This window comes from Aplidium turbinatum, chromosome 4, assembly GCF_918807975.1.
Source record: "Aplidium turbinatum chromosome 4, kaAplTurb1.1, whole genome shotgun sequence".
Classification (NCBI taxonomy): Eukaryota; Metazoa; Chordata; class Ascidiacea; order Aplousobranchia; family Polyclinidae; genus Aplidium; species Aplidium turbinatum.
The window spans coordinates 46,496,133-46,557,080 of record NC_137475.1 but is presented as its reverse complement, the minus strand read 5'-3'; the positions used below and the strand labels follow the sequence as shown (position 1 = coordinate 46,557,080).

The 60,948-nt window shown below is 38.7% G+C and overlaps 6 protein-coding genes across 7 annotated transcripts in view; 3 read left to right on the top strand and 3 right to left on the bottom strand.

Moving 5' to 3' along the window:
• Window positions 1-8,658: 8,658 nt before the first annotated feature.
• Window positions 8,659-10,525, bottom strand: LOC145768532 (methyltransferase-like protein 27). Its single transcript, XM_082580042.1, has one exon. It carries the CDS (start codon window positions 10,495-10,497, stop codon window positions 9,802-9,804), a length of 696 nt encoding a protein of 231 aa, XP_082436168.1. The 5' UTR covers window positions 10,498-10,525; the 3' UTR covers window positions 8,659-9,801.
• A 111-nt stretch (window positions 10,526-10,636) lies between these two features.
• On the bottom strand, window positions 10,637-12,675 carry LOC145769396 (uncharacterized). Its single transcript, XM_082581017.1, has one exon. It carries the CDS (start codon window positions 12,663-12,665, stop codon window positions 12,228-12,230), a length of 438 nt encoding a protein of 145 aa, XP_082437143.1. The 5' UTR covers window positions 12,666-12,675; the 3' UTR covers window positions 10,637-12,227.
• Window positions 12,676-25,865: 13,190 nt separating this feature from the next.
• On the top strand, window positions 25,866-31,701 carry LOC145769247 (neurotensin receptor type 2-like). The gene is made up of 6 exons (XM_082580828.1): window positions 25,866-25,958; window positions 26,130-26,270; window positions 26,375-26,482; window positions 26,616-26,797; window positions 29,660-29,824; window positions 31,545-31,701. The coding sequence occupies exons 1-6, from the start codon at window positions 25,866-25,868 to the stop codon at window positions 31,699-31,701; spliced, it is 846 nt and encodes a 281-aa protein (XP_082436954.1).
• Window positions 31,702-35,445: 3,744 nt separating this feature from the next.
• Window positions 35,446-42,265, top strand: LOC145769246 (growth hormone secretagogue receptor type 1-like). The gene is made up of 8 exons (XM_082580827.1): window positions 35,446-35,547; window positions 37,062-37,243; window positions 37,879-38,043; window positions 39,125-39,277; window positions 39,944-40,089; window positions 40,300-40,411; window positions 40,676-40,816; window positions 41,596-42,265. The coding sequence occupies exons 1-8, from the start codon at window positions 35,446-35,448 to the stop codon at window positions 41,678-41,680; spliced, it is 1,086 nt and encodes a 361-aa protein (XP_082436953.1). The 3' UTR covers window positions 41,681-42,265.
• A 6,049-nt stretch (window positions 42,266-48,314) lies between these two features.
• Window positions 48,315-58,027, top strand: LOC145768802 (growth hormone secretagogue receptor type 1-like). 2 transcript variants are annotated; one of them, XM_082580399.1, is made up of 8 exons: window positions 48,315-48,442; window positions 49,100-49,281; window positions 52,258-52,422; window positions 53,903-54,055; window positions 54,706-54,851; window positions 55,054-55,160; window positions 55,273-55,413; window positions 56,278-58,027. In XM_082580399.1, exons 1-7 carry the CDS (start codon window positions 48,350-48,352, stop codon window positions 55,393-55,395), a joined length of 969 nt encoding a protein of 322 aa, XP_082436525.1. In that variant the 5' UTR covers window positions 48,315-48,349; the 3' UTR covers window positions 55,396-55,413; window positions 56,278-58,027. The 2 variants fall into 2 exon arrangements, with proteins under 2 accessions (XP_082436525.1, XP_082436524.1); XM_082580398.1 differs by having other exon boundaries at window positions 55,049-55,160.
• Window positions 58,028-58,071: 44 nt separating this feature from the next.
• LOC145768803 (uncharacterized) overlaps window positions 58,072-60,948 on the bottom strand; it is a 4,177-nt gene continuing 1,300 nt past the window's right edge. Inside the window, exons 4-5 of the mRNA XM_082580400.1 lie at window positions 59,081-59,218; window positions 58,072-58,733 (exon numbers count right to left, since the gene is read on the bottom strand). Coding sequence (XP_082436526.1) covers window positions 58,661-58,733; window positions 59,081-59,218 — 211 coding nt within the window. The 3' untranslated portion in view covers window positions 58,072-58,660. The remainder of the gene's footprint in view (window positions 58,734-59,080; window positions 59,219-60,948) is intronic.

The following is a 60,948-nucleotide window of genomic DNA, read 5'->3' as shown; positions in this document are numbered from 1 at the left end:
TTAGTCGAACAACGCTACTGCCAGGCCAAGCTCCTTTTACAACACTTTTGACTTCTTTAACAATGCCTAATAAACGAGGCCGCATGTTTTGCGCACTTATAGTGAGGCGAGGTTTCATCAGAATATTTATCGCCAAGAAAGGGTGGTGTTGTCACTTCGCTTCACAAAAGATATCTTGCAATTAACAGTTTCAGTAAACAAGGAAATGTTTGACACATCGCAATACAGGCAACAATAGTGACCTGCAAACATATAGGCTATCAGTGAAAAATAGGCTCCAATAACAGGGAGAAAGAAACCAGGCACCATAAAACAAACGCTTGTGGAAATCACCGAAAAAACGTTTCTATCGTAACTCATGAACAGTGGTTCCCTCTAAAAAAGCAATGAGTTGGTTTTTCATCATTTTTGTGAGAGTCTATAAAACCGCCTTTCTTTGATTATTAGACAACTGTCCCTTGTGGTGCTTATCAGCATGGCAAGAATTGTTGATTAACAACATTTTGCAGTACTAAGCTAAATATTTTCATAATACAACCAGAAACAGTTTTTAAATTTATATATAATATTTTGCCATATTATTATAAATTGAGTTTGCACACCGACCTATTTTGCCAACAAAAACTTGCACAAAGGGAACATTGCTCGAGAAATACAATAAACGTGAAACGCACACTAGTGTTTACATGACGTTTACAAACTTAAAATAAGTAACCCTATGCTCACATACAATTTCAAAAACACACGTTTTAATCAACCACTGAGACAGTGTGGTTGGACAATGGACATCGCATTGGAATAACTTTAAGCGACCCCCACCTAGAACTATAATCTGATTGGTCGGTCGGTGGAAGCGAAAATATGCTTCCCGAAAAGTATTTTTTGCCTTCATGCTCTTTAACTCCTCAAGAAAAGTATTTTTGGTTATACTTGTGCGCTGATACCTTCCGCGGGCCGCACATAACAGCGTGGCGGCCGCATATGGGCCTCCAGTTTGGTGACCCCTGTTCTACGTAATATTTGTATTATTGAAGCCCACATGTTTAAAAGCGGAAATTGGCTGATAAATCGTAATCGCTAAGTATTTGAACGCAGTAGCGTAGCCAGGAATTTTGAAAGGGGGGTTTGACGACCCAGTGGTTGGAGGTCTGGGGGGCCTCCCCCAGAAAATTTTGAAAATTACTTTGACTTTGGTGCATTCTGAGAGCATTTTTCAACAAAAATGTGGTTACGAATATTCCTGTAAAATGGTGGTGTCTGGTGGCATAGCAAAAGGATAAGATCATGTTTTCTTCGGCATTTTTCGGAAATAAAGCTAAGTCTCTATGTTTTCTTGTTGCTAATTCCTGGTTGAGATGTTTGGTACTGGCAAAACTTGCTCTTTTAATGCAATTTTGTTTAAAATTAGGCAATTTTTTTTTTAGACTGAAAGCATCATTCTCAATGGGTTTTGGGGGTTGTAACCCCCAAACCCCCCCCACCCCCCTTGGCTACGCCACTGTGTGAACGCTGTAAACTTTCATGATATGCGTGAATATTTCTCTTTGGACAGTCCTTTTGATAAAGTGTTCTGACTCAATTTATAAATCTGTCTTCGATTTCGGATTTTGCTCTCACATTGCATTCTATAGCTGGTCAGTTACTGTCACTTTTTACGTTGTTGCAACGTCTGTGAACGTTGTACCAATGTGGAAGGGGGTTAATTGGCTGGGTATGACTTCAGGTTTCACTTTTTAATTTCGTTTCGAACAAGTTGTCTTGACATACCTTGCAGTTTCCATATTTGGCATTTTTAGCATTTTGCATTTTGCATTCTACCGTGCGGACGTGTTTCTGGAGCGCATGCAGTAATACGCTTTGGTGAGCGGTAAGAAGGGTAAACGATTACAAGAATCAGTTAGCAAGTAAATCAAAGTATGTCACATTCAAAAAAGCAAACGTCAACGTCTAATAATCAGGTTACTCTGGAAAGTATACTTAAAGCAATAAAAGATACTGAAGATCGACTTTCTAACAAGTTCGAACAGTTAGAAACCAAATTTAACGGTTTAGAAAAAAGATTGAAATCTACGATTGAACTACTTGAGAAGAAAGTTGAGAGACAAGAAAATACTGTCAAAAATCTTGAACAAAAGTATGATGACGTTCGTGAGGAGTTAAAGAACTTCAAACAAAAAATCGAAAAGGAGAATCTAGAAAAAGATCATTATAGTAAAAGGATGAATATTCTCATTCATGGAATCAAAGAAGAAGCATGGGAAACGAAAGCAAAAACAGTGGAAAAAGTTAAGAATCTACTGAATAATGCACTGAAATGTGACGACATAGACATTGTCGATTGTCATCGTCTGGGATCAACAACGAAAGGAAGTACAACACGCCCGATTATATGTAAAGTTGGATCCATGCTGCAGAAGAATATGATATTTAAATCGTTAAAATCTTTGAAAAATTTTAATATTTCTAACAACAGCAGAGTGTTTTTCTCGGAGCATTTGCCAAAATTGTTATATATCAAAAAAAAACAATTGTTACCATTTGTGAAAATAGCCAAACAAAGCGGTCAAACTTTCAAGTGGGTTAATTCGCCTGGTGACATAAATCTACTTGTGGATGGCAACCGAATTGATTTGTAATCAGCTACTTTTCATTGCGGAGGCGTACCAGTTGGCGGTTGGCAATTGGAATGTTGCAGTTGGCAATTAGCAATTGGCGTTTTGGCAGTTTGGCGGTTGGCAGTTGGCGGTGGCAGTTGCAAATTAGCAATTGGCTATTGGCAATTGGCAGGCGGCAGACGAAATGATTTGCAATCAACTACTTTTCTATTTACTTGTTTAAGCTGGTTGAAATGTTTTTCTTTTGTCTATGCTTAATCTTAAGAAGTCTATATCTACTTAAAAACCCGGTCGGCGGGGTTCCTCAATAAACTGACGCTTATTGAATTAGTGACCTTAATCAAGCTGTGATAGAAATCTGTGTTAGACCCTCATTATCTCACTCTTCTTACCAATCATTACCAATCGTATGTACCTAGACTCTACTGATGCTGCATGCAAATTCATTTGTGAAGATGAATTGTGTCACCATTTTAGTAATAATAATCAACTAGATATTATACATTTCAATATACGTAGCCTTAGAAAAAACAAGGAAGAAATTGAGAGAGTACTCTTTCCATTAAAAAAACCTCCAGAAATAGTTGCCATCTCTGAAACCAAACTGAAACCTTCTGATCCAATTGGTAATGTATCACTACCGGGGTATGAATTTGTCCACGAGGATTCCATTACAAATGCTGGGGGAGTCGGCCTTTACATTAGGGATAACATCCCGTACCAAGTCAGACATGACCTAAAACTCAACATTGAAGGCTGTGAAAACTTATGGATTGAGAATATTTGTGGTGATCAAAGCAAAAGGAAACTAATCATTGGTGTCATCTACAAACATCCCAGTACATCCATCAAAATGTTTATTGATTCATTTAGTGACACGCTACACAAGTTACAAAATTTTAAAGGACTTTGTGTGATAGCTGGTGACATGAATATAAATATTTTAAATTCTACAACAGAAAACATTTTATCCTACAAAAATCTTTTGGAAAGTTTTGATTTAAATAGCCTAATAGACATACCAACACGGATTACATCTCATTCCAGCTCGCTGCTTGACCATATCTATACAAAATCCACTCTCAATCTAAAACTTCAGGCCTTTAATTGTTATTCAAAGCGATATTACTGACCACTTTCCTGTAGCTGCTACATTTCCTCAAGACAACTACTCCAAGTCTGCTGAAGACACTCACATCCGGATACGTAGTATGAAGAATTTTAATAAAAACCAGTTTGTAGGCTAAATGATGTTACCAAATCTATTAATAACAGCATAACATTCAATATGACACCACAAAAGAAAGTAATAACCTTGGAACAGATTATTAATGATGAAACCAACAAGCATATGCCTTATACTAAACTCAGCAAAAAAGAGAGCCGGTTATATTTGAGGCCATGGTTGTCAAGAGCACAAGAGGTATTCTATGCTCCATCAAAACGAGGAATAAAATGTTCAAGCAACTATGTAAATGTAACTTTAAGAGTAATGATTTATACACCAAGTACAAAAAATATAGAAATCTGCTTACTCATGTGAAAGAGAAATCGAAGTCTAATTATTATAAAACCTCAATAAACAAAGAAAGAAACAACTCTAGCAACACATGGAAAATAATAAATGAAATTACTGGCCGTACAAACAAAAAACATAATATACAATATGCAACCAACTTTTCATTAAGTAATGGTCATGAAGTTACAACCGACCCGGTGCAAATAAGTAATGCATTTAACACATATTTTACTCAAGTGGGACCTTCACTTGCAGCTAAAGTTCCAAAAACCACTTCTAATCCGTTGTCCCTGATGAGAGGCAGACTTTTCAATTCCATGCACCTAGAAGATACTGATGAAATGGAAATTTTAAGCATTGTCAATAACTTAAATAACAAAAAAGCAACTAGTCCAGATGGCATCACTATTAAAACAATAAAAATATTGAAGTATGTCATAAGCCCAATCTTAGCTTCTATAATAAATGAATCTATGACAATTGGTAAATTTCCTGATAGCTATAAAACTGCAAGAGTGATACCCCTTCATAAAGGGGGAGCAAAAAATAAAGTTGGTCAATACAGGCCTATTTCCATCTTAACATGTTTCTCTAAAATCTTTGAAAAAATCCTTCATAAAAGGTTAGTAAACTTTTTTGAAAAATTCAATGTTTTGTCCCAGCAACAGTTTGGTTTCCGAGGTGGACATTCAACCACATTAGCTGCTACGGATATCTATGAACAACTACTACAAAATTGTGATGATGGTTTTACTACATGTAGTATATTTATAGATCTTGCCAAAGCATTTGACACTGTTGACCATGAAATCCTTTTAAAGAAACTAGATTATTATGGCATCAGAGGAAATGCTTACAAACTATTAAAGTCTTACTTAAATCACTGTTACCAGTTTGTGCAGATTGGTACTACAAATTCTAAATATGAAGAAATCAAATGTGGTGTACCCCAAGGCTCAGTTCTTGGTCCACTGTTGTTCATTATCTACATTAATGACCTTAATCACGCTTCAGAATTTGAAACTCGTTTGTTTGCTGATGATACACTATTATGTATTAAGGATAAAAGCCCTACTAGATTGCAAGAAAAAGTGAATTCTAACCTCCTAATGATTCAAAACTGGATGCATACAAACAAGTTAACAATTAATGTAAGCAAAACCAAATACATGTTGTTTGGGTCAAAGTCTGTCCGAGAAAATTCAAATCTAGAAATAACTTTTCAATATACCAGTTTGCAACGCACAAACACCTACAAATACTTAGGAATAACATTTGATGAGTCGTTATCATGGAAACAGCACATCAATATGATCTCAACAAAACTTTCTTAAAGCTGTGGTGCTCTATATCGATTGAGAAAGTGCGTAAGTTCCCAGACATTAAGAGCAGTTTACTATGCTCTAGTTCACTCTCACCTAATGTATGGTATAATCTGTTGGGGTCGTGCGTCCAAAACGGAACTGTATCCTATCTGGTACACAATCGCATCATTCGCTGTTTAAACTTCACCAAGATTAAGGACAGAATTCCCACCAAATCTCTTTTCAATAAAAGCAACTTGCTACAAGTCGAAGACATATTTTTAATAGAAGTATGTAAGTTTGTTTATAAATGCAATAAAGGACATCTACCAGCAATTTTTTATGAGTACTTTCGTCCTAGTAATGAAACTCATAACTATAACACCAGAGGTGCTAAGAAAGATTTACTTTTTAAACCAAGAATGCATACAAAGCTTGGCCAACGTTCAATTACACCGGAACAGCTAAGAAAAGCTCAAACAATTAGTATGTTTTCTAAAAAATTAAAACTGCACTTAATGTCTGGGAATAAGTAACTAATTATAATACCATCAAACTGTTTCTGCGTATTGTCACCGTATTTCGCTAATTATTGTAGCCTATATTCGCTTTTGTCTTACCAGTATGCTGTGTTGTGTGTTGTATGTATATTGTATATGTCACTTTGTATTTCTACATCATTTCTGTACTTCTATTTTCATATTGTACTGTTAAATTTCGCATGTATATTGTTTTTTTTTTATGTTGTAGCCTATACTTTAACTCCGACACCGTTCAATGTCAAATAAGCTAAAACACCACACGGGTGTGGCAGACTTGATGACCAGTCGGTCCTTCTGCCACTCCCATCATCATCAGCAAAATGCTTAGCACACATTATAATCCTGTAGTGTTTTTTTTTTGTTGTTGTTTTTTTCACATGTGCTGATGATGCAAAAATAAAAGAACTTCTCTCTTTGGACTTTTTGCCACAGCGGAATCGCCTTTTTCCAATCTGGAGATACCTCAGGCTACCAGACAGTGTTAGGCATTCCAGAATAGTAGTTTTTCGAAATTATAATCAATTATTGCATCGAATTTTTTGGACGAAATTATATTATTGAATCACTTATTCAGTCATTAGCCTACTCGGATTCTTTATGGTTTGAGAGAAATATTCATCACTGTCTCAATTACTGTTTGAGCGGTTCAGAAACTTCCTGATAATTGACTCGTCAATTCGCAACGGGGTTTGTTCGTCAAACGTTGCCTCGTTTTGTTCTTTTGTCAACATTTAACAACTCACGAATATAAAACAATTAAGATTCATAAGCCATCTCTCGTCACCGAAGCAATAGTGACGCCGACAGCGGTTCTCTGGGTCAATATCAATTCGAACACACTTCAGATATTTCTCATGACATTAAAGGAAAGAATTGTGCTAAAACAGAAGACCCTGCAATTCCTAGCAGCTAATAACGTATATTCGTTTTTAAACCTTTATCACAATGGAAGTTTCAGATCTGCCTCCAAACGGCTACATTAGATTATCTTGACCGGGTAGGCAGGGCCCGATTAACCATGAGGCACACGACACGAGGCACAGGCCCCTTGGTTTGGGGGCCCCCCAGTTTTTTTACATTAGTAGGGAAAGTACTATAATTTGGAACACCTAATGAAAAATCTTAATATTTTTAAAAAGATCCACAACATTGGGGTGCAACTAACTTTATTTGATTAGTTACAGGCTAGTTGGTTTGCAAAAACAATTCCAATCAAAAAAACTTAACACAAACAAAGAAAACTACATTATTATTATTTTTTATATAGCCTAGTGGTCCATATTATCAACTCAGTTTCTAAAATGGACCACCCTGTTTCATAATATGGACCACAACCACCATACTTTCATCAAATACAAGAGGATTAATGGGGTAAATTCCTGCTTTTTTAAATCCATCTTAAATCCAATTTCCATGCGTAGACATGTCGTCAGAACTTAATCAAATTGTTTATAATATCAAAGTGATTATGCAAATTACTGGTAGCAGCTTTTATCACTATAAGAAAGCAAGTTACAAATATATTTTATGATGCACTCTAGAAAGTTTGAAAAAAATGCATAAATCTCATGGAACTTCATTTCTATGCCTGTCTTTATTACTGAGAAACAAATTTCTACCAATAGACCATAACGTGGACCACTGGTCCATATTTCCAAACAGTTAGGTGGTCCATATTACAGTTAGCATAATCTTATGTTGCTTGGTGTCATTTAGAATTAAATAGTGGACATTTCTTCAAGATTTTGGCAGATAGTCATTAGTAATGCCTCTCCTGCAGATTACTTTTGTATAACCTTTTGTAATTGTAGCAATATTTGAAAAGTTCTCAATAATTTAGACCAGCAAAATAACATCGCTGACCCCCAAAACCTCTAGTAACAACAAAGAACCAGCTCAATCCTTTGAATCTAAATTTCTGAAATAGTAAAAACTAGGTCAGTAAGAAAGGTTAATTCAAGCTGTTCACAAACCATGAAATTATTTACTTCAGTCATTGAAAAAAAACAGCAGTGGTCCAAATTATCAGCCGGTCCACTTTATAGCACTTTCCCCTACCGTAGGTAGTGAAAGTTGTTGTGCCGGTGTGTGCACACTTGTTATTTTTGAGTAACAATTTCAAATTGTGTAACGATTTTGCAGTAACAGTTGAGCACTCCTGCTCTGCATCGAAAGCGATTGCCAATAGGGGCCCTAAACTTAGCTGTGCCTCGGGCCCCCGTGAGCCTTAATCAGGCCCTGGGTAGGCCAGTGGGCGCATCACGGGTTTACTTGAAGGTTTCTTGGGGAATTGTTTGGAACTAAAGAAACCTCAGAAATTATTTTAAGTGAAGATCGTATGGTCTAGTGCAGTGATTCCCAACCGGTGGGTCGCGAACAACGCGAAGCATTTCTACATGTTGTCGAATGTTTATTTTTCTAAAAAATGCTGACACTACTATGGATCTCACAAGCCGCAGTTTGGTCTTGAACAGTACTGCGCCTTCGCCATCGCTACTCTCATCTTCACTTCATTTGTTGACTTTCCATCTTCATGAATTGTGCACCCTGTTTTCTATTAGATCGGAAAGTTATTATATTATGATTACGTAACAATTATGCAACAATGTAACAATTAGATGTGTTGTGTCGCGTTAACTATTTCACTGCGTATGCCAGTAGTAAAGATGCCATATTAAAGATGTCAAATCTCAATGTGGGTCGCACAATAAAACTTGCATTAACAGTGAGTCGCGAACTGAAAAAGGTTGGGAAGCACGTCTAGTGAGCATGGGATGGAATTGAAGACGTTTTTTTAGCTCCCATCCCATGCCAGTGGGTTCATGGTGATCAGTTTTGTGCCTTCATACGTTTGCGATACATTTAAAGCAGATTCACGCGTGTGGGTTGGCGTGAGCAATCCCCCAGACGACGATGGACGGGTTCTACGTGATGACGTAGGAAGACAACAACGATCGAGTTGGTGCAAACCGTACTTCATTGCTGGTGCAAACCGGATTTCATTGCTGGTGCAAACCGGACTTCATTGCTGGTGCAAACCGAACTTCATTGCTGGTGCAAACCGGACTTCATTGCGATCGATATTGAAGCAAGCAGAATTATCATTGAGTTATGATTTATTGAGCAAACAATGTGCAAATATTTTTTCAGGCTTACAAACAACATTGCTCATACTGTACAATAGGTAAAGCACATTGTAAGATTTGATGCTTTAGTCAGAAAGCATCCATTCTTTCGTTTGTACCAAAGGTTTAGTGCGATGAGAATCTTTTCATTCTCCGAGGCTCAGTAACTGAGTTACGGGACCTTCACCTTTGATGTGTATCTAGAATGGTGTAAATCTTAGATCTGCTACACAATCATCCAAGTACTATTGCCGCAAATTGTCACCCTTCATTCGCTGTTGAAGCGCGATGCCCAGCAGCATGCTCACTGAAAGTTGATTCTATCTTGAGCTTGTACTTCATGGCTAGCTCAGTTTCTATGACGATGTTGTGCGTCACTCAAACCAAGTCACCCACGTTTCGAGCACTCCGCAGCACCACCAAGCGAGAGGGATACCATGTGGCCTCAGTCTACGCCATTAACGTTCAAAAGCACAAAAATACCACTAATCAGAAACAACAGAGTAATAGAATAATTAATATCTCATCGAAATTGCAAAGATAAAAACAGTAGGTCAAAATAATTCTCCGCGTGCAATTATTGAAGGTGCAAATTATCGCTTTATAATGCAGTAATTGTTAATTGTTTACACCTGTAATTGTTAATTATTAATTATAATAGTTAACATAATAATTTTTTAACGTTTTATATAATTTTTACATTTTGCGGCAACAATAGACAGAAGCCATGAGGGGTTCCGTCTTACCGGTTTGTGCTGAATCGTAACAGAAATAGGGAGTTTGGAAAAACCTTTCCTGCTTCCAAAGGTTTCCATCTTGCAAACGTTCGATCTCAGTGTTAAGTTCTTTCACGTAATCAGAGGCGGTTTTGTTGTCGCGCGTGGAGAACACGATCACACCTCGCCGCTTGGTGACTCTGATGAGGTCCGACAAAACCGCGGGAACCAGATGTCCCGGACCAAAGCCCCCACAGCAAACCACAGCGTCATACGCGTCATCTGCGAAAGGGATTGGCCGATCGGGAAGCACAAATTCTTTCTTCACTTCGCGATAAACAGCTTTCCCTCTAGCGACCTCAAGCATTCCTCCGCTCCCATCGATCCCGTCAGTATCTCCCTTGAAACCGGCCGCCCTCAGCCCATCCGCGACCAAGCCAGTCCCGCAAGCGATGTCCAGGATAACAGAACTCTCCAAACTACCATCCAGCAACTTCACTGCTTCCTCCGCAACACACTTCGGAGTCTCATATCCCAATCCTACAAAGTCCTTCTCGTACTCCGAAGCGAGCTTGGTGTAGTTGGAAACTGTCTTCTCGGTGCTGGTCACGTCGATGTACCCACCATAAATTTTCTTGGACAAGTTCTCATACTTCATTTGGTCAGCATCAGACATTTCAAGATTTATGTAAAAAACGCTTAAAATTACACCTTGAAAAAATAATCGAACATTCGTTAAATTTTTGCTTAGTTGCATTGAGACTTTTACCGTTGAAAGTTTTACAGAAAGTAACTTTACCCGGCCTAGTGGTTACTATAAAAAGCTCGGAGGGGGGGGGGGGGGGTTAACGTCGTTGACCTAAGAATTTTTCTATATAAATAATCGAATCAACGAAATACACAAAGTAACATTGTTAAAGTCAACGCTAGAACAAAAGAAGTTTCTGTTTGCAAGCCTGGCAACTAGTAAGTGACAGGAGGCACAATAGTCGGAGGCATTTGTGCAATCGCAAGGGAAGCAAATTAATGAGTTCACATCTGCTTAGTGTCTCAGAGCATGATTCTAAGGCTTCCTCGCCTGGATGTGATGATGACTCGCTATTGGCTGGCACTCGTGGATTCTGATGTTCGGAATCTACAACAAACAACTTCCGTACAAACTGACTCAGTTATATGAAGCACAGTGTCACTTGTAATCGTTTAATAAGTAATATAAAACACTTGTTCGGGTTTCAAACAACTTCAGTATTTAAACAATAACGTAGTTGCAGCAAAACTAATGAACTCGGCAACAAAATAGTCGAACAAGTTTTTGATTGAAGTAGAAATGATGAGATCCGACAATTTCATTTGCATCAACTTGACAACACTTCGTGAAAACAACGTTAGAATGATCTAGCAAAATCTATGGAAGTCATAAGTCAGCAGAGGCACGACAGATCGCTGAATAAATTCGAATGAATCTTATGGACACCACTATGGTACATTGTTCATATTAAAAAACATGATATACGTTCTGCTGGTGCAAATTAAGCTGAACTATCACAAAGTGTATAAAGTAACAATCTGCTTTTATTTTGGTTGGTTTACAGCAACATGGTCCTGTGTTTTGTCATGCTAGACAGGCAGTCACCACCTGACCTAGCCCCCTGAAGAAGTCAGTCGAGTCTGATTGACGAAACGTCAGAATAAATGCAGAGAATCACCTTATACATCTTGTGATAGTTCAGCTTAGCTTGCACCAAAAGAACGTATCATGTTATTTAACTAAACGCCTGGTGAACAGCCTCATTCAATTTTTAGCATTATTCATATTATTACAACTTCGGTCAAATATTATCAACAACTTATTGCTTTTCAAGCAGTCAATATCAGTGCAAGATCCGTTCATTCAATGCTTTGTTTTATTATTATTTTCAACAGGCATCTACCCCATTTTTCTAGCCCTAAGACTATATTCGTGATTTCAAATAAATCGCACACACAAAACATTCGATTTACAGTAAGCTGCGTCTATAAACTGTTATGTAGCAAATGCACCAGACCACAGTTCATTGGTTTTGATGTATCCGGCCAGAAGTGAATACTGCGGCCATTCATGACACATTTAAGACTTTAAGATATTCTTTCGAACTTACAGCTGTGCAAGGATAAATTTTATTAAACCACCATCATGCGTATCTCCAAGCATGAAGAATGAACAAAAAAACACGGAAAATACTTTAAGTGGTGTTTGAGCATCGCGTGCATGGACAGTGGACACGGAGCAATACGGAAAACTGCCATGCAAAGCCCGGTAGCCAGACATAATTGATTCCTTCAACAAAACCTTCTGACAACCACATCTTGAGTGGCTAGCTTGGTTTTGTATTTCACAAAGAAAGCACAAAAGAAATGCATCAAAATTTATTTCTCTCCTGACCAAGAGTCCACTGTTTGGGATTCTTTGGTGGCGCTGTTTTCATTGAAATGGCTCAAAGTTTTATGGTCTTGTTTCTTCAAATCGTCTTCCTTCAACTTTTCTATACGGTTTTGCATGACTTTGTACTTTTCAATATTTTGAACAAGCTCTTCGATCGTTGGTGGCTCCTCTCTCCTTTGTCGCAGCCAAGCGTCCCATTCCTTTGATACTTTGATCTCCACAGATTTTGGAAGGTCTGATCCGCCCGGGGGGATCACCAACCGAGAGTGTCGGCTGATGCTGAGCAACCCCAAGAAATATCTTTGAGGAAGAACTTCATGATATGTGTTGCCGTCTAAATCTTTGCCAACAAACTTTTTTTCGGGTCTTAGTTTTAATGCATTGACAACAACGCGTGAGGCTCGTCTTAGTAATGAAGACATTATAAAAACGTCTTACTCATTCTACACAACAAAAACAAATCCTGTTTAAAATTTTAAGATCTGGCACTTTGACACAGATGGCTGCAAGTTTTCTTGGTGTCACCCTGTAGCTTTTATATGAATAAAAAGTAATATGTTATGTTTTCTGCGTACGTTGAAATGAATGTGGAGCTTTACTGAAATAAACTTGATTGAAAGACAGTTGTCCAACTAAAACTTGTAAATGGTTTGATGTTTGAAACACCGCTTTGGCGTTGGTTCACTTTGACGCATGGTTGATTGGTTGTGTTAGAGCCCGAGTATGAATTCTACTGTAATTTCGTTGAAGGATCACTGGAGCTAACGTCTAAAACAAAATAATCTAGCAAAATGTTAATTAGTAAATGAATGACTACAAGTTCTTGATTCTAAAATTTTTACTTTATTTCGATTTGCAAACATAAGCACAGAATGTCTGTTCCAGGCAACATTAAACCATCAAAAAAACTTTCTGTTGACAGCAAAATTATAAAATTCAAGCTAAATTTGATAAGATAGCCACATTTTTTCTGTTAGCGTCCCCCATCTACCTCCTTAACTTCCTCATAAGAAGACTCTAGTGATGAAGTTTTATTTGCAGCTTTAGAGCAAAAATGTCTAGCAATGTTGCTATGGAAACTCAGTTATTTGGTGACATGAATAACTCGTTCTTTCGAGGGACAGTGTTACAAGCAAATTTTGTAAAGACACCAAATCGAGTGATCAAAAATAACATGCTCAACAATTTTGTTTTGCTAAAAAAGTTAAATAAAATAAGACTATATAAATATATAACTGCAGCAAATAAACAATTACATATATTGTTTTATTTAATATCATACAACTTTGTTTTTGTTGCAACAAACTCGCCAACAAAATGAGTTCCATCACTAACTTGACAACCGGACTTCTTTTTATTTTTAGTGATCTTTTCTTCTTTCATATGAGTTTTTTCTGTAGACTACGTTTCATCAAGGTCAGATGTCCAGGCCAGACTTGGACAACTAGATAATTCTAGTTGTCTAATTCGATAAATTAAAGTGAAATGTCTGTAGCCTAATTCTAATCTAATTGGATAAAAACTTGTTTGCTCTAATTATAGATCTAATCCAATTTCTAGTTTTGCTAAAAATGTTAGTTTGTCAACAGTATTTTTTGGTAAATAAAAGGATACTGCGGTTTTATCAACCTTATGTATATAAAAAGAAAATGCAATAAAACTAGAGATGTACCGATATATCGGTATCGGTGATATCGGCCACTTTTTGAGTATCGGTATCGGCAAAATTTGGCCGATACTGTGGCCGATACTAAACATGTAAAAAAGGCGCTTGCTGCGGATTTTTCACAGAATAAAGATACAGATTTTTTAAAGTTGTAACTAACGTCACATTGATATAGAAAAATAACAACCTGTTCAAATTGCTGATATCTCACACTCCCATGACTTCTTGCGCGTGCCTTTTGGCATTGGTTGCTTGCAGTGATTCTTTCACTCAAACAAAACGTTTTGTTTCAGCAGTTTTGCGTTGTTCGATTCTTAAGTTGTGAAAGAGACTTAATTTCTCCAATATGTGTTTCTTTTTTACTCTCAGCAGAGTGTAAAACTTGTAAAAGTTTTTCATCCATACGACGTCATGAATGAAATTATATCTCAAATCGGCGTAATGACGTGACATCATCGAAACATTTTATCGAATAATAAATTAACAAATTCGATTGTCACAAGTGGTTTGGTTGTGGTAAACAAATATGTTTTAACTTTGAAGTGCATTGAAACAAAATATCCATTACCGGTAATCGATATGTAATATAGGCTATGTACGGTAGTCAAATTCCATATCAAGAATAAGTCCATATTTTTAAGGTTTACGTCAGCTCCAGAGATCAGTAGGCACAACAAGACCTTTTACTGATTGGTTCAGTGAGGATTCGTGGTCCCATTGCTCTCCGTTTTAGTGAATAGACTCGTTTTCAATTCATTCTTATAAGACATTACGTAATGAAAAAATATGTGATAAGGTTGGAAGACATTACGTCATGTCTTTTCAATACAAATTGAAGTTTAACATTTATTCTTTTGTTCATAGTCGCCCACCTTCAAAGCGGTATCACAAAGAACAATTTTCGTTATGGGGGGCATCAAGAAGGGTGCAACCTAGTTCGTACCCTGAACAGTTCGGACCCTCAGTTCGTACCCTGAAAAGATCGAGAGAAAAAATTAAAAAAAAGCCGAAGTCGCTGATCGCAGTTTAATAGCACAAAGCAGAAGTCGCTGATCGGAGTTTCCGCAAACAAACTCGAGGGTTAGGGTTAGCGGAAACCGCGGAACTGCGGAAAAATATTTGCGGAAACTGCGATCAGCGAGGGTTAGAGCAGAGCATAGATTACTCGATGATTAGAGTTAGGGTTAGCCGAAACTGCGGTTAGCAAAGCTGCTGAAAAATGTTTGCGGAAACTGCGATCAGCGAGGGTTAGGGTTAGAGCATAGATTGCTCTATAGTTAGGGTAAAGGTTAGCGGAAACTGCGGAAAAATGTTTGCAGAAACTGCGATAAGCGAAGGTTAGGGTTAGAGCATAGATTGCTCTATAGTTAGGGTAAAGGTTAGCGGAAACTGCGGAAAAATGTTTTCGGAAACTGCAATCAGCGAGGGTTAGGGTTAGAGCATAGATTAATCTATGGTTAGAGTTAGGGTAAAGGTTAGCGGAATCTACGGAAAATGTTTGCGGAAAGTGCGATCAGCGAGGGTTAGGGTTAGAGCATAGATTAGCCTATGGTTAAGGTTAGCGGAAACTGCGATCAGCGACTTCGGCTTTGTGCTATCTTTCTCTCGATCTTTTCAGGGGGAAAATTTTAAAATGTTTGCGGAAACTGCGATCAGCGACTTCCGCTTTTTTTAATTTTTCTTTCGATCTTTTTAGGGTACGAACTGAGGGTCCGAACTGTTCAGGGTACGAACTAGGTTGCATCCCATCAAGAATATGTCGACATGACTTTTAAGGTTTACGTCGGCTCCGGAGATCAGTAACATATAGGCCCAAGGTTGTTCTCTTTGATGCAACAACACCATTGATTGATTGGTTTAGTGAAGATTCGTAGTTCCATTGCTTTCATTTTGAATGATTATACTGATTTTCAATTTATTCCTACAAGACATTACGTAATGAAAAAATATGTGATAACTAAGAATGGAAGACATTACGTCATGTCTTTTCAATTCAAAATAAAGTTTAAAAATTATTCTTTTGTTCATAGTCGCAATCCACCTTCAAAGCGGTATTACAAAGAACAATTTTCGTTAAGGGGGGCATCAAGAATAAGTCGACATGACTTTTAAGGCTTACGTCGGCTCCGGAGATCAGTAACATATAAGGTTGTCCTCTTAGACGCAACAAGACTATTGATTGATTGGTTTAGTGAGGATTCGTAGTCCCATTGCTTTCATTTTGAATTATTATACTGATTTTCAATTTATTCCTACAAGACATTACGTAATGAAAAAATATGTGATAACTAAGAATGGAAGACATTACATCATGTTTTTTCAATTCAAAATGAAGTTTATTCATAGTCGTAATCCTCTTTCAAAGCGGTATTACAAAGAACAATGTTATGGCGCAACATGCAGCATTTCAATGAAGTTCGGGAACTGTTTTTTTTCTTGTTCATCTGCGTTTTAAATACCAGTCATTCTCCGTTGTTCATCCACTAAGCAGTTTAGATCAACTGTGGTTAGCCTGCTTGCAACAGGTTGTTAACTGAGTTGTTAACAGTGTTGTTAACTGAAAATAAAGAATGAATCAACACGAAAGAAAACAAGTATAAGTCAAGCCAAGCAATCCGCAAAGTCACACTGCGCTGTTATCAAGAGAGATGGTGGTGTGTGATGACACGTGCTACACCACACCAAGTAACGCAACAGAAATAGCGAAGAGCAATTATCACTATAAAAAAACACAAAAATGTGACGCAAATCGGCAACATCACAAGACATAGATGTTCTTTGACTTGTCAGCAGCAAGTGGGGATAACTATGGGAGTTCGTTGCGCAGCGTACTTACTCTGCCATGACATTGTTTAAGCTTAATAATAATAATAACAATATTAAATCACAAGCTGATAGAACCAGCTTATTATAAAAACAACCAAGTTACATGGGTTTTTTAAATGTTTAGTAACATAAAAAAGATGCAAAATTATACGTTTTTGCTACCTGGGTAGTCTTGGCCCAGCAAAAGCTTCTTAATTAAACAACATTGCACATTACTTGTCTAATAGTTTTTGTTCGACTACACAAATGACTTGGTTTACATCTTATTATGAATTATGATAGCCTATTTGGAGAGTTTACGCAAACCCTAAAATATTAATGTTTCAGAAACCCCAATTATGATGTAATGTTTCTTCCCTTATACCCCAGTCCTCAATTACGGTGGCCTTTCATTACCAAAACCTACTATTATGACACAACAATGCGGTTGAGATTGAATTTTTGAATCTTTAATAAACTATGCCAATTCAAGGCTTTTTTTAATAGTTCTATAGGCCTATGCAAATAAGGTCAAACTTGGCGGTGGGATGGTGCAACGGATAAGGCGTTGGCTTTCCAATTATGCAAACCTGGTTTGACTCCCGGCTTCAGCTGGTTGTTGATAAACACCGCTCACCTATACCCAGGGTGTAATAAATTGGGTGGGCGTAGTTGCTGAAGTAAAGGCGGCCGAGAGAGAGGAACTGGCCACCCTACTCTCCTTAGTGCCAAAGGCTTAGTATAATGAGAACCTTATATCTTCTCATTCCCCAAAGCTCAGTATCTGAGTATGGGACCTTTAAAAAAAAAGGTCAAACTTAGCATTTGATACAATTCCTTGCAAATACCAAAATTGCTTCTATTGTAACACTAAACTAAAGTATCGGCCAAAATATCGGTATCGGGCTAAAAAAGTGATATCGGTATCGGCCAAAATATTGGTATCGATACATCTCTAAATAAAACAATCAAGATCAAAATGTCATTCATCCCTTAAGCAGCAAAGTCATGAAAAATTTGATTAATCTATCAATTTACTGATGTCACAATGTATACTATGACGTACGTGGTTTTGGTGCTGTAATGGTGGAAAGACACTTTGATCCCGAGTTGCCACATTGGCATTTTTATCTAACTAAAAAACTATTTGTGACAACTATGTCCACTAGTTCAAAATTCTACTCTAACTTGTGAAAACCTGGGTAGCTCTAATTCTGATCCTAGTCTAATTTGTATGGTCATTCACCTAAGCACGAATTTTTTTCTGAAACACGAAATATTTTTCATCACCCACTCTTTAATTCTGAAGATATGTAATATATTTTTTTGGTGGTAATCCGCTTCTAGCTACTTGCGTCTACCTTACAAAACAATTTATTTCAGGCGAAAATTCCATCAACTTTGAAAATACGGAAGAAGATCGTGAATGAGCAGGATTTTCGTGGAAGGGGAAAAATCCCTAATGCATAAATGCGCAATTGGAGAAATTAGTGGATACAACAAATCTTTCAATTGCACGTTTATTTTGGAATAAATTTTCTTCCATTTGACATGGTTAGCTCCTGGCTCCTGCATACCTATTGATTATTTTCACATAGTTTCATACGAAAAAAAAAACAAACCTTGGCGTAATGGATCCCAAAAACGATGTTGGTCTGTAGGAAAATATGTATAAATTACCGCGGATCTGCAATTTTCCTAATTCTTATTTATTTAGGGAAAAATATAAAAAATTTAAAGACTTGAGAACACAATAGCAGTGATGACATTACTCATCAATTGATTGATTGAATCTTTATCCTCGGACTGGGAAAGCTTCTTGCAGAGCGTAATCTTGGCAGATTCGCATACTTGTAGAAGCTTTGAATCACTGACACAGGCCCGGTCACCATATACATTCCATATTATTTCTGAAGAAGACATCTTGTGATGTCGAAAACGTTCGATATTTAATTGTTGCGTAGTTTTGTGTTTTTTGTAAATATGATAATCTTTAATATGTTAAACTTGATAACGTTGCTCGGCTTCGTATGCCTATGGTTCAACGTTCGCGTTTTGCCGCTTCTACCTTTTTCTAGACCTTTGCTATGTTGACGTGTATTGTTTTGATATGATGGTCAGAAATAAAAAAACAACTGAACTGAACTGAACAAGACAAACTCTCTACTGAAGCTGTAGGCCTAAGTTAATTCCAAGTCCCAAAATAGGCTACTACTAGCTCTATGTGGTGGCCACCTAAACTTGACTAAATTCGGTCCCAAGCACGTTTTAACGTTCGTGTTTTGTCGCTTCCCCAATTTTTTCTCAACCTTTGCTATGTTGACGTGTATTGATTTTGATATGATGGTCAGAAATAAAAAAAGCAACTAAACTGAACTGAAATTTAAACCATTAGGCTATGAAAAGTTTACTTTAAATGATAAAAACATTAAACGACAGCCAATTAAAAGAACATGTTAGGCTACTGTGTATTGAAGTAGGCCTACTAACATTCATGTTTATATCTTATTTAATATGCGAGCAATCGTTGTTCGAAAACAGCCCCACAATTTCGCCCAATGCATTTCAATGGTGAATCGATCGTCTTTCAGGATTCGCCCTGCGAGATCGCGATAATTAATTGTCTCCCATTTAGGCCTATTCATTTCTTGTTCAATTTCAACAGATTTGCTATCGTTGGAAAGCACAAGCATAGATCTAACCAACTAAGTTAATACCAAGTCCCAAAATACTACTAGCTCCATCTGGTGGCCACCTAAACTGTTGCCAATGCAGCATTTTTCGTCGTTTTTTAGATCTTGTTTGGGACTTACAGGAATACAAGCGGAAGAAGTTCGCCAAATGGTAGAGCACTGAGCAGTAGGCCTATCGAGAACAATGGATCAGAGAGAAAGCGAAAAATCAATGAATGTCGGAGGTTGAAGATACTTTTTTATTTAAGAGCTCTATGCCCGTGAAAACAGCGATGTTGGTGCAGTGGACCTCGTTAAAAGATTTAGCCTATATATGCTAGGCTACACCATCACAGTACGCATGGAACAGGAATACCTTCAACCGTCTCCGTACGGGCGTCGGGCTTTTCCGCTCAACCATGCACCAATGGAGAATGGCTTCTTCCTCCTCCTGTGAATGTGGTGCCGAGAAACAGACCGCAGACCACATCATCAATGACTGTACCATCTTCAAGCCACCTAACGGAGTGGAAGGTCTGCGCGTCATGGATGATGAAACTAAAGACTGGCTGCTCTCTAGCAGCCTTCCAGTGTAGTCCGGGAACATCGTGAATCTGGGGTGGTAAAAAGATAGACCCTCGGCCCCAGAAGCTCAGACGACGACGACGATGAGGGATAACCTACCTTTCTGAGTAAACGTTTTCAAGATATGTTTTTGAAATACAACACACCGATACCATTTAGCGCTGCTGTGGAACGCATGTTTTCACCTGGAAAGGACATTATGCGTCCCAAACGCAGCAGATTGTCAGACAAACATTTTGAAATGCTTGTGTTTCTACAAGGAAATAACTAATAGGCTAAGCAGCCAAAACAATACAGTCTCAAAACATAATACTGTACCTGCTCTTTATTTATAGCTATTGTTAGCCTAAACGTGGTTGAAATACTTCTGTTTTGTGAGACCCTGGCTAAGATATAGCACTAGAAATTAGCGCTGACGCTGACGCCGTCAATTTCTTTAAAAGCTGATGCAGTAGGCCTACTTCACGCCGTAAAGTTTTTAGGCAATTCGCGCTGACGCTGACGCCGTCAATTTATTTCATTGACGCGTACAACACTGGTGGCATGAATTAGTGGTGCAATATTGACAGGGGCGTATCCTCACTGGCAGCAAGGGAAGCATTAATTGTTTCCCCTGTCAAAATTGAAAAATGAGATAATATTTTTCAGTAAAGCGGTTTCGTAATTTCTTTACCTGAATACGAGTTAGAACAGTTTCTAACTCATGTCCCCGTATGATTTCATAGCTAGGTTTTAATTTTAAAAAAGTTGGAAGTTTACGGAAGCAAAGATTCGTACCGTAACCTATCCATTGCTCTAATCTTTGCTATACGAAGAAAGAAAGCAAAAAGCAGCGCAAAGTTTACGCGATTTACGTATCTTTTAACTAATCTGTGGAAGAAATTTCAGAATGGCTCACTGTAGGGTATTGAACGGGTGCGTAATGAGAAAATCTAAGTCTTTAAGAGTTTAGGGTTATATCTGCCTCGTAAGGAAAAGTTTGAGCCTAATGTTAGATTTTACAATGCCATCCTGGCTACTACAGCAGTAGGTAGCTGTAACTGATCAGAAGCTGAATTTTTGGTGTTCTCTAATTTAAGCCGCAGTTTTTACCCGTTCGTGTAAGACCTTTAATAAGTTAATAGCTGTTTATCTGCTAATAAATTTTATACAAATATTACTTTAAAAGTGTTTCCAGAAAGTAGGCTACTATAGGCTAATCCATTACTTGAGTGTAATTTTGCAAAAAAATTTGGGGAGGCATGCCCCCGGACTCCCCTAGAATACACGTGCCTTCGGCACGCTCTTACCCCCCTCCGACTTTTATTGCTTCCCTTGCTCAACCCACAAGGATGCGCCACTGTGGCATGTCAACATCTTTCAATTCATTTAAAATTCTTTCGTACGCGACTAATCTTTTCACAAGGAGGCGCTACGGAGCGCGTGTCTGGTCACTAAAACAATGGAATGACAGATTGATTGATTGATTGAATCTTTATCCTCGGACTAGGAAAGCTTCTTGCAGAGCTTAATCCTGGCAGTTTCGCATACTTGTAGAGGCTTTGAATTATTGACGCAGGCCCGGTTACCGAGATTGGCAGAGTGAAGTTTCCGATTGTTGAAGTGTTGTTTCCGGAAAATTATTCCATCCGTTAGATTCCACAGATGGGAGAGCAGTCCTTAACGTGTGTTGCTCAAGTGCACGCCCTGAGAGTCGAACAAAGCGCCGTTTAATCTTGAAGCTTCTTCGTTCCAGAAGTGACGCGCTGACCAATTGCGTTATCGGGGCAGATATAGCCTACTGTACTGTAGAATTTTTCTGACCGTTTTACTCCATCGACTATGCAGATGCATCAATCCCGAAATCTCAGATGTGCAATGCGGATTTGTGAAAGACAAAGGAACTAGAAACGCCACATTCCTAATCAGGACACTTGCTGAGAGGTCGATAGAACACAGAGAAGACCTGTACCTCTGCTTTATGGACTACAACAAAGCTTTTGAGCGTGTTCAACATGAGCCACTCATGGAGATGCTTGACAGCTTAGACACAGATGGTAAAGACCTTCGACTTCTCAGAAATCTCTACTGGGATCAATCAGCAGCAGTCCGGATAGAAGGCGAGCTGAGCAAGTGGACACAAATTCGGAGAGGTGTTAGACAGGGGTGCGTACTGCGTAGTTTTACCTGATCTTTTCTCACTCTACGGCGAAATGATCTTATACGACATCTAGATGACGAAGAAGGCGTCTCTGTAGGCGGACAACACTTCAACAACATAAGATACGCAGACGACACAGTACTAATCGCCACATCAACCTCCAGCTACAAAATTTACTCGACATAGTCATTAAGCAAAGTGAGAACCTTGGACTTAATTTGAATGCAACAAAAACCTTCTGCATGACCATCTCATCAAAAGAAATAACTCCAGTATGCACTATCAAAATACAAAATATAACAGTCTCACAAGTAAATAGTTTCAACTATCTGGGTTCTATGGTCACTTCGAATGGTCGATGCTGGAGCGACGTAAAATCAAGAATTGCACAATCCAAACAAGCTTTCATCAAAATGGACAAAATACTGAAATCTAATTCAATCTCTCTAAACACTAGAATAAGAATTTTACATGTGTACATTTGGTCAGTTCTGCTATATGGCTGTGAATCCTGGACTGTATGCCCGAAGATAGAGAAGAAGATCAACAGTGCTGAAATTTGGTTCATTCGTAGAATGATGGGAATTAACTGGATGGATAAAATCACTAACGAAGAAGTGTGGAGACGCTCTGGGTGCACCCCTGGCGTCCTCATCACAACTATCAAAAAAAGGCAAATGACATTTATCGGGCATGTCTACCGCAAACGCGGAATTGAACACTCGGCAATGATGGGGCGATTTCCTGGTCAGAGGCACCGGGGACATCCACGTTTGGAAATCTTCAAAAATCTTTCAACATAGACAAACCAAAATTTTGAAAACCTAACTAGAAGTATGGACAATCGATCGTTGTGGAGACTCATGGTAGCCGACGCCTTATTCAGGCATGGCCGATGATGATGATGATGACTGTAGAATCAAAGATTGACTTACTTGTATACTGTATCTGTGCAATTAATCCAATATCTAACCATCAAGAAGTATCGATAATAATAACATGCGGCAATCAACCCGACAAGTCAAACAAGGTCCATTCAAAAACATCTTGTGCGTCAGTGCGTGAGATGTGACGCACACTCCATTGCTTAAGCTTTGCGTCGTCGGTGTCTCACGCAATGCGAGTATGCGACGCGCGTTCTACACAGGAAGCCCAGTGGCTCTTGTCAGAAAATGAGTGAAGTTTGCAAAGGCGCGCGATCAGAGCAGAAGCAGTCGCGAATAAACTTTGATGGTGAATTGACACTTTGCTCAACATTGTCGACCGACTTTTGCATCAGTTTATGTTGAATCGATGTTGCTTCGATGAAATTCGTAGATGATCAGCAATGTTATCTGTCGATGACGTCATTACATTAAAAATTTGGGATTGCTTGCCATGAGAAAAGTAAAGCTTTTTATGTTTATAAGTTATGGAGTTAGGAGTGAACGGCCAGTGAGGTGGAAGATTGCTGCAATAAAAGTTTGGCAGAAAGAGAACAATGCGGAAGTAATCGGTGAAGATTTTCATCGATTTCATGGGAAAGCTGAGCAGAAAGCTTGGGAAAAGTATTTCCACTCGAGAAGCACTTTATTGATCGAACGTTCCCATATGTTGAGGCGCAAGTTTTGCAAAACTTGAACAATGACAGCGCGCGATGCAATCACTGGAGAGCAAGCTCAATGCCGCCAAGAGAGATTATTTGTTAGCACAAGCACAAGCTTTCAGTCAACATTCAATTTGTTGTTTAAATCTTTGCGATGTTTATTTTAAACTCAATCTGCAAGACACGTCATTAATGAACTAACAGAGCCTATAGAAGTTGCTATGACAACGAACGTAGTTTCGTCAAGAAGCGACACAACGCGACAGGCAGAAGGAAGACAATGAGTCTGCGATTATACAAAGCTGGGCCTTGATTGGGTCTGGTGAGGTCAAAGGTGAGATGGAAAATAGGGCAGCGCAGTGAGATAATTGCGTGATCTATTCTGGTTTGGTGTCGTGAGACTGAGTGTAGTGTGAGTTTGGTATAAATGTGTCGTCACAAAAGCGAAGAATTAGAAAAGGTGAACAATTTGTGTGCCAGATGAAAATAACACATTCTGACATTTTTGCCTGTTGGTCTGTTCCATAAGGTTTGCTCATCTCCAGTTTAAATTTCCATGGGAGCTTGGACATGGTGCGCTTATGAGCTCATAACCTTCAAAATAGCTTTTGTTTGTTTGTCCGCGAAAATCCAACATTTACTTCATGACCAGTGAGAGAGTGTGAACCGAGCAGTGACAAGTTGAAGGCAACCCAAATCCTTGAGAGCTTCCGCTTTGATCGGTTCACTTTCACGTTTTATTTTCCACCACTAGAAGCAAAACTTACAGTATTACTTGCCATTGAATTGCAGGGGTCTGGATCAACATAAATAGACCAAAAGATCCTTTTAACAGGAGGCAGACAAGTCACAATTAATGAATGTGACAATTGACAAGTACAGTAGATGTCGTTTAGTTGTCTCCCTGTCAGTATGGGAACACGATCGATGGGAACTTGCATGACTTTTGTGGTATTCAAACATGTGCTGTTGGTATTTTTGATACTGACTGTTGATTGACAATGCGATCGTACAAAGTGGAAAGCCGTCATTGTTTGTAGCCTTGGGGAAACATTTCGAAGGGAATGGTATCTTGCAATGTGCCACCTCGCGTAGACTTCAATTTATAGAAGTTGCAGCCTCGTTGTAGGAAGTGATGAGAATAATGTTTTCTTGTACTCACCGCACAGCAAACATTTTTGTTAAATTTACGACAAATTCAAAACAAGTATTTCACAAGTGTAGATGTAAACGTTTGTAGGCCCACCTACTCTTGTGTGATTGACAATGATCATGCTGCGAAAAGCGAAACTTAGTCTGTTAAAAAAGTTTGACGTAATCGTGATGGTGAAAGATCGCGTTGTTACTCATAGACATCAATTAGTGACGTAGCTGCCACACGAAAAGTACAACAACACTGTGACATCATGTAAGTTACATTTTTTTCCTTCCTTGATTTGGAATTCGATAAATGCGCTACTCGAAAAACTTCTGTTTTAAAAAAATTATCGGTTGACATTTTCAATTATGAAGTCAGACCTCGATTGATGATGTCACGGACACCCATGGGAATGAGCACAATAAGATTAGCTTGGTTTTATTAAAAAATAATTGTTTTTTCCAATTAACCTGCTCAAGATCCCAGACGCTACAACCATCGACTGGTGGAATCATCGTGGATGCGCCCCGAGGGTGTAGACGCCCCATAACCACCAGATGTCGCCAAATGAGAACCAGGTGGGAATCTGGTTTCCAAGCCGAAATTTCATTGACGCTTCCCATGATAAAATACACGGTTAATAAACCCAAGTACCCGGTTAATAAACCCAAACGTCTGTTGATCGGTCCAAATCTATTTTTACAACTACATCAGGGTTTCCAAATTTAACTTGAAATTGATGAACAAAATGATATTTTGAGCAATCTTGTAAATCAATTTTAAACAACTAACTCGCTTCTAAGTCATTCCAGAAAGGTTTCTTATCGCAACGTAAACATTAAGTGGGGAATGCACAGAGCTTCCCAGTTCCCATCGTGTAAAAAATTAATGCATTGTCACTGACATAGTGAATTGTTGACTCACATAGGCTATTGGGAGGCACTAGTTGGTGAAGCTACATTTTATGAATCCATTCATTATAATTGTATCTGCAGGATTCTTTTTGCTTAGGTGTTTTTTAGACAGTCATCATGACCTCACAACTGTTAAATGTCAGTGTGTCCTCAAATACAACAGAATATTATGACGTCAATGGGACTTCCCTTGCTACTGCAGAAGAACAGGTAAAATAAGTAAACACATTTTACAAACCCTGTCAATTAACCGCTGTAAATACTTGGTCGTTTTAAAATAATGAAGATTATTGAATTCTTTCCGTCATAAGATTCATTTTTATCACTTTCTATTACCTGTTGTTTTATCCGGAATACTCTTTCATCTGACCATTCCTCCAGCCGGACAAATCCTCTATACGACTTCTCTTCTATCCAGACTACGGATTACTTCTCCATCCAGACTACACCATGCGGAATACTCCTCCATCCGAAATACTCCTCCATTCGGAATATTCCTCGAAAAAAGTTAAACTACTTCCGGTTATCTCCAAACTTTACAGTGTTGCCAATCGGTTGCTTTTGCTCAAGGCCTTGTAGCTGTCAGTTTGCATTGTGATGTTTCTCATCCAATTCTACTTTCCCAGTCGCCATTTCTGCTTCTAGAAGATGGTCCACCAACATCGGTTGACGTTTCTATAAGCCTTGAAATGGCGGTGTGTCCTTCCACTTCCCTCAAATATCTTATATTAGAAGTACATTGAAGGAAATTTGTTTTGTATTAAAATTAACTCCACCACAACAACTTTTACTGGATACAAAATATTAACAGATAGATTTGTCGTAGGCTAAGGTCGTTGATAACTTGTTGATTGTCGTTATCTTCAGGTTGCTATCGCAACCATTGTCGTGGCTCTGGGGATATGGAGCACAGTGGGAAATACCCTAACCATTGCCGCTATTACGACACAAAGAGGAATGATGACGAAATGCAACTTATTCATCGTCAGTCTGGCAATATCCGATCTTTTTTCTGGTGTCATAGCTTCCCCGCTTTGGCTCTACAGAAGGTGATCCTGGGATACTTTCTAACATTAGCCTACTGACATTAAATAGGCGGCATTGCGCAACAAAAGCATAGTGCATCTCTTAGGCTTAATGCATACGCTTGTAAGAAAAGCTACACAACACAAAAGTTTTGAATCACCGACTCAGGTCCGACGTCGAGTAACCGAGTCACTTACATTAACTATGGCTCAAGAAAATCACTTCTACCAAAATGTATTACTTATATTAGTTTGGTACAGCAAATCTTTATCCTCAAACTGAAAAAGCTTCTTTGAGAGCTTGATCCTGGCAGTTTTCCACAGGAAAATTCCTGGTTTCGCATATCACTTGTAAGAAGCGTCAACCACTGACGCAGGCCCGGTTGCGAAAATGTTTATCCCACGAACTTTCTGTCTCATTTGCATATTTCTGTAAGCGTAGCCAATACTGGTTACCGCGCGGCGCGCGTAACTGTTTTTACCGATTTTCCCCTCACAGCTGCCGATTTTCGCCCTCCAGCAGCCGATTTTCGCCCTCCAGCAGGTCCAAATGTAAACATTGAACTTGAAAAAATCGTAGCTTGGAGACACACTTAGTCAAGTTTAAAAAAGTTAAGAAAAGAAACTGATTCTGGTCACTATAGTCTAAAAGTAAGATTTTCCGAATTGATTAAGAATTAACCCTAACCCATTAGTCCTAACCTTACTTTTTTTGAAAAGCTTTTGTGCACTGCAAAAATTAATGTAGGCCTAAATAAAAAAAAAATGATTTTGATGAGCGTCGAACCATAGCCGCACGAGCCAGGGGGGCAGGGGGGCAGCTGCCCCTCCTGTTGTTTCAAAACATCGCGAATTCGGGCAAAATCTTGCAACTATTAGGGCAAAAATTGCTATATGAAAAGCTACAAAATTGCATGATTTAAGATAAACTATAAATTAATATATTTTACCTATCAAACAGCCTCTTATTTGCACAAGAAATGTGCCTCAAAATTTTCATTTGGCACACCCGTATTGATGTATTGTATTGCAAGGTGATCAAACTGTAGTACGAAATGCATTTAACCAACTGCATCATGCCAATTTGGGCAGCCACCAAAGTATGTCTCTAATACTTTTGTGAGCTGAAAACATGAAATTATCTGATGAAACTGATTAGCCTGTTTATGCAACTGCCCAAATTAACGTAAGGCAGTTTCCACAGAATGAACAAATTCATTTATTTTTTCCATTTACATAACTGTATCGTTTAGATTTGGGCAACAAAAAATATGAATACTGAAAAGTTTTATAAAACTGCCCAAATTTGCATGATGCAGCTGCCTCGACATCAAAATTTACAAAGTCTTTAATTTTTTTCATAATATCCATAAATGCATCATCTTGATTTGAGCAACTACAAAATATGAATTTACATAAATCTGGTGAATACTTTTATAAAACAATTCAGATGGAGAGGTCACAGTACTTTTTCAACCATAAACGGACGTAGCTATAAGCAACACAACAACATTTAACCAAAAAAATGTTATATCTGTTAAATCTATTGTTAATGTTGTGGTGTTGCTTAGCTTTGTTTGGTTACTTTTATAAAACTACCCAAATTAAAATGATGCAGTTGCGCCCCAAAATACAAAAATATATATTTAGTTTGTTTATGCAACTGTGTCATGTTAATTTCACCAACATTTAAAATGCTACTGCTGAAATATATAATCTCAAACCAATCATAATACATTTATTTATTTCAAAGCTTTCCAAACTCAAAACCTGCCATGCAAGCTGGCAAAATATTTGCTTTGCAAGATCTTGTGTGAAACATGGCAGCTCCACTTATTTTTATTAATATCTTGACTTCTGTTTTGGGGAGACAGATCCAGTTGTTTGCATTAACTTGACCTGTTTTTTCTGGTTGCAAAAAAATGTTGGCAAGCTGCATGCGTATCTTCAAAGATGAATTCAGTTGTTCTATCTTGATTACTTTGGTAAGAAATTCTAACTAGCTGGTGATCTTGTTATGTTAGTTTTTCACTGTTATCATGCACTTCATACATTATATTTGGGCAATTTCTATAAAAGCGTGCAGATTTGGGCAAATTTACGTTCTGCTCCCCAAAATGGTTTACAAACACGCCAACGAAAAATGTTTGCATTCACACGGTATAAATACAAACTCTATGCGAAGTAGTAAAAAGTACGTGGGAAAAAAATTTCGCGGCCCGGTAACCGAGTTAGACATAGTGACGTTTCCGATTGTTGTTGTTTGTTGATTTTTCCATCCAGCTGGTGCCGCTGAAGGAAGAGCAGTCCTTGCAATAAGTTGCTCAAGTGCACAACCCCAGAGTTGTTTTTGTCGAAAGGTCTTGTAGTTGAAAAGTCGATGTCATTCGTGGAAGATTTTGAAGCGATTCATTATATTATTACGTCAACTGAATTTTCTTTTCTTAATACTGAACCACTGAACCCAATCGAATTGTATCAAACCTGCTCAGAATATAAATAGAAAAAGGAAGCAGAGAACATTAAATAGCTCGCATCCTTTGTGCGTAACAAAGACCGCTGAAGTGTATTGATCTGTAATATTGTTACATTGTATTGCTTACAAATTATGAAAACTTTCTGATAACTTCAAAACGTAATTAAAGCAACAATACCTGGAAGGAGCTTATTGAAGTCAGATAGCTAAACTAGACAGAATTTTTATCAGACAATCAAACTGCCGTAGACCCAAGTAAGGTAGGCCTACTATAATTAACATGCAGTAAACCATCAATAGACCTAAATACAGATTTCTACAGATTGCTTGCAACATTTAAATACACAAATTATGATTAGCTGTTGGAAACACTGTTTGTAATGTACGTCACAATGAACATCTTTGCGCAGGACCTGGGGATTCTACAGATGGAATTGGGGTCGGTTCCTGTGCAAAACGTTCTGGTTCACGGACGAATTGACGTCATACTGCACCGCTTTGCACATCGCGTCGCTCGCGCTATGGAGGTTACTCGGGGTCAAGTGGCCACACAAGTTCAACAAAATAACGAAGAGGTTTGATGTCTGGGGTTGTTGACAGGCGGTAGCAGTGTTACCATTTTAGTCTTTTTAAAACCAATCTGGTTTATTTTGCAACCGTTTGGTTTATTTTTTTTCGATTTGGTTTATAGTTTATTTTATAGTTTATTTTTTATTTTTTTTGGTTTATATTTGTTTTTTTGAACATACTTTACGTCTTATTTTTAGTTTATTTCTGCTTCAATTTGGCTTATTCTGATCTTTTTTTTCGACTTTACACATGAGTTATCGGACCACACAACTTTTTAATCGTAACCTACTACGAAATCGGTGGGATGGCGCAGCGGGTAAGGCGCTCGCTTTCCAATCACGCAATCCTGGTTCGACTCCCGGCTTATGCTGGTTGTTGACAAACACCGCTCACCTCTACCCAGGGTGTAATAGATTGGGTGGGCGTAATTGCTGAAGTAAAGGCGGCCGAGAGAAAGGAACTGGCCACCCTACTCTCGTTAGTGCCGATGGCTTAGTATAATGAAAACCTTATCTTCTCATCCCCCAATGCTTGGATTCAAGTATGGGACTCACCTTTACCTTACTACGAAATCAAATTCCATGACGTCATAATTCTATGATGTCATAGATTGGAATCGACCAAAAATACAAGGTGAAGTTGGTGAATAGTGTTAACAGGTTTGCCTTATAGCTTTCCTTTTTTCTAACTTTAAACCTTGAAAGTTAGTATTTAGGGCAAGAAAATACCAATTTGGTTTATTCTGGTCTTTTGTTTAGCTTCATCTAGTTTATTTTAAAAAAATCTAGATGGCAACACTGGGCGGTAGAAGGGTGAACCCCAACATTGAATATTAAAGTAATGGAAATGTTCCCTTCTCTTGCGCCTCAGAACCAAGCTACTTGAATGAACAGACCTGGTTTGGTTGAATGTGTTGAGAAATATTTGGCTCAAAACGTACCTCAACTTTCCAAGATGTCAAATCAACTTTCTTCTTTCGCTTTTTAAATGAAGTTTTATGATTTTGATGAGATAAAGGTGAAATCAAATCCCAAATTGTCAGTTAGTGGTAAAAGAGTTTGAAGGCAGCTGGCTCGTGGACCGTGAGGGGGGAAGTGTGTGTTTTATCATCATCATCGCATTAATTTGCCACAAACGAAAGTGAAACGTTTCTTTAAGTGACTTACTTTTAATGGAATGGAGGCTATAAATAACATTTAGATCGTTAGGCAAACAACTGAGCTTTACGCAAATATTTACTTCATCGGCTGATGCGTGAAGGTTTCAAGTTAAAAGTTTATTCCAGAACCAGATGTTTTTTTTGTGAGATATTGAAGCTCTCAAATCGCTTTCATTGCTGGTTTAGTGTCGACTGAAATCTTGTGCCATTTTGAACTAAGTTATTCTCTGAAACTAAAATTGCGCTATAAATATTTGGATTGTTCTCGCCAAGCTAGAGCTATTTTTTGAAGTTTTGTTTGAATAATGAAGAGTTTTTGCCGAGAAATTATTCCATGCACTAGGCGCTGCTGATTGGAGAACAGTCTTGAAATGCGTTGCTCAAGCGCACACCCCGAGAGTCAAACCAGCATCGCTTGATCTTGAAGCTTCTTCGTTCACGAAGTCACACGCTAACCAACTGTGCTACCGGGGCGGACATAAATAACTGTTCATAGTCAACCTTTGTTCGTTTCGTTTCTCCAAACACTATAGAGCAAGTAAATATCGTTCCAGTTCTTTCCACAGGCAAGTCGCGACATATCTGGGAATGCTTTGGGTTATCGCGCTCATCTTCGGTGGGTTCATCTTCAGTCTCTTCTATGACGTCGAGGACAAATTACTAAGTTCATCGGTGGAGAGATGCTGGCCGATGTGCTCCATTCGATCGTCGTACAATGGGTGAGATAGTGCTCTCCTCATTGTGACGTATCTAACGTCGTGTATCAGAAGAAGGTCTACGTCACAAAGTGGTGCTCACGTTTTTAATGTCACGACATCAATGACGTAGCAGCTCTTTACTTGTGATGATTGAAAGGAATTTTATAATTCGATAATCACTGGATCGTAACAAGTGACTCTTGAAAGCTTTTCCTCGAGCTGGATTCAAGTATTTGAAGATTCGTTAATCGAAAATGCAACATGCCTGCTCGCTCATGTATTAGGGAGAAAAAGTTTAATATAATTTAAACTTTGCTGAAGAGTTACTGACTTGCATAACAACTCTATTGAGACAAACATATTTGCTGTGTAGCCTACAATGCTTATAAAAGCAATACTTGTTGAAATATTGTATAAATATGAACCAATTTGAACCACAAGGGATTATTATCCCGTTGGACACTGGGTGAAAGAATATATTGAACAAGGTGATCATCTCTTTTTATTGACGGTTCAAGTTTGAATGTGCTCACTTTTCTTTGTATCAATTTCAAGTGAAAACTTTTATGATGTCAATGGTTGGTTTTATGATGGCAATGGTTGGTTTTATGATGGCAATGGTTGGTTTTATGATGGCAATGGTTGGTTTTATGATGGCAATGGTTGGTTTTATGATGGCAATGTTTGGTTTTATGATGGCAATGGTTGGTTTTATGATGGCAATGGTTGGTTTTATGATGGCAATGGTTGGTTATATGATGGCAATGGTTGGTTTTATGATGGCAATGTTTGGTTTTTAAACGTTTATCTTTGGACTGACAAAGTCTCAGAGGAGATCAGAAGCCATCAGTGAGAGTCACCATGCCGAGTTGTTTTGTGCAGACCACTCAGCCGCAACAGTTGTCGCCGCAGTAACGCCATGATGATTTAGATTGCAAATGACCTGCCATTGTTGATGTCGCCTACCATGTAGCCCTGCCCGACAAGTTTTTGAAAATCCATCCTTATCCTAGAAAGATGGGCAAAAATAATTAATGAAATTGATTCTGCTGAAACAAAATTTATTTCTGCTATTCCTGTGAAGCTTTTATTCGCGTTGCTGCTATGCACTTCAAAACAACGCAGAGTTGTCTTTTACCAAAAATACCTCACGACTTACCATCCTGTTAGCCTACAGAGAGAAACGATTTGTTAGCCTCGATGACGATCTCTTGCACTATTATGTTGCAGGCTACTCCGGGAATTTCATTTTGTTTCATCGGGTTTATCCTACATAGTAAGCGTTCCGGGCTATTCGAACAAAATGCTTTTGAAGCCCCATTTCAGGCGTCAAAGCAAAATTGAACAAGCTTACAAAAAGTTTCCTTGTTTTTAATATTCGCACAAACAGATGTCACTTGAAACATCATAATTTCAACAATGGAAGTTATTATGTTCCTGTTTTCTTTCATTTGCATAACGTATTTTTTCTGCAAGTTTACAGATCTGTTTTTTTTTTCTTTTTCGCGCAACGCTCAGAGTTCAAGATGGATACCACTACATCTTGCAGGTTTACAATTTTCCATATGAAATGGATTTGTTACCTGTTTCCAACCTTCCGAAGAAACCTCCAGCATCTCGGTGGTGAAAAGCCTCCTCTATCAACTTCTAGAAATCTTGAGACTTTGTGGAAAAAAACAATCCAATTTTGCTATAAAATTTCCAGTTGTTGACCTCTAGTAGTCTGCGGTACACAAAACTAATATAATAAACTGGCTAAACGTTTGAAATTCGAAATTGCAGAGTACAAATTTCGACCAAACTAAAACTGAATGAAAATAAAACTTTGAGATAAAAATGGTGTTGCAGGATAACACTATATGGGGTGCAGGAATAATGGAATGGCCGAAGGACCGATCTAATACCTGATCGTCTGCTCGTAAATGCTAGAAATATAATTACTGACAGCTAAAATCTAAGAAAGTTGGGAAGCCATGGCCCCTTGCCCCCCCTCTCCTGGCTACGCCCATGAATGCGTTGGCCGAAACTAAGCATTTGCTCCACTCGGTCGCTGGTATGATGATAAACAGAACATTCAAAAGTTAGACCCTATAACTGCAAGGATGGATTGGTAATTATATCTTTGGCGACAGCAACTACAATTTATGACGTCAGTTATGTTTTTAGACCAGAACTCACAACTCAAGAGGGAACCGTAGTTGGGTTTGTTCCATGAAAACTTCTGTAAAGAAAATAATTTACTTCCGCCATTTTAACAAAAATGTCCCTCGCATGTCTTGAGGGAATGGTTTGCATGCAGACCATACAAGCTCGTTAGAATATGTCGATTACAGCATGTTTGCGAGGTGCCCATTTTTCTATTAGTTTCATTCATCGCATCATTCATTCATTGGCTTTCATCACAGGTTTTCTAGAAAAGAAGGGATTTTATGCAGATAATGCAGTAATCCACAATAGAATCTTTTACCTTTGCTAACAATCTGCTAATTCTACTTTTAGCTGTTTTGTTTCGGTGTCCATTCTTCAGTTTTCTTTATTCATTGAACTTTTATTCATTGAACTTTTATTCCATCGGCTGTCATCGCTTTAGCAAAGAAAAACAATCCCTCACATTTTCTAGAAAAGAAAAAATAACTTGCAGACAATGCAGTTTTTTATATTAGAATCTGCCAAGCATGGTGAGAAGGGTTTTGTTTCCTTGTTCATGCTTCACTTGGAAGTTTCATGTGAGCCATGAGATATACAATGTTGCATTTTTTTCTTTACTATTTTAAATCATGTTTCTTGCCTTCAACCGCACTGCAGTATATAGCCTAACTTTGTAAAATTTATTTTGTATCTTATTTGCTCTGAGGATGCGCATTGTCGTGTGCGCGAAACGTCAGTGAAACCATAGATCAACTTGTTTGTCGTTGCTTTTACTTTCAATTTCATCAGATGAACGTTGCAACTAGTGCAGGACAAGCTGAAGAGGAAAGAGAGCTAAAACAATCCCAGAATATAATTAACCGCGATTCAGTCCAGAAACATTTTATAGCCAGAAATCTGACTTAATGCAGCAGACTAAGATGTAAAAACTCAAAACCAATTTAGCCTATTCCTACGCACCCATACGCCCCGGCAACCAAACGCTTACCGTTCTTGGTGTTCTGAAATAAATGATGAAATAATCTTTTGTATTTTTCGGTAGTCGAGTGTACCAAGAATTGACAGCGATAGACTCGTGTTTCGCCCATGAGGCTGGGCTTATCAGTATCGCACCACTAATTCATGCCACATAGTTCTCAATCGCTGCTTTTGTCAGTCAATTGAATCCTTACCTTTGTAAACAATCAATGCATTGGTTGGTTGGTTTTGAATCTTTAACCTCCGACTGACAAAGCCTTGATAGGTTATTCCTGGTAGTATCGCATAGGCTACTTGTAGAGGCTCACGACGCAGGGCCGGTTACCGAGATTGACAGAGTGAAGGATTCCGATTGTTAAGGTGTTGTTGCAGGGGAATTATTCCATTCACTAGTTGCCGCTGAATGGACAGCAGTCCTGAAAATGCGTTTCTCAAGCGCACACCCCGAGAGTCGAACTAGCGCCGCGTGATCTTGAGCCGGGTGCGAACCACTGAGCTAACGGGGTGCATTGTCACTGACAGAGTGAATTGTTGACTTACATATTGGAGGGCACCGGTTGGTGAAGCTACATTTTATGGATCCGTTCATTGTGTTTGTATCTGCAGCATTTCTTCCGCTTAGGTTTCTTTTTAGACAGTAATCATGACCTCACAATTGTTAAATGTCAGTGTGTCGTCAAGTACAACGGAATATTATGACGTCATTCATTACAATGGGACTTCCCCTGCTACTGCAGAAGAGCAGGTAAAAAATAAATACATTCACAGGCCCTGTCTAATAACCTCAGTAAATATTTGGTGCTTTGCCAAGTGGTGAGAGCCCTGGTTCGACGTTCGACACAGCTCAAGCACATGTGGCTGTATTCTTGGCAAGATCAGATTCGTTTTTATCACTATCCATTTCCGTTGTTTTATTCGCAATAGGCGAACTTCCCAATGAGAACTTTAGCCACTTCTGCTAATCAGTAATCTCTAATGCTTCATTCTGCAGTGTTGTCATTCTGTGGTTACTGCACGTGGCCTAGAAGTTTGGTTTTTGAATCTTTATCCTCCGACTGACAAAGACTTGGTTGGTTATTCCTGGTAGTTTCGCATATTTGTAGAGGCTCTTGACGCAGGGCCGGTTACCGAGATTGACAGAGTGAAGTTTTCCGTTTGTTGAAGTGTTGTGGCCGGGAAATTATTCCATTTACTACGTGCCGCTGATGGTTTTATTTATTGTCGCTCCACTAGATCTAAGGTCTTTTGCAACAGGGCTTATTTTTTATTTTGTATCACATTTACAGAGATGTGCGTATACGCCGCAAATTCTATACCGTAGACTTGCGGCGTAGACTTTTTGTTTACGCTAACGCTTGCGGCCACATTTTTTTGGATAGTTGTTGCTTGAGGCTACGCCGTAAAGTTTTCGCGGTTTTTTAGCGCATAGCGTCAACGCATACTTTTTAATGTCTTAGCTATTGTTTGCATTTTTTTATCAAACTTTCCAAATTTTGAATAAGTTGAAAGAATGTTTTCAATGGGCAAAGACATACTGAAACCAAAGCGCAGCAAAATGTCAGATGAACACTTTCAGATGCTTGTGTATCTTCTTGGAAATTCAAAAGAAAACTTGTTTGTTTGAAGTGGTTTAGAGCGTGTGAATGTTTGGCATCTAGCAAACAAAATGAGTTTACGCTAGTGTATGCGCTGACGCTGACGCCGCCAACTTTTTTCCAAGTTACGTTGACGCATACGGCGTATGGTTTTTCGAACGTTTGCGTTCATGCTGACGGCGTCAATATTTTGTGTATGCGCGCACATCTCTGCACATTTACGATGTCATTACATTATTTCCCGACTTATTCTCACTGCGTTATGCAAGAAAAAACACAATCCGTAGCGTTTTTAAAGTCTTTGGTATGACAGGACCTAGAATCGATCTTGTGCCCATCACCACTAGAACCTGGTACGTGACTCAATAGCTGTCGTTCAGCATTGTGACGTTTCTCGTCCACTTCTGGTTCTAGCTTCCCAGTCGCCATTTCCACTTGCAGGAGATTGTGCACCAACATCGGTTGACGTTTCCATAAGTTTTGACATGGCGGTGTATCCTGTCCACTCCCCTCAACTATCTTATATTAGGAGTACACTGAAAGAAATTTGTTTTGTATTAAAATTAGCTCCACCACAACAACATTTACTGGATTCAAAATATTAACAGATAGATTTATCGTAGGCTGAGGTCGTTGATAACTTACTGATTGCCGTTATCTTCAGGTTGTCATCGCAACCATTATCGTGGTTCTGGGGATATGGAGCACAGTGGGAAATACCCTAACCATTGCCGCAATTACGACACAAAGAGGAATGATGACGAAATGCAATCTATTCATCGTCAGTCTGGCAATATCCGATCTTCTTTCTGGTGTCATAGCTTCCCCGCTCTGGCTCTACAGAAGGTGATTGCCCATGTCCTCATAGCGTCAGTTTAAACTGAGAGTGAAAGAAGGGATTCTAAGCATGCTGATGATGATATGAGTCCGGCTTTTGTTGATCTGATCATAAAGAATTTATCTAAATGTCAGACCACCACCCAAAAACCGGCTTTTTATCAGCATCAACTTGGAACACTTCTGTTTGTGCCGTTAGTTAAAACTGACGCAAAGTGATTAATGAGATGATTTTTAACATTAGATGAGCATCATTGCACAACTAAAGACAGCGCACCTCTCAATGCATTCGCTTGCAAGAAAAATTAGCCTATGCACTCATGCAGCACTATGCACCATGCAGCACTATGTGCGTTAAAACCCCAAAGTCTAATGAAGTGAATTTGGACTCATCGTATCCGCTTTGATTGGTTGATTGTTGAAACCTTTAACCTCGGATCCAGAAAGTCTCATTGGATCCTGGTGGCTTCACATACTTTTAGAGGCTTGAACCACCGACTCAGGCACGGTTAAAAATAGCCTAGTTAGTAATATTTGTTTAAAACCCGGTGGAATAATTGCTTGCAACATTTAAATGAACAATTAATGATTAGCTGTTGGAAACACTGTTTGTATTGTACGTCACAATGGACATCTTTGCGCAGGACGTGGGGATTCTACCGATGGAATTGGGGTCGGTTCCTATGCAAAACGTTTTGGTTCACGGACGAGTCGACGTCATACTGCACCTCACTGCACATCGCGTCGCTCGCGCTATGGAGGTTACTCGGGGTCAAGTGGCCACACAAGTTCAACAAAATAACGAAGAGGTTCGATGTAGAAGTGTAGCCTCCAGAAACGGAGTCTTGGGTTTCCGCCGAGGTCGGAGTGGAGCTGGAGTCTGATTTGTTGCTAGTGGTTACTTTTTAACATACAAACACCGGCGTGGGGTAGCGCAGCGGATAAGGCGTTGGCTGTCCAATTATGCAAACCTGGTTCGACTCCCGATTTCAGCTGGTTTGTTGAAAACCCCGCTCAGTTCTACCCAGGGTGTAATAAATTGGGTGGGCGTAATTGCTGCATGAAAGGCGGCCGAGTGAAAGGAACTAGCCACCCTACTCTCCTTAGTGCCAAAGGCTTAGTCAATGATAACCTTATCTTCTGACACTTGAATGAAGTATGGGGCCAGATTTACCTTACGGCATTTACACTGCACTTGACACAGTTGAAAGGTTGTTGACAGGTGGTAGAAGGGTGAACCTCAACATTGAATATTAAAGTAATGGAAATGTTCCCTTCCCTTGCGCCTCAGAACTAAGTTACTTGAATGAACAGACCTGGTTTGGTCGAATGTCTTGGGAAACATTTGGCAAACGTAACTCAAGTTTCTGAGATATCAGATCAAGATTTTTCATTCGCTGTTAAAATGAAGTTTTATGATTTTGATGTGATAAAGGCGAAATCAAATCCCAAATTACCAGTTAGTGGTAAAAGCGTTTGAAGGCAGCTGATTCGTGGACCGGTCATGTGTATGGGGGAACAGTTTTTGAGACACCAATAGCCTTGTCTTAATGCTACAGGAGATTATATTCTCACGAACTCCCCACACTGAGGATAAACTGTTGCTTCTACCTTCTGTTTTAAGTTAAATCTAAAAACATATTTAAAAAATCAAAATTGCAAGATATTATGAGAGAAAAATCATGATTTGATGAAATTTAAAAATGCGATTTTTAATCGAAAGTATTTGGATTGTTCTCGCCAAGCTCGAGCTATTGATAAAGATTTCGAGCGCCCACATACAGTTCTGTTGATGACGAATCAACTGTTTATAGTCAACCTTTGTTTGGTCGAAAAGAAACGCTTCCCAAACGCTATAGTGCAAGTAAATATTTTTCGTTCTTTCCACAGGCAAGTCGCGACATATCTGGGAATGCTTTGGGTTATCGCGGTCATCTTCGGTGGGTTCATCTATAGTCTCTTCTATGACGTCGAGGACAAATCATCAGATTTAGCTGTCGGGAGATGCTGGCCGATGTGCTCCATTCGATTGTCGTACAATGGGTGAGATAATTCTCTCTTCATTGTGATGTATCTAACGTCATGTATCAGAAGAAGGTCTAACGTCACAAAGTGAACACGTTTTCAATGTCACGACATAAATGACGTACCATCTGCTTTTACTTACTTGTAACGATCACAAGGAATTTTATAACTCGATAATCACTGAATCGTAACAAGTGACTCTTGAAAGCTTTTCCTCGAGCTGGATTCAAGTATTTGAAGATTCTTTAATCTAAAATGCAACATGGCTGCTCGATGGAAATGTGTTAGGGAGAAAAATTTTAATATAATTTAAACTTTGCTGAGGAGTTACTGACATGAACAACAACCTTATTGAGACAAACTTATTAGCTATTTGTGTAGCGTACAATGGTTATAAAAGCAATAGCCTACTTGTTGAACTATTGCATAAGTATAATTCGATCAGTTTGAACCACAAGGGATTATTATCTCGTTGGAAACTGAGTGAAAGAACATACTGAACAAGGTGATCATCTTTTCATTGACGGTTCACGTTTGAATGTGTTCACTTTTCTTTGTATCAATTTCAAGTGAAAAGATTTGTAGCAAAAACTTTCCACAACTTTTTGTTTCTTTCTTCCTCATTTTTTGGATGTTTTTGTTCATTCAACTATTGATCTTAATCATAAAAATTGTTCCTCCCAGAATAGAAGAGCAACGCATCTACTACACCTTCTCCTCATCCACCTTCATGCTCTTTCCGATGCTGGTGCTCATCCTCACCTCCATCATGATTGTGATAGAGCTCACCCACGGAGATGAGAAAAAGAGTAAGAGCAGAAAGAAGAAAGGTAATTTCTTCAAAGGTCACAATAAAGCAAACGACAATTGCGGTGTCGATGTTTTGGGACTTATAGGAAAGAGCTCCCTTTTGTGGTCAACAAAACCAGTTATGTCCTTGCTTTCTTGACGCGCCAAACCGCTCCTTAAAAAGTCTTCATATTATTTCCACTTCTGCTAGATGATGACGTAACAATGACTCCAATCTTATTTTTGTACAGAAAAGAAAGCAGTTGTTCAGTTGGGTCTTATTTCAACGTCATTCCTAGTCGGTTACGTGCCTATGACGTCATACATGATGTGGACGTCTCGAACCAGTAACACAGATACAAAGTGAGTTCCTTCCTAGTTACGGTTGAATGATTCCTAAATATTTATGAGAAGGAATTGGGATTAATTAACAGGGGAGAAGGGAATTTCCTCTGCTAGTGGAAAAGTTGAAATCAAACTATATTGTTGTTGTTTGAGTCGACATTGTTGCAAACAGATAAATCCCAGCTGCGCTTTTCTCTGACATAACTAGATGAATATTTGGAACAAAGTACTTTCATTCAATCTCTGTCAGATAAAAATTAAAACTTTCATCATCACTTCCAGATCATCTTGCCTCTTCGACTACTGGTTCAACATTGGAGCTTTCTTCTTACTCAGATTCTCGGAATGTATCAATCCTCTGATGTACAACGCAGCATCCAGCAAGATGAGGACTGCCACATCTAACCTCCTCTGGACCTGCGTGTGAGTTTCTTTGAAGTTAATTTGAGAAATTTGATTTTCTTCAGCTTTAGCCAAAGTCCCAATTTCGATTGTCCAACAGACTGCGTGGATCCCTTTGAAGTTTGAAACGTCATAGAAACTTTCTGTTCGTTCACAATCGTTCCGCTCGGTAGCAACATCAGACAAATCATTCAGTTTCATTTGTTCTTTGTAACGTCACAATATTTCCATTCTCAATTGCTCAACCTGCACAACTTTTGGGTGGTAGAATTGTTTCAACGAATAAGACGTTGATCTTTCAAATATAAGCAAATAAACTTTTTGAAGATTAAATGGGAACATACAAAAAGAAATATTGCGCCAAACATAGAATATCTGCATTTCAGTTTATTTCAATTCATTGTATCATTACTTAGATTTTTATGATTGTATGTAGGCTAAGTTATTGTGATGTCATATAGTTGATAGAAAAAAAAGCTATAAATTATCTTCCTTAACTGTCAATCATCTACCTTAGCTGTCACTTATCACCTCAACTGTCAATCATCTTCCTTAACTGTCAATCATTTAGCTTAACTGTCTATCATCTACATCAACTGTCAATCATCTACCTCAGCTGTCAATCACCTACCTCATTCAACAATCATCCACATCAGCTGTCAATCATCCGTCAGTCAATAACTTAGTGATGTTGTATGGCCTCGAACCAATCGCCTCATAGATACCGTTTATAAAAACTGGACTTTATTAAACTGTAACTTCAACTTAAAACAATGAAATGACGAGCGGTACTTTAACAGGTCATCTTGCAAGGTGGCCAGTGGAAGCACGGCGGCAACGAGCGCAGTCACCAATGAAACAAGTCGCCAGAAACAGAGCAAGTAGCCATTTTGGAAACTTCCTTCCGAAGAAAGATTTCTTATGGGAGTGATCAGCCTTGAACTATCAAGATTCTATTGATGCGGCAACATCCAAACCTCAAAACTGAAATGATTATGAACCTTTTTATTTGTGAATGAAATATTGCTTATCTGCCACCAGGTGTCGCTAATTATCAAGGTGTATTTGATTTTCTTGAGTGCACACAGCGTTGAACTATTGTGAGTTCGTGCGCAAAACTTTTCATCCTGTTCTCTTCCACTCCATTGTTCTTTATGTATAGATTATGATGTCACAGAATAATGTCACTTTGAACACTGCAAAGTTTTGTGAACATTCCTGTAAAAGTTAATTGTCAAATGTTTTATTTTCTCGTTTTTATTTCAAGAAATTTAGTGTTTCATCTTCAACCCCGGCAAGATGATAGTTGTGGTGTTGGAGGCACCACCATGGACTGTCAGATTTTCATTAAACAATGTAATCAAGAACATCCTGGTCATTAACTTGAAAGTTGAATATTGAAAAGTTTGAAGTTCATCGGGATTATTGTTTCTAACTGCAATGTTCATCGGATGAAAGTAAATCTTTCAAAATCTTCTGTTTATTGTAACTGCTGTGCAGACTATCGAGTCGATCTAGGATCGACCCAGGACTATCCCGAGACCGGTTACCGACCCACTCCCCTGGCCAGTGACGCATCACGATAGAATCTTCTTGAACATTTCGATCAAATATAATTTCGAGGCTGCGCTTGTCGACATCACGTGATTGACGCCGACGTTCTGACAACTCGCAACTCATTGTTGAAAGTTGATGGAACAAGGAAGTCGCGACAACAAAAACAAATTAATAAACATTAAATTTATTTTGGAGTAAAAACAAAATATAATTTCTAAATTCTAATCTCTTTCTGTAGGTATCATAGCAGATACAGCTCTCGATGTACATTGTACAATGATGTTCCAGTTTGATCGATCTCGTGCGTCTTGCCAAATTTTAGTAGGGTTTTTGATGCGTGGTTGAAAATTGTGCAAAAATGTGAATCTTTGAGCTCCTCTTGACCGTTTTCCTAGTATTTTTCCACTTAAAGATAAATCTTCATGTTCGCCTTTCCTTATGATGTGACCCAAGAACTTCAGCTGCCGCATTTCTAAAGATCTCATTATCAGCTGCTCCGGCCCATCTGTTGGAGAACTGCTCTGTTGGTTCGAAAAGCTGTCCATGGAATTTTAAGAATTTTTCGGTAAAACAACATTTCTGCAGATTCAAGCTTTTTTCCGGTGTTTGCCGTGAGCGTCCAGGTTTCACATCAAAATTGACCAAACAAAGCATTTTAATGATTTTAACAAACGAGTTTTAATTCTAATCTACATATATCCAAAGATTACAACATATTGATTAATTATTATTGGGCCATGATCTTATTTTATTATGTGTTTTTTTTTTTGAGAGATTTTGCATTTTTTTGCTCCTACCAACCTAACATCTCAAACATTGCCTTGAAAATATTTTCTCTCCAATTATAAAGATGAAGTTTCCAATGACTTGGAGTTTCCATGACCCCGCCAAGCCCTATCTAAGAAACAGAACACTCAAACTCAGGTTCGATAATTGAAAGGTGGATTGATGTCTTTGCCGACAGCAACTACAATCTATGACGTCAATTATGTTTTTAGATCAACGCTCAGGGATCAAGAGTGGACCGTGGTTGGGTTTGTTCCACAAACACTTTGAATGGAGAACAAAACAATTTATTTTCGCCATTTTAACAAAGAGAAATCTCTTACATTCTTTATTAATTAAAGGATGGTTAGAATGCAGACAATACAGTAATACATCTTAGAATCTGCCAAGCATTGCCTACTGTACTATCTGGTTACTTACTGTACTACTTATCAGGATTATCAGGTACACTCACAGAGTATAAGTATCAGATAAATTCGCTTCATATTTTTTCTATGGGATCTGTTGCATGACCTTTCTGGGCTTTATACGAGGCGACTGCTGGGAATCGAACTCGCAAATTAATCAACCATACGTATGTCGTAACCACTAACCACGAGCCCACCAAGTCATGGTTTCAACATTGAACCTACCAAAATTGAAAAGTAAGTCTCAAGTGTCAGGTGATTGAGCTTGATGAATTTATCAATTTGTGTCATGTTCGGTCGTGTAGCTAACTGTAGCCGATATGTCATGAAGTCAACGGAGCGTCATCGAAACATTTCGTATCAATGGAACCTGGCAGCTCGAAATGTTAGTTCACAACCGGTCAAGATTTTAGTTTGATTACGTGCAAGTATTTCAAAATTTTTTACTGAATAAGCTTTAATACGGCAACCTACCTCAGTGGCAACCTACCTCAGTGGCAACCTACCTCAGTGGCAACCTACCTCAGTGGCAACCTACCTCAGTGGCAACCTACCTCAGTGGCAACCTACCTCAGTGGCAACCTACCTCAGTGGCAACCTACCTCAGTAGGCAACCTACCTCAGTGGCAACCTACCTCAGTGGCAACCTACCTCAGTGGCACTTTGTTAATTCGGGGATTATCAAATTATGAGTAGTTGCTGCAATCAGGGGCTCCGGACACTTCCTGAGAGTGGGGGAGTAATTTAAGCAGGGCGGAAACGATGTTTTCACAATGACAGGGGGCATATTGGATTATCGCATTACATATACTTGTGGAAGGTCGCCCCCCAGACCCCCCTTCGCATTACTGAAAGCTTCAGTTTCTTATACAGCGTCTTAGGCGGCACGTTTCACGCCCAAGGCGCAAAATTTTTGCCTTTCAGCACGATTTAAAATCGAAAAATTATTTCAACGAGTCTAAAATCGCGAGCAAAAGCTCTTAAACATTTGCCACATTTTTTGAGATTTTGAGACAATTTTGACTGGAAGAGGGGTCGTACGCAAAAATTCCTCTCTGTATTCTTCCTTGGCTCAAGTCCTCCAAATTTTGCACTTCAGACGCTAAATCGTTAAATTTAAAAGATCAAAAGCGTTAAGGTCAAAGCTTTGTTTAACTTAATTTACAACTACGTGAATACAACATGATAACCTGTGCCATAACATCCGCAGTGAAAGAAAAAGTTTCAGCATCTAGTTGTAGGGTCTAGGCCTACATTCAATTCAGAAAAAAAGAATTATAAAAGCTAAAATGCATTAACTTTTACAACAACCGAAAATATAAAGACATTGAAACAGTGCAACTGCAGTGGGTTTTGTTCGTGAGTGGTAAAAGCGAAATTAAAGTTTGTAGCAGTGAAAAACTATGACGTCACACATAGGGCATTGTGATGCGTATATTTTTGACAGAATGCATAGTTTGGCCATGGATGACTTGGCGTTGTCTTGCGGGTTTCCATTTTCCAGTCGGAGTTTCCAAGCAAAAACCTCAAAAGTTGTGCAACAAAATAAAAAATGAAAATAAAACACAAAAGTAAAAAATAATTAAAAATGAAATTTTTATCTTTACATTAGTGGGGGGTAATTTTGCATTATAGTTACCCCCACTCCGATTGGTGGGAGGTAATCACTCCCGCGGCCCCCCTCTAACGGAGCCCATGGCTGTAATGTATGAAGTCATGTCACTGTAACAAAGCATGATCGTGTGCCAGTCTGAGAAGACGATTTCCCAGGAAAAGCTTTTTATTTCGTCAAATTTAAAGATCGCATCCTGGTATTGTAGGCTATACGTGTGGACTGGGCATGTCAACAGCTTTCATACGAACTTTCCTCAAAATTCACTCGGAAGCCGCTAATCTTTTCACAAGTCGGCGCCACGGAGCACGAGTCTGGTCACCAAAACAAGGGAATGGCAGATAGAATCAAAGATTGACTTCCTTGTATATCTTTGCAATTAATCCAAAATCTAACCATCAAGAAATATCGATGACAAGGACATGCGGCAACCAACCCGACAGGTCAAACGAGATCCATTCAAAAACATCTTGTGCGTCAGTGCGTAAGATGTGACGCACACTCCATTGCTTGAGCTTTGCGTAGTCGGTGTCTCACGCAATGCGAGTATGCGACACGCGCGTTCTACACAGGAAGCCCAGTGGCTCTTGTCAGAAAATTAGTGAAGTTCGCAAAGGCGCGCGATCAGAGCAGAAGCAGTCGCGAATAAACTTTGATGGTGAATTGACACTTTGTTGAACGTTGCCGACCGACTTTTGCACCAATTTATGTTGAATCGATGTCGCTTCGATGAAGTTCGTAGATGATCAGCAATGTTATCTGTCGATGACGTCACTACATTAAAAATTTGGGATTGCTTGCCATGAGAAAAGTAAAGGTTTTTATGTTTATAAGTTATGGAGTTAGGAGTGAACGGCCAGTGACGCAGAAGATTGCCACAATAAAAGTTTGGCAGAAAGAGAACAATGCGGAAGTAATCGGTGAAGATTTTTATCGATTTCGTGGGAAAGCTGAGCAGAAAGCTTGGGAAAAGTATTTCCACTCGAGAAGCACTTTATTGATCGAACGTTCCCATATGTTGAGGCGCAAGTTTTGCAAAACTTGAACAATGACAGCGCGCGATGCAATCACTGGAGAGCAAGCTCAATGCCGCCAGTGGAGATTATTTGTTAGCACAAGCACAAGCTTTCAGTCAACATTCAATTTGTTGTTTAAATCTTTGCGATGTTTATTTTAAACTCAATCTGCAAGATACGTCATTAATGAACTAACAGAGCCTATAGAAGTTGCTATGACAACGAACGTAGTTTCGTCAAGAAGCGACACAACGCGACAGGCAGAAGGAAGACAATGAGTCTGCGATTATACAAAGCTGGGCCTTGATTGGGTCTGGTGAGGTCAAAGGTGAGATGGAAAATAGGGCAGCGCAGTGAGACAATTGCGCGATCTTTTCCGGTTTTGTGTCGTGGGACTGAGTGTAGTGTGAGTTTGGTATAAATGTGTCGTCACAAAAGCGAAGAATTAGAAAAGGTGAACAATTTGTGTGCCAGATGAAAATAACACATTCTGACATTTTTGCCTGTTGGTCTGTTCCATAAGGTTTGCTCATCTCCAGTTTAAATTTCCATGGGAGCTTGGACATGGTGCGCTTATGAGCTCATAACCTTCAAAATAGCTTTTGTTTGTTTGTCCGCGAAAATCCAACATTTACTTTTCGACCAGTGAGAGAGTGTGAACCGTGCAGTGACAAGTTGAAGGCAACCCAAATCCTTGAGAGCTTCCGTTTTGATCGGTTCAGTTTCATGTTTTATTTTCCACCACTAGAAGCAAAACTTACAGTATTACTTGCCATAGAATTGCAAGGGTCTGGATCAACATAAATAGACCAAAAGATGCTTTTAACAGGAGGCAGACACGTCACAATGAATGTGACAATTGACAAGTAGATGTCGTTTAGTTGTCTCCCTGTCAGTATGGGAACACGATCGATGGGAACTTGCATGACTTTTGTGGTATTCAAACATGTGCTGTTGGTATTTTTGATACTGACTGTTGATTGACAATGCGATCGTACAAAGTGGAAAGCCGTCATTGTTTGTAGCCTTGGAGAAACATTTCGAAGGGAATGGTATCTTGCAATGTACCACTTCCCGTAGACTTCAATTTATAGAAGTTGCAGCCTCGTTGTAGGAAGTGATGAGAATAATGACGTCAGAGGGAGGGATGACAATGATGTTTTCTTGTGCTCACCGCACAGCAAACATTTTTGTTAAATTTACGACAAATTCAAAACAAGTATTTCACAAGTGTAGATGTAAACGTTTGTAGGCCCACCTACTCTTGTGTGATTGACAATGATCATGCTGCGAAAAGCGAAACTGAGTATGTTAAAAAAGTTTGACGTAATCGTGATGGTGAAAGATCGCGTTGTTACTCATAGACATCAATTAGTGACGTAGCTGCCACACGAAAAGTACAACAACACTGTGACGTCATGTAAGTTACATTTTTTTCCTTCCTTGATTTGGAATTCGATAAATGCGCTACTCGAAAAACTTCTGTTTTAAAAAAATTATTGGTTGACATTTTCAATTATGAAGTCAGACCTCGATTGATGACGTCACGGACACCCATGGGAATGAGCACAATAAAATTAGCTTGGTTTTAATAAAAAATAATTGTTTTTTCCAATTAACCTGCTCAAGATCCCAGACGCTACAACCATCGATTGGTGGAATCATCGTGGATGCGCCCCGAGGGTGTAGACGCTCCATAACCACCAGATGTCGCCAAATGAGAACCAGGTGGGAATCTGGTTTCCAAGCCGAAATTTCATTGACGCTTCCCATGACAAAATACACGGTTAATAAACCCAAGTAACCGGTTAATAAACCCAAGCGTCTGTTGATCGGTCCAAATCTATTTTTACAACTACATCAGGGTTTCCAAATTTAACTTGAAATTGATGAACAAATTGATATTTTGAGCAATCTTGTAAATCAATTTTAAACAACCAACTCGCTTCTAGGTCATTCCAGAAAGGTTTCTTATCGCAACGTAAACATTAAGTGGGGAATGCACAGAGCTTCCCAGTTCCCACCGTGTAAAAAATTAATGCATTGTCACTGACATAGTGAATTGTTGACTTACATATTGGGAGGCACCGGTTGGTGAAGCTACATTTTATGAATCCATTCATTATAATTGTATCTGCAGGATTCTTTTTGCTTAGGTGTTTTTTAGACAGTCATCATGACCTCACAACTGTTAAATGTCAGTGTGTCCTCAAATACAACAGAATATTATCACGTCAATGGGACTTCCCCTGCTACTGCAGAAGAACAGGTAAAATAAGTAAACACATTTTACAAACCCTGTCAAATAACCGCTGTGAATACTTGGTCATTTTAAAATAATGAAAATTATTTAATTCTTTTCGTCATAAGATTCATTTCTATCACTTTCTATTACCTGTTGTTTTATCCGGAATACTCTTTCATCTGACCATTCCTCCAACCGGACAATTCCTCTATACGGCTTCTCTTCTATCCAGACTACGGATTACTTCGCCATCCAGACTACACCATGCGGAATACTCCTCCATTCGAAATACTCCTCCATTCGGAATATTCTTCGAAAAAAAGTTAAACCACTTCCGCTTATCTCCAAACTTTGCAGTGTTGCCATTCGGTTGCTTTTGCTCAAGGCCTTGTAGCTGTCAGTTTGCATTGTGATGTCTCTCATCCAATTCTACTTTCCAGTCGCCATTTCTGCTTCTAGAAGATGGTCCACCAACATCGGTTGACGTTTCTATAAGCTTTGAAATGGCGGTGTATCTATCCACTTCTCTAAAATATCTTATATTAGGAGTACATTGAAGGAAATTTGTTTTGTATTAAAATTAACTCCACCACAACAACTTTTACTGGATACAAAATATTAACAGATAGATTTGTCGTAGGCTAAGGTCGTTGATAACTTGTTGATTGTCGTTATCTTCAGGTTGCTATCGCAACCATTGTCGTGGCTCTGGGGATATGGAGCACAGTGGGAAATGCCCTAACCATTGCCGCTATTACGACACAAAGAGGCATGATGACGAAATGCAATTTATTCATCGTCAGTCTGGCAATATCCGATCTTTTTTCTGGTGTCATAGCTTCCCCGCTTTGGCTCTACAGAAGGTGATCCTGGAATACTTTCTAACATTAGCCTACTGACATTAAATAGGCGGCATTGCGCAACAAAAGCATAGTGCATCTCTTAGGCCTAATGCATACGCTTGTAAGAAAAGTTACACAACACAAAAGTTTTGAATCACCGACTCAGGTCCGACGTCGAGTAACCGAGTCACTTACATTAACTATGGCTCAAGAAAATCACCTCTACCAAAATGTATTACTTATATTAGTTTGGTACAGCAAATCTTTATCCTCAAACTGAAAAAGCTTCTTTGAGAGCTTGATCCTGGCAGTTTTCCACAGGAAAATTCCTGGTTTCGCATATCACTTGTAAGAAGCGTCAACCACTGACGCAGGCCCGGTTGCGAAAGTTTTTTTCCCACGAACTTTCTGTCTCATTTGCATATTTCTGTAAGCGTAGCCATTACTGGTTACCGCGCGTAATTGTTTTTACCGATTTTCCCCTCACACCAGCCGATTTTCGCCCTCCAGCAGGTCCAAATGTAAACATTGAACTTGAAAAAATCGTAGCTTGGAGACACACTTAGTCAAGTTTAAAAAAGTTAAGAAAAGAAACTGATTCTGGTCACTATAGTCTAAAAGTAAGATTTTCCGAATTGATTAAGAATTAACCCTAACCCATTAGTCCTAACCTTACTTTTTTTGAAAAGCTTTTGTGCACTGCAAAAATTAATGTAGGCCTAAATAAATACAAAAATTGACTTTGATGGGCGTCGAACCATAGCCGCACGAGCCAGGGAGGCAGGGGGGCAGCTGCCCCTCCTGTTGTTTCAAAACATCGCGAATTCGGGAAAAATCTTGCAACTATTAGGGCAAAAATTGCTATATGAAAAGCTACAAAATTGCATGATTTAAGATAAACTATAAATTAATATATTTTACCTATCAAACAGCCTCTTATTTGCACAAGAAATGTGCCTCAAAATTTTCATTTGGCACACCCGTATTGATGTATTGTATTGCAAGGTGATCAAACTGTAGTACGAAATGCATTTAACCAACTGCATCATGCCAATTTGGGCAGCCACCAAAATATGTCTCTAATACTTTTGTGAAACTGCCCAAATCAAAACGCAAAATTTGCTATATAGCTAATTTTATTAATTTCCTCAAATGCATCGTGTTGATTTGGGCAGCTGAAAACATGAAATTATCTGATGAAACTGATTAGCCTGTTTGTGCAACTGCCCAAATTAACGTAAGGCAGTTTCCACGGAATGAACAAATTCATTTATTTTTTCCATTTACATAACTGTATCGTTTAGATTTGGGCAACAAAAAATATGAATACTGAAAAGTTTTATAAAACTGCCCAAATTGGCATGATGCAGTTGCCTCGGCATCAAAATTTACAAAGTCTTTAATTTTTTTCATAATATCCATAAATGCATCATCTTGATTTGAGCAACTACAAAATATGAATTTACATAAATCTGGTGAATACTTTTATAAAACAATTCAGGTGGAGAGGTCACAGTACTTCTTCAACCATAAACAGACGTGGCTATAAGCAACACCACAACATTTAACAAAAAAATGTTATAGCCTACCTGTTAAATCTATTGTTAATGTTGTGGTGTTGCTTAGCTTTGTTTGGTTACTTTTATAAAACTACCCAAATTAAAATGATGCAGTTGCGCCCCAAAATACAAAAATAAATATTTAGTTTGTATATGCAACTGTGTCATGTTAATTTCACCAACATTTAAAATGCTACTGCTGAAATATATAATCTCAAACCAATCATAATACATTTATTTATTTCAAAGCTTTCCAAACTCAAAACCTGCCATGCAAGCTGGCAAAATATTTGCTTTGCAAGATCTTGTGTGAAACATGGCAGCTCCACTTATTTTTATTAATATCTTGACTTCTGTTTTGGGGAGACAGATCCAGTTGTTTGCATTAACTTGACCTGTTTTTTCTGGTTGCAAAAAAATGTTGGCAAGCTGCATGCGTATCTTCAAAGATGAATTCAGTTGTTCTATCTTGATTACTTTGGTAAGAAATTCTAACTAGCTGGTGATCTTGTTATGTTAGTTTTTCACTGTTATCATGCACTTCATACATTATATTTGGGCAATTTCTATAAAAGCGTGCAGATTTGGGCAAATTTACGTTCTGCCCCCCAAAATGGTTTGGTCTCGTACGGCTATGCGTCGAACCGATGTCCTCACGATTATGAGGCAAAAGACGAAACCACTGAACCAAACGCGCCAACGAAAAATGTTTGCATTCACACGGTATAAATACAAACTCTATGCGAAGTAGTAAAAAGTACGTGGGAAAAAAATTTCGCGGCCCGGTAACCGAGTTAGACATAATGACGTTTCCGATTGTTGTTGTTTGTTGATTTTTCCATCCAGCTGGTGCCGTTGAAGGAAGAGCAGTCCTTGCAATAAGTTGCTCAAGTGCACAACCCCAGAGTTGTTTTTGTCGAAAGGTCTTGTTGTTGAAAAGTCGATGTCATTAGTGGAAGAATTTGAAGCGATCCATTATATTACGTCAACTGAATTTTCTTTTCTTAATACTGAACCCAATCGAATTGTATCAAACCTGCTCAGAATATAAATAGAAAAAGGAAGCAGAGAACATTAAATAGCTCGCATCCTTTGTGCGTAACAAAGACCGCTGAAGTGTATTGATCTGTAATATTGTTACATTGTATTGCTTACAAATTATGAAAACTTTCTGATAACTTCAAAACGTAATTAAAGCAACAATACCTGGAAGGAGCTTATTGAAGTCAGATAGCTAAACTAGACAGAATTTTTATCAGACAATCAAACTGCCGTAGACCCAAGTAAGGTAGGCCTACTATAATTAACATGCAGTAAACCATCAATAGACCTAAATACAGATTTCTACAGATTGCTTGCAACATTTAAATACACAAATTATGATTAGCTGTTGGAAACACTGTTTGTAATGTACGTCACAATAAACATCTTTGCGCAGGACCTGGGGATTCTACAGATGGAATTGGGGTCGGTTCCTGTGCAAAACGTTCTGGTTCACGGACGAATCGACGTCATACTGCACCGCTTTGCACATCGCGTCGCTCGCGCTATGGAGGTTACTCGGGGTCAAGTGGCCACACAAGTTCAACAAAATAACGAAGAGGTTCGATGTCTGGGGTTGTTGACAGGCGGTAGCAGTGTTACCATTTTAGTCTTTTAAAACCAATCTGGTTTATTTTGCAACCGTTTGGTTTATTTTTTTTCGATTTGATTTATAGTTTATTTTTTAGTTTATTTTTTATTTTTTTTGGTTTATATTTGTTTTTTTTTAACATACTTTACGTCTTATTTTTAGTTTATTTCTGCTTCAATTTGGCTTATTCTGATCTTTTTTTTCGACTTTACACATGAGTTATCGGGCCACACAACTTTTTAATCGTAACCTACTACGAAATCAAATTCCATGACGTCATAATTCTATGATGTCATAGATTGGAATCGACCAAAAATACAAGGTGAAGTTGGTGAATAGTGTTAACAACTTTGCCTTATAGCTTTCCTATTTTCTAACTTTAAACCTTGAAAGTTAGTATTTAGGGCAAGAAAATACCAATTTGGTTTATTCTGGTCTTTTTTTAGCTTCATCTAGTTTATTTTAAAAAAACCTAGATGGCAACACTGGGCGGTAGAAGGGTGAACCTCAACATTGAATATTAAAGTAATGGAAATGTTCCCTTCTCTTGCGCCTCAGAACCAAGCTACTTGAATGAACAGACCTGGTTTGGTTGAATGTGTTAAGAAATATTTGGCTCAAATGTACCTCAACTTTCCAAGATGTCAAATCAACTTTCTTCTTTCGCTTTTTAAATGAAGTTTTATGATTTTGATGAGATAAAGGCGAAATCAAATCCCAAATTGTCAGTTAGTGGTAAAAGAGTTTGAAGGCAGCTGGCTCGTGGACCGTGAGGGGGAAAGTGTGTGTTGTATCATCATCATCGCATTAATTTGCCATAAACGAAAGTGAAACGTTTCTTTAAGTGACTTACTTTTAATGGAATGGAGGCTATAAATAACATTTAGATCGTTAGGCAAACAACTGAGCTTTACGCAAATATTTACTTCATCGGCTGATGCGTGAAGGTTTCAAGTTGAAAGTTTATTCCAGAACCAGATGTTTTTTTATGAGATATTGAAGCTCTCAAATCGCTTTCATTGCTGGTTTAGTGTCGACTGAAATCTTGTGCCATTTTGAACTAAGTTATTCTCTGAAACTAAAATTGCGCTATAAATATTTGGATTGTTCTCGCCAAGCTAGAGCTATTTTTTGAAGTGTTGTTTGAATAATGAAGAGTTTTTGCCGAGAAATTATTCCATTCACTAGGCGCTGCTGATTGGAGAACAGTCTTGAAATGCGTTGCTCAAGCGCACACCCCGAGAGTCAAACCAGCATCGCTTGATCTTGAAGCTTCTTCGTTCACGAAGTCACGCGCTAACCAACTGTGCTACCGAGGCGGACATAAATAACTGTTCATAGTCAACCTTTGTTTGGTCGAAACGAAACGCCTCCCAATTTGGGAGGCGTTTTCGTTTCGTTTCTCCAAACACTATAGAGCAAGTAAATATCGTTCCAGTTCTTTCCACAGGCAAGTCGCGACATATCTGGGAATGCTTTGGGTTATCGCGCTCATCTTCGGTGGGTTCATCTTCAGTCTCTTCTATGACGTCGAGGACAAATTATTAAGTTCATCGGTGGAGAGATGCTGGCCGATGTGCTCCATTCGATCGTCGTACAATGGGTGAGATAGTGCTCTCCTCATTGTGACGTATCTAACGTCGTGTATCAGAAGAAGGTCTACGTCACAAAGTGGTGCTCACGTTTTCAATGTCACGACATCAATGACGTAGCAGCTCCTTACTTGTGATGATTGAAAGGAATTTTATAATTCGATAATCACTGGATCGTAACAAGTGACTCTTGAAAGCTTTTCCTCGAGCTGGATTCAAGTATTTGAAGATTCGTTAATCGAAAATACAACATGACTGCTCGCTCATGTATTAGGGAGAAAAAGTTTAATATAATTTAAACTTTGCTGAAGAGTTACTGACTTGCATAACAACTCTATTGAGACAAACATATTTGCTGTGTAGCCTACAATGCTTATAAAAGCAATACTTGTTGAAATATTGTATAAATATGAACCAATTTGAACCACAAGGGATTATTATCCCGTTGGACACTGGGTGAAAGAATATATTGAACAAGGTGATCATCTCTTTTTATTGACGGTTCAAGTTTAAATGTGCTCACTTTTCTTTGTATCAATTCAAGTGAAAACGTTTGCAGCAAAAGCTTTCACAACTTTTTATTACTTTCCTCCTCATTTTTTGATGTTTTTGTTAATCTACTGAAACTATTAATCTTAATCATAAAAATTGTTCCTCCCAGAATAGAGGAGCAACGCATCTACTACACCTTCTCCTCATCCACCTTTATGCTTTTCCCGATGCTGGTGCTCATCCTCACATCCATCATGATTGTGATTGAGCTCACCCACGGAGATGCAAGAAAGAGTAAGAGCAGAAAGAAGAAAGGTAATTTCTTCCACAGCAAAGCAAAACAGAATTGCGGTGTCGATGTTTATGGAGTTATAGGAAAGAGCTCCCCTTTGCGGTCAACAAAACCAGTTATGCCCTTGCTTCGCGACAAACCGCTTCTTGGAAGGTCGTCAGATTATTTCTACTTCTGCTGGATGATGACGTAACAATGACTCACATCTTTTTCTTTGCAGAAAAGAAAGCAGTTGTTCAGTTGGGTCTTATTTCAACGTCATTCTTAGTCGGTTACGTGCCTATGACGTCATACGTGATGTGGACGACTCGGACCAGCCACAAGGATACAGAGTGAGTTCTTTCCTGGTTTACGTCATCGATAGAAGCCGAGATGAATGTTTGGAACAAAGTGCTTTCATTCAATCTCCATCAGATATGTTAAAATTTTCATCATAACTTCCAGATCATCTTGCCTCTTCGACTACTGGTTCAATGTTGGAGCTTTCTTCTTACTCAGACTCTCGGAATGCATCAATCCTCTAATGTACAACGCAGCATCCAGCAAGATGAGGACTGCCACATCTAACCTCCTCTGGACCTGCGTGTGAGTTTCTTTGAAGTTAATTTGAGGAAATTTTATCTTTCTTCAGCTTTGACCAAAGCCCAAAGTTCGATTGTCCAACAGACTGCGTAGATTTCCTTAAAGTTAAAACGTCGTAGAAACTTTCTGTTCGTTCACAATCCTTCCGCTCAGTAGCAACATCAGGCAAATCATTCAGTTTCATGGGTTCTTTGTAAACGTCACAATATTTCTATTCTCAATTGCTGAGGTTGCTAAACCTGCACAACTTTTGGGTGGTGGAGTTGTTTCAAAGATTATGAGTTTAATCTTTGAAATGTAAGAAAATAAACGTTTTGAGGATTAAACCGGATGATTGATTTCAAAGTAAACTCACAAAATGAAATATTGCGCCAAACATAGAATATCTCTGTCTCTGTTTCTGTCTCTGTATCTCTATCTCTGTCTCTGTTCTTGTTTTATTTTTTGCTGTTTGTTTTCTGGGTTTTGTGGCTGTGCTAACTACTGATATATAGCCTACTACATAATTTTTCATTCAGGCACGTTTTAAACCTTTCAAGGTTTTGCCACCTTTTCCCGTTCGTTAACGTGCTGGTAGGTTTATATCGATTTTTGTAGTTAGTATCTTTTTCGTCCCGGACGCGTTAATGACGAAAAATAAAATGATTGAAATGATTGATTGATATCTGCATTCCAGTTTATTGTGTCATTACTCATTACTAAGATTTGTATGATTGTGTGCAAGTTATTGTGATGTCACATAGTTGATCAAAAAGAAAGCTATCGATCATCTGTAACCAATCACTTCATAGTAACCGTTGATAAAAAGCGGACGTTGTTAAAATGTAGCTCTTAAAAACAATGAAATGACGAACTATAACTTGGTAGGTCATCTTGCAAGGCGGCAACGATCGCAGTCACCAATGAAACAAGTCGCCAGAAACAGAGCAAGTAGCCATTTTGGAAACTTCCTTCCGAAGAAAGATTTCTTATGGGAGTGATCAACCTTGAACTATCGAGATTCTATTGATGCGGCAACATCCAAACCTCAAAACTGAAATATTTTTGAAACTGTTTATTTGAGAATGAAATATTGCTTGTCTGCCACCAGGTGTCGCTAATTATCAAGGTGTATTTGATTTTCTTGAGTGCACACAGCGTTGAACTATTGTGAGTTCGTGCGCAAAACTTTTGATTCTGTTCTCTTCCACACCATTGTCCTTTGTTTATACATTATGACGTCACAATTACTTTAAGCATTGCCAAGGTTTTCTGGATAACTTACTTTTGTAAACATTCCTTGTGAAAATAACTCATTGAGTGTTTATTTTCGGCTTATTTTCAAAAGCTTTGTTTTTTTTCTTTTACCCAACCAAGTTAATAGTTCTTATGTTGAATGCATCACTTTGTTTGGTCTGAACAAGTTGTGGATTTCCAGCTTCCCAGTACAGCTCCTGCCAAATTATTATTTTTTTTTTATTTAACAATGCAGCCAAGCAAATCCTTGTCATTTCCCTGGGAGTTACATTGGTGGTGGCTGCTCGGAAAAACAAAACCTTTGAGTTTGAGCAGGTATTCATGGCCGAGATAGGGCGGTCAAAGGTATTCAGGGCCGAGATAGGGCGGTCAAAGGTATTCAGGGCCGAGATAGGGCGGTCAAACTTCATATAATTCTATCTCCATCCAGTATACCGACCAACAGACAATCGGGGAAGCACCAGAGTTTCAACGAAGCCTCAAGAGACTATGAATGACGTAAAGCCAAGGTACCGTCATATGAAATATATTGTTTGGTATTAGGTCTGGGAGAAAGCTTCCCTCATACAAATTCTACCTTTTTTGGTTATTTGGTGGATTAATAATGTTCAAGACGTTTACTTTGTGTCTGATCCTGTTCATCAAATTAAAACTAGATCTAAAGGTTTGGTTTAAACCGAAGTTACCTTTCAAATTATTTCTCTCATGACGAAGGTGTTTTCCCTATCTAGTATGCAAGATATTCACCACCAGCCTCAACTGTTAACACTGGGTATGTTAATTTACTTATGAAGTAGTGGAGTGATTTGTTGAGTTGCCTTACTGGGAAGCAAAGACCAGCTCCTTTAAAGCCGTTGTGAAAATACCGGCGCGCCCTACAATATGTTCGTCAAAGAAATCTAAGTGAGCACACAAAGTGGGAACAAATTTTTGCAAACACGTAAAAATAGCAACTTACTTAGAAGTTTCAATTAAGTATTGAGGAGACGACACTAAGTGACCCCCCCCCCTCTCTCTGGATCTGCTATTGGTAGCAATCTCATTCCCAAGAAGAAAGCGCATTCCCAAGAGTAGAGCGTTTTCTATTTCATTAAATTATGTTGAGCAGAAAGCCTATCTCGACCCAGGTTACCGACCCACTCCCCTGGCCAGTGACGCACCACGATGTTACCGACCCACTCCCCTGGCCAGTGACGCACCACGATGTTACCGACCCACTCCCCTGGCCAGTGACGCACCACGATGTTACCGACCCACTCCCCTGACCAGTGACGCACCACGATGGAATCTTCTCGGACATTTCGACCAAATATAATTTCGAGGCTGCGCTTGTCGGCATCACGTGATTGACATCGACATTCTGACAATCCGCAACTTATTGTTGGAAGTTGATGGAACAAAGGAAGTCGCGACAACAAAAACAAATAAATAAACATTAAATTTATTTAGGAGTAAAAGCAAAATAAAATTTCTAAATTCTAATCTACATATCTATAAATAAGTTACAATAATATTTTCTATTTTGATCACTTAAAACTATTCAACGAGACGTTCTATGGATCCTGTGGAAGATCCTCGGAACTCGTGACCCAGCGCAAGTTGTCACGTCACAGTTGCGTCTATTGTTCACATCATCATGGGAACTGGGAAACCTCTTCACTATCACGACTGGCTGGTTGAGTCGGGAATGTTGATGTTTGGTTATGGAGAGTAGAAGCAAGTTCCCAAAACAAAATATCAAAATGTTACGATTGTGACGTCACAAATGGCAAAGTTGTAAAGTCATTACAAGTTTTGCTAGTTGTTCAATGATTTGTGTTTATCTCGCCTTGATAGTTTTGTCACAGATTAAAATAAATGAAACAAATCTGAGACATCTTCAATTTTGAATCTTGTGAATACTTTAACATTGTCACGAATACCTTTGACATAAAATGAAACAATAAAAAACTTTCTAGCCACACAAATTCAAACTCAATAATAATGGTGACGTTGTCCTTGTTCGTCTATGACATCACAACTCTTCTTTGACGTCACTCAACGATGACGTGTCGCAGGAGCAAAGTTGTAAGGACCACGAGCTGTCTCTGTAGAAGCAATGACATCATGTTACCAATAGTTACCAAAATGCAGTTTGACGTTATGACAATTAAGGCGACGCCCTTCATCTACAATCTAAGCTTACGGAATCACCAGTTGTTGGCACCCTGGGTAACTCTAATTTGTAAGAAAAGGCCAAACAGAAAAGTTGCATAGATCCTGTGAACCATTCAAGTTGGGTTGAAGGAGAGTTTCTTGATTTTGAGTTTCAATAAAATACAACATTCCAACTCTACAACTATTTAGAGTAAGACGGAAGAGGCGATGATTGTTCTATGGATTGTTACATAAACCAATAATTGTTCATTCTATAACTTGTTCCACAACAACTGACTTGCTCTTCTGGTCGTAGTTCCCTTTAACTCCTTGAACGTAAACGTTCTTGATCGGGACAACGAACTTCTCGTTGAGGCCGGTGAAGGGGCTCCACTGGCATTCCCATCTGGGGCACTTCACGTTACAACACCGGTACCTGGACAAAAGTGCAAGGTAATAAAACTACGTGAACATTGACGTCATCAATATGCGTCTCGGCAGCAAGAGCGTTGTGACAGGTTGGTACCAGGACCCGCTTTCACTTCAATTTGTGCCATCAAACAATTTCTTTCCTCCAGAATCTACTCAGCATTGTTACGTAATTGTCAAATTCATTATCTTGCAGTAAGGTTTGGTAAAGAATTAATTTTGCTTAACATTTTCAATACGTTCAATTGCATCAAAGTGCTCAAATAAACCGCCTTTATAAAAAGATTTTGGACAGTTGCTTTTTATCAAATTGTGTTTAGATAACTTTGATATTGTGCAAAACACAAAATTGTTCGATATTTTCATGATTGCGCAATCAAGAGATTCTTAAACATGGCGTGGCCTCGATCTGTAGGAAGTTGTCAATGGGCCGCAAAGTTTTCTTTAGATCTGATTTGGATAATTTGCTGCCGACCTGGACCGCAAATGGATCATTTATGGCATTGATCTGACCTCTGCAGGCGTTAAATCAACAATTGAATAAAAAATGATTGATTTGTGGTCTGGAGAGAAGCTGTTTCAGCTCTTTTCCCAATTTTCAACACATGAAGTGCTTCGATTCATCGCCGTTGCTTTTACGTTGAGTTTTGAGAAGGTGGTTACTTCCCGGGCAGACCCCGAGGGTGCTTTATGACGCGCCACTATTTCTTTGCGCCAACGCGACTGCATTTCCGCAACTATGACGCTCAATTATTTTCTTCATTATTATTTTATGGAAGCGAATGAAAGAACCGTTTGAGGGAAAGTCTGGTTTTGAGTCACGATGTGCATTATTGTGCAAAGTTATTAAGTTTTCTTAATTTCGAAAATTTAAATTTTCTTTCCGAGAAGTCCCCTTCATAGAAACTGATGCTGATCACTGCGAGTTGTTGACTGCGAAATAAACAAACTACTTTTGATCACAGAGTACGAGGCTAAAATGGAAGCGATGAAGAGTAAACATCGAGGCTTGCGCAAGATCGAAACAAGATTCAATTAAAAAAAGCGTTTTGCTCGATCACTATCTTGGGAAAGTGCGCCATCTTGTGACCACAGGTTTCAGTTTGTGAACAAGTTGATGTTTCACTCCGTGACGTCACATGCAATGATGTGACTTCAGGTTGATGTGGTGCTAACGCCTTCAAACGCGATATGACGCGCCAAAGAATATTTTCGTTTTTTTCTCAAAATGAACTGAGCGGCCCTGAAAACCACCAGCGTCGTCTTGCGCCCGACCGGAAACTACTGAGCACAAACCTTTGTTGTCGTCATAATACGTCATAGTACGCTGCTTATCTGCTATGATTAACAGTACGACACCCAACGTCGGAAGATAAAGGTTTAGCAGAATCTCTGTTTGATTTTTTCCCAACCAAGAAAACATCACAAGATTTAAATTAAATTATTTTCGTGGATATGAATTTAAATATTTCCGGTGAAACTGCAATCAACGATCACCATGTCTACGTCACCAATGTTCCTACGTCATCCTGCCTGTCACCTTTACTCAAATCTTTAACCACTGTAGTTTCAAAAAAACTAAATCAAAAAACCAGCAACCTCTCAAACACATAATTTTTTATTCTATCATTACTATCTGCAGACAACAGTCACCTGTTGCGAAGCTGAGATTATCCTTGGCGCAGTGAAATTACAGGAATTACAGTTCTTATTCTACTTTTGGATCGCTCACGGAAA

What these genes read in the sequence shown, in the direction of transcription:
- LOC145769247 (XM_082580828.1), top strand. Translation starts at nt 25,866, where the DNA reads ATGACCTCACAACTGTTAAATGTCAGTGTGTCCTCAAATACAACAGAA. An exon ending in AAAAAGTTAAACTACTTCCG is followed by an intron (nt 26,271 to 26,374) that starts GTTATCTCCAAA and finishes CTACTTTCCCAG; the next exon opens with TCGCCATTTCTGCTTCTAGA. An exon ending in TCAAATATCTTATATTAGAA is followed by an intron (nt 26,483 to 26,615) that starts GTACATTGAAGG and finishes CGTTATCTTCAG; the next exon opens with GTTGCTATCGCAACCATTGT.
- LOC145769396 (XM_082581017.1), bottom strand. Translation starts at nt 12,665, where the DNA reads ATGTCTTCATTACTAAGACGAGCCTCACGCGTTGTTGTCAATGCATTA.
- LOC145768532 (XM_082580042.1), bottom strand. Translation starts at nt 10,497, where the DNA reads ATGTCTGATGCTGACCAAATGAAGTATGAGAACTTGTCCAAGAAAATT.
- LOC145768802 (XM_082580398.1), top strand. Translation starts at nt 48,350, where the DNA reads ATGACCTCACAACTGTTAAATGTCAGTGTGTCCTCAAATACAACAGAA. An exon ending in CTGCTACTGCAGAAGAACAG is followed by an intron (nt 48,443 to 49,099) that starts GTAAAATAAGTA and finishes CGTTATCTTCAG; the next exon opens with GTTGCTATCGCAACCATTGT. An exon ending in TTCAACAAAATAACGAAGAG is followed by an intron (nt 52,423 to 53,902) that starts GTTCGATGTCTG and finishes TTCTTTCCACAG; the next exon opens with GCAAGTCGCGACATATCTGG.
- LOC145769246 (XM_082580827.1), top strand. Translation starts at nt 35,446, where the DNA reads ATGACCTCACAATTGTTAAATGTCAGTGTGTCGTCAAGTACAACGGAA. An exon ending in CCGCTCTGGCTCTACAGAAG is followed by an intron (nt 37,244 to 37,878) that starts GTGATTGCCCAT and finishes ATCTTTGCGCAG; the next exon opens with GACGTGGGGATTCTACCGAT. An exon ending in TAAGAGCAGAAAGAAGAAAG is followed by an intron (nt 40,090 to 40,299) that starts GTAATTTCTTCA and finishes ATTTTTGTACAG; the next exon opens with AAAAGAAAGCAGTTGTTCAG.